At 48.4% G+C, this 71,674-nt stretch overlaps 2 protein-coding genes across 2 annotated transcripts; both read left to right on the plus strand.

The window, feature by feature from the left end:
• Positions 1–16,155: 16,155 nt before the first annotated feature.
• LOC141047198 (uncharacterized) lies at positions 16,156–24,096 on the plus strand. Its single transcript, XM_073542152.1, has 5 exons — positions 16,156–16,377; positions 20,584–20,707; positions 22,679–22,707; positions 23,693–23,872; positions 23,956–24,096. Exons 1-5 carry the CDS (start codon positions 16,156–16,158, stop codon positions 24,094–24,096), a joined length of 696 nt encoding a protein of 231 aa, XP_073398253.1.
• A 5,128-nt stretch (positions 24,097–29,224) lies between these two features.
• LOC141047112 (uncharacterized) lies at positions 29,225–31,364 on the plus strand. Its single transcript, XM_073542071.1, has one exon. The coding sequence runs from the start codon at positions 29,577–29,579 to the stop codon at positions 31,104–31,106; it is 1,530 nt and encodes a 509-aa protein (XP_073398172.1). The 5' UTR covers positions 29,225–29,576; the 3' UTR covers positions 31,107–31,364.
• Positions 31,365–71,674: the final 40,310 nt, after the last annotated feature.

Raw genomic sequence — 71,674 nt, forward strand, 5'->3', positions numbered from 1 at the left:
CTGGGATCAGGCCCTCACTCCTGTCCCTTCACTATAAAGCCTGGGCCTCATTATACAGCTGTACAGGGGTCTATTGAAGGCTTTTTAGCCCTTTCCTCAGACTGTAGCTCCTGGGAACAGTCCCTGACTCCTGTCCCTTCACTATAAAGCCTGGGCCTCATTATACAGCTGTACAGGAGTCTAGTGAAGGCTTTTTAGCCCTTTCCTCAGTCTTTAGCTCCTGGGAACAGTCCCTGACTCCTGTCCCTTCACTATAAAGCCTGGGCCTCATTATAAAGCTGTACAGGGGTCTAGTGAAGGCTTTTTAGCCCTTTCCTCAGACTGCAGCTCCTGGGATCAGGCCCTCTCTCCTGTCCCTTCACTATAAAGCCTGGGCCTCATTATACAGCTGTACAGGGGTCTAGTGAAGGCTTTTTAGCCCTTTCCTCAGACTGTAGCTCCTGGGAACAGACCCTCACTCATGTCCCTTCACTATAAAGCCTGGGCCTCATTGTACAGCTGTACAGGGGTCTAGTGAAGGCTTTTTAGCCCTTTCCACAGACTGTAGCTGCTGAGAACAGGCCCTCACTCCTGTCCCTTCACTTTAAAGCCTGGGCCTCTTTATACAGATGTACAGGGGTCTAGTGAAGGCTTTTTAGCCCTTTCCTCAGACTAGCTCCTGGGCACAGACCCTCACTCCTGTCCCTTGACTATAAAGCCTGGGCCTCATTATACAGCTGTACAGGGGTCTAGTGAAGGCTTTTTAGCCCTTTCCTCAGTCTTTAGCTCCTGGGAACAGTCCCTGACTCCTGTCCCTTCACTATAAAGCCTGGGCCTCATTATAAAGCTGTACAGGGGTCTAGTGAAGGCTTTTTAGCCCTTTCCTCAGACTGCAGCTCCTGGGATCAGGCCCTCACTCCTGTCCCTTCACTATAAAGCCTGGGCCTCATTATATAGCTGTACAGGGGTCTAGTGAAGGCTTTTTAGCCCTTTCCTCAGTCTGCAGCTCCTGGGATCAGGCCCTCACTCCTGTCCCTTCACTATAATGCCTGGGCCTCATTATACAGCTGTACAGGGGTCTAGTGAAGGCTTTTTAGCCCTTTCCTCAGACTAGCTCCTGTGCACAGACCCTCACTCCTGTCCCTTCACTATAAAGCCTGGGCCTCATTATACAGCTGTACAGGGGTCTAGTGAAGGCTTTTTAGCCCTTTCCTCAGACTGTAGCTCCTGGGAACAGGCCCTCACTCCAGTCCCTTCACTATAAAGCCTGGACCTCATTATACAGCTGTACAGGGGTCTAGTGATGGCTTTTTAGCCCTTTCCTCAGACTGTAGCTCCAGGGCACAGGCCCTCACTCCTGTCCCTTCACTATAAAGCCTGGGCCTCATTATACAGCTGTACAGGGGTCTAGTGAAGGCTTTTTATCCCTTTCCTCAGACTGTAGCTCCTGGGAACAGGCCCTCACTCCTGTCCCTTCACTATAAAGCCTGGACCTCATTATACAGCTGTACAGGAGTCTAGTGATGGCTTTCAGCCTTTTCCTCATACTGCAGCTCCTGGGAACAGGCCCTCACTCCTGTCCCTTCACTATAAAGCCTGGGCCTCATTATACAGCTGTACAGGGGTCTAGTGAAGGCTTTCAGCCCTTTCCTCAGACTGTAGCTCCTGGGCACAGGCCCTCACTCCTGTCCCTTCACTATAAAGCCTGGGTCTCATTATACAGCTGTACAGGGGTCTAGTGAAGGCTTTTTAGCCCTTTCCTCAGACTGTAGCTCCTGGGAACAGGCCCTCAGTCCTGTCCCTTCACGATAAAGCCTGGGCCTCATTGTTCAGCTGTACAGGAGTCTAGTGAAGGCTTTTTAGCCCTTTCCTCAGACTGTAGCTCCTGGTAACAGGCCCTCACTCCTGACCCTTCACTATAAAGCCTGGGCCTCATTGTACAGCTGTACAGGGGTCTAGTGAAGGCTTTTTAGCCCTTTCCACAGACTGTAGCTGCTGGGAACAGGCCCTCACTCCTGTCCCTTCACTATAAAGCCTGGGCCTCATTATACAGATGTACAGGGGTCTAGTGAAGGCTTTTTAGCCCTTTCCTCAGACTAGCTCCTGGGCACAGACCCTCACTCCTGTCCCTTGACTATAAAGCCTGGGCCTCATTATACAGCTGTACAGGGGTCTAGTGAAGGCCTTTTAGCCCTTTCCTCAGACTGTAGCTCCTGGGCACAGACCCTCACTCCTGTCCCTTCACTATAAAGCCTGGGCCTCATTATACAGCTGTACAGGGGTCTAGAGAAGGCTTTTTAGCCCTTTCCTCAGACTGCAGCTCCTGGGAACAGTCCCTGACTCCTGTCCCTTCACTATAAAGCCTGGGCCTCATTATAAAGCTGTACAGGGGTCTAGTGAAGGCTTTTTAGCCCTTTCCTCAGACTGCAGCTCCTGGGATCAGGCCCTCACTCCTGTCCCTTCACTATAAAGCCTGGGCCTCATTATACAGCTGTACAGGGGTCTAGTGAAGGCTTTTTAGCCCTTTCCTCAGACTGCAGCTCCTGGGATCAGGCCCTCACTCCTGTCCCTTCACTATAATGCCTGGGCCTCATTATACAGCTGTACAGGGGTCTAGTGAAGGCTTTTTAGCCCTTTCCTCAGACTGTAGCTCCTGTGCACAGACCCTCACTCCTGTCCCTTCACTATAAAGCCTGGGCCTCATTATACAGCTGTACAGGGGTCTAGTGAAGGCTTTTTAGCCCTTTCCTCAGACTGTAGCTCCTGGGAACAGGCCCTCACTCCTGTCCCTTCACTATAAAGCCTGGACCTCATTATACATCTGTACAGGGGTCTAGCGATGGCTTTTTAGCCCTTTCCTCAGACTGTAGCTCCAGGGCACAGGCCCTCACTCCTGTCCCTTCACTATAAAGCCTGGGCCTCATTATACAGCTGTACAGGGGTCTAGTGAAGGCTTTTTATCCCTTTCCTCAGACTGTAGCTCCTGGGAACAGGCCCTCAGTCCTGTCCCTTCACTATAAAGCCTGGGCCTCATTATACAGCTGTACAGGGGTCTAGTGAAGGCTTTTTAGCCCTTTCCTCAGACTGTAGCTCCTGGGAACAGGCCCTAACTCCTGACCCTTCACTATAAAGCCTGGGCCTCATTATACAGCTGTACAGGGGTCTAGTGAAGGCTTTTTAGCCCTTTCCTCATACTGCAGCTCCTGGGAACAGGCCCTCACTCCTGACCCCTCGCTATAAAGCCTGGGCCTCATTATACAGCTGTACAGGGGTCTAGTGAAGACTTTTTAGCCCTTTCCTCAGTCTGTAGTTCCTGGGAACAGGCCCTCACTCCTGTCCCTTCACTATAAAGCCTGGGCCTCATTATACAGCTGTACAGGAGTCTAGTGAAGTCTTTTTAGCCCTTTCCTCAGACTGTAGCTCCTGGGAACAGGCCCTCACTCCTGTCCCTTCACTATAAAGCCTGGGCCTCATTATACAGCTGTACAGGGGTCTAGTGAAGGCTTTTTAGCCCTTTCTTCAGACTGCAGCTCCTGGGAACAGGCCCTCACTCCTGACCCCTCACTATAAAGCCTGGGCCTCATTATATAGCTGTACAGGGGTCTAGTGAAGGCTTTTTAGCCCTTTCCTCAGTCTGCAGCTCCTGGGAACAGGCCCTCACTCCAGTCCCATCACTATAAATCCTGTGTCTCATTATACAGCTGTACAGGGGTCTAGTGAAGGCTTTTTAGCCCTTTCCTCAGTCTGTAGCTCCTGGGAACAGGCCCTCCAGTCCCTTCACTATAAAGCCTGGGCCTCATTATACAGCTGTACAGGGGTCTAGTGAAGGATTCTTAGCCCTTTCCTTAGACTGTAGCTCCTGGGAACAGTCCCTCACTCCTGTCCCTTCCCTATAAAGCCTGGGCCTCATTATACAGCTGTACAGGGGTCTAGTGAAGGCTTTTTAGCCCTTTCCTCAGACTGTAGCTCCTGGGAACAGACCCTCACTCCTGTCCCTTCACTATAAAGCCTGGGCCTCATTATACAGCTGTACAGGGGTCTAGTGAAGGCTTTTTAGCCCTTTCCTCAGACTGTAGCTCCTGGGAACAGGCCCTCACTCCTGTCCCTTCACTATAAAGCCTGGGCCTCATTATACAGCTGTACAGGGGTCTAGTGAAGGCTTTTTAGCCCTTTCCTCAGACTGTAGCTCCTGGGCACAGACCCTCACTCCTGTCCCTTGACTATAAAACCTGGGCATGATTATACAGATGTACAGGGGTCTAGTGAAGGCTTTTTAGCCCTTTCCTCAGACTGTAGCTCCTGGGCACAGGCCCTCACTCCTGTCCCTTCACTATAAAGCCTGGGCCTCATTATACAGCTATACAGGGGTCTAGTGAAGGCTTTTTAGCCCTTTCCTCAATCTGTAGCTCCTGGGAACAGGCCCTCACTCCTGTCCCTTCACTATAAAGCCTGGGCCTCATTATACAGCTGTACAGGGGTCTAGTGAAGGCTTTTTAGCCCTTTCCTCAGACTGTAGCTCCTGGGCACAGACCCTCACTCCTGACCCCTCACTATAAAGCCTGGGCCTCATTATATAGCTGTACAGGGGTCTAGTGAAGGCTTTTTAGCCCTTTCCTCAGTCTGCAGCTCCTGGGAACAGGCCCTCACTCCAGTCCCATCACTATAAATCCTGTGTCTCATTATACAGCTGTACAGGGGTCTAGTGAAGGCTTTTTAGCCCTTTCCTCAGTCTGTAGCTCCTGGGAACAGGCCCTCCAGTCCCTTCACTATAAAGCCTGGGCCTCATTATACAGCTGTACAGGGGTCTAGTGAAGGATTCTTAGCCCTTTCCTTAGACTGTAGCTCCTGGGAACAGTCCCTCACTCCTGTCCCTTCCCTATAAAGCCTGGGCCTCATTATACAGCTGTACAGGGGTCTAGTGAAGGCTTTTTAGCCCTTTCCTCAGACTGTAGCTCCTGGGAACAGACCCTCACTCCTGTCCCTTCACTATAAAGCCTGGGCCTCATTATACAGCTGTACAGGGGTCTAGTGAAGGCTTTTTAGCCCTTTCCTCAGACTGTAGCTCCTGGGAACAGGCCCTCACTCCTGTCCCTTCACTATAAAGCCTGGGCCTCATTATACAGCTGTACAGGGGTCTAGTGAAGGCTTTTTAGCCCTTTCCTCAGACTGTAGCTCCTGGGCACAGACCCTCACTCCTGTCCCTTGACTATAAAACCTGGGCATGATTATACAGCTGTACAGGGGTCTAGTGAAGGCTTTTTAGCCCTTTCCTCAGACTGTAGCTCCTGGGCACAGGCCCTCACTCCTGTCCCTTCACTATAAAGCCTGGGCCTCATTATACAGCTATACAGGGGTCTAGTGAAGGCTTTTTAGCCCTTTCCTCAATCTGTAGCTCCTGGGAACAGGCCCTCACTCCTGTCCCTTCACTATAAAGCCTGGGCCTCATTATACAGCTGTACAGGGGTCTAGTGAAGGCTTTTTAGCCCTTTCCTCAGACTGTAGCTCCTGGGCACAGACCCTCACTCCTGTCCCTTGAGTATAAAACCTGGGCATGATTATACAGCTGTACAGGGGTCTAGTGAAGGCTTTTTAGCCCTTTCCTCAGACTGTAGCTCCTGGGCACAGGCCCTCACTCCTGTCCCTTCACTATAAAGCCTGGGCCTCATTATACAGCTGTACAGGGGTCTAGTGAAGGCTTTTTTAGCCCTTTCCTCAGACTGTAGCTCCTGGGCACAGACCCTCACTCCTGTCCCTTGACTATAAACCTGGGCATGATTATACAGCTGTACAGGGGTCTAGTGAAGGCTTTTTAGCCCTTTCCTCAGACTGTAGCTCCTGGGCACAGGCCTTCACTCCTGTCCCTTCACTATAAAGCCTGGGCCTTATTATACAGCTGTACAGGGTTCTAGTGAAGGCTTTTTAGCCCTTTCCTCAGTCGTTAGCTCCTGGGAACAGTCCCTGACTCCTGTCCCTTCACTATAAAGCCTGGGCCTCATTATAAAGCTGTACAGGGGTCTAGTGAAGGCTTTTTAGCCCTTTCCTCAGACTGCAGCTCCTGGGATCAGGCCCTCACTCCTGTCCCTTCACTATAAAGCCTGGGCCTCATTATACAGCTGTACAGGGGTCAAGTGAAGGCTTTTTAGCCCTTTCCTCAGTCTGTAGCTCCTGGGATCAGGCCCTCACTCCTGTCCCTTCACTATAAAGCCTGGGCCTCATTATACAGCTGTACAGGGGTCTATTGAAGGCTTTTTAGCCCTTTCCTCAGACTGTAGCTCCTGGGAACAGTCCCTGACTCCTGTCCCTTCACTATAAAGCCTGGGCCTCATTATACAGCTGTACAGGAGTCTAGTGAAGGCTTTTTAGCCCTTTCCTCAGTCTTTAGCTCCTGGGAACAGTCCCTGACTCCTGTCCCTTCACTATAAAGCCTGGGCCTCATTATACAGCTGTACAGGGGTCTAGTGAAGGCTTTCAGCCCTTTCCTCAGACTGTAGCTCCTGGGCACAGGCCCTCACTCCTGTCCCTTCACTATAAAGCCTGGGCCTCATTATACAGCTGTACAGGGGTCTAGTGAAGGCTTTTTAGCCCTTTCCTCAGTCTTTAGCTCCTGGGAACAGGCCCTCACTCCAATCTCTTCACTATAAAGCCTGGGCCTCATTATACAGCTGTACAGGGGTCTAGTGAAGGCTTTTTAGCCCTTTCCTCAGTCTGTAGCTCCTGGGAACAGGCCCTCCAGTCCCTTCACTATAAAGCCTGGGCCTCATTATACAGTTGTACAGGGGTCTAGTGAAGGCTTTTTAGCCCTTTCCTCAGACTGTAGCTCCTGGGAACAGGCCCTCGCTCCTGTCCCTTCACTATAAAGCGTGGGCCTCATTATACAGCTGTACAGGGGTCTAGTGAAGGCTTTCAGCCCTTTCCTCAGACTGTAGCTCCTGGGCACATGCCCTCACTCCTGTCCCTTCACTATAAAGCCTGGGCCTCATTATACAGCTGTACAGGGGTCTAGTGAAGGCTTTTTAGCCCTTTCCTCAGACTGTAGCTCCTGGGAACAGGCCCTCACTCCTGTCCCTTCACTATAAAGCCTGGGCCTCATTATACAGCTGTACAGGGGTCTAGTGAAGGCTTTTTAGCCCTTTCCTCAGACTGTAGCTCCTGGGAACAGGCCCTCACTCCTGACCCTTCACTATAAAGCCTGGGCCTCATTATACAGCTGTACAGGGGTCTAGTGAAGGCTTTTTAGCCCTTTCCTCATACTGCAGCTCCTGGGAACAGGCCCTCACTCCTGACCCCTCACTATAAAGCCTGGGCCTCATTATACAGCTGTACAGGGGTCTAGTGAAGGCTTTTTAGCCCTTTCCTCAGTCTGTAGCTCCTGGGAACAGGCCCTCACTCCTGTCCCTTCACTATAAACCCTGGGCCTCATTATACAGCTGTACAGGGGTCTAGTGAAGGCTTTTTAGCCCTTTCCTCAGACTGTAGCTCCTGGGAACAGGCCCTCACTCCTGTCCCTTCACTATAAAGCCTGGGCCTCATTATACAGCTGTACAGGGGTCTAGTGAAGGCTTTTTAGCCCTTTCCTCAGACTGCAGCTCCTAGGAACAGGCCCTCACTCCTGACCCCTCACTATAAAGCCTGGGCCTCATTATACAGCTGTACAGGGGTCTAGTGAAGGCTTTTTAGCCCTTTCCTCAGTCTTTAGCTCCTGGGAACAGGCCCTCACTCCAATCTCTTCACTATAAAGCCTGGGCCTCATTATACAGCTGTACAGGGGTCTAGTGAAGGCTTTTTAGCCCTTTCCTCAGTCTGTAGCTCCTGGGAACAGGCCCTCCAGTCCCTTCACTATAAAGCCTGGGCCTCATTATACAGTTGTACAGGGGTCTAGTGAAGGCTTTTTAGCCCTTTCCTCAGACTGTAGCTCCTGGGAACAGGCCCTCGCTCCTGTCCCTTCACTATAAAGCCTGGGCCTCATTATACAGCTGTACAGGGGTCTAGTGAAGGCTTTTTAGCCCTTTCCTCAGACTGCAGCTCCTGGGAACAGGCCCTCACTCCTGACCCCTCACTATAAAGCCTGGGCCTCATTATACAGCTGTACAGGGGTCTAGTGAAGGCTTTTTAGCCCTTTCCTCAGTCTGTAGCTCCTGGGAACAGGCCCTCACTCCTGTCCCTTCACTATAAAGCCTGGGCCTCATTATACAGCTGTACAGGGGTCTAGTGAAGGCTTTTTAGCCCTTTCCTCAGACTGTAGCTCCGGTGAACAGGCCCTCACTCCTGTCCCTTCACTATAATGCCTGGACCTCATTATACAGCTGTACAGGGGTCTAGTGAAGGCTTTTTAGCCCTTTCTTCAGACTGCAGCTCCTGGGAACAGGCCCTCACTCCTGACCCCTCACTATAAAGCCTGGGCCTCATTATATAGCTGTACAGGGGTCTAGTGAAGGCTTTTTAGCCCTTTCCTCAGTCTGTAGCTCCTGGGAACAGGCCCTCACTCCAGTCCCTTCACTATAAATCCTGTGTCTCATTATACAGCTGTACAGGGGTCTAGTGAAGGCTTTTTAGCCCTTTCCTCAGTCTGTAGCTCCTGGGAACAGGCCCTCCAGTCCCTTCACTATAAAGCCTGGGCCTCATTATACAGCTGTACAGGGGTCTAGTGAAGGCTTCTTAGCCCTTTCCTCAGACTGTAGCTCCTGGGAACAGTCCCTCACTCCTGTCCCTTCACTATAAAGCCTGGGCCTCATTATACAGCTGTACAGGGGTCTAGTGAAGGCTTTTTAGCCCTTTCCTCAGACTGTAGCTCCTGGGAACAGACCCTCACTCCTGTCCCTTCACTATAAAGCCTGGGCCTCATTATACAGCTGTACAGGGGTCTAGTGAAGGCTTTTAGCCCTTTCCTCAGACTGTAGCTCCTGGGAACAGGCCCTCACTCCTGTCCCTTCACTATAAAGCCTGGGCCTCATTATACAGCTGTACAGGGGTCTAGTGAAGGCTTTTTAGCCCTTTCCTCAGACTGTAGCTCCTGGGCACAGACCCTCACTCCTGTCCCTTGACTATAAAACCTGGGCATGATTATACAGCTGTACAGGGGTCTAGTGAAGGCTTTTTAGCCCTTTCCTCAGACTGTAGCTCCTGGGCACAGGCCCTCACTCCTGTCCCTTCACTATAAAGCCTGGGCCTCATTATACAGCTATACAGGGGTCTAGTGAAGGCTTTTTAGCCCTTTCCTCAGTCTGTAGCTCTTGGGAACAGGCCCTCACTCCTGTCCCTTCACTATAAAGCCTGGGCCTCATTATACAGCTGTACAGGGGGTCTAGTGAAGGCTTTTTAGCCCTTTCATCAGACTGTAGCTCCTGGGCACAGACCCTCACTCCTGTCCCTTGAGTATAAAACCTGGGCATGATTATACAGCTGTACAGGGGTCTAGTGAAGGCTTTTTAGCCCTTTCCTCAGACTGTAGCTCCTGGGCACAGGCCCTCACTCCTGTCCCTTCACTATAAAGCCTGGGCCTCATTATACAGCTATACAGGGGTCTAGTGAAGGCTTTTTAGCCCTTTCCTCAGACTGTAGCTCCTGGGAACAGTCCCTGACTCCTGTCCCTTCACTATTAAGCCTGGGCCTCATTATACAGCTGTACAGGGGTCTAGTGAAGGCTTTTTAGCCCTTTCCTCGGACTACAGCTCCTGGGAACAGGCCCTCACTCCTGACCCCTCACTATAAAGCCTGGGCCTCATTATACAGCTGTACAGGGGTCTAGTGAAGGCTTTTTAGCCCTTTCCTCAGACTATAGCTCCTGGGAACAGGCCCTCACAACTGTCCCTTCACTATAAAGCCTGGGCCTCATTATACAGCTGTACAGGGGTCTAGTGAAGGCTTTTTTAGCCCTTTCCTCAGACTGTAGCTGCTGGGCACAGACCCTCACTCCTGTCCCTTGACTATAAAGCCTGGGCATGATTATACAGCTGTACAGGGGTCTAGTGAAGGCTTTTTAGCCCTTTCCTCAGACTGTAGCTCCTGGGCACAGGCCTTCACTCCTGTCCCTTCACTATAAAGCCTGGGCCTCATTATACAGCTGTACAGGGGTCTAGTGATGGCTTTTTAGCCCTTTCCTCAGACTGTAGCTCCTGGGAACAGTCCCTGAGTCCTGTCCCTTCACTATAAAGCCTGGGCCTCATTATACAGCTGTACAGGAGTCTAGTGAAGGCTTTTTAGCCCTTTCCTCAGTCGTTAGCTCCTGGGAACAGTCCCTGACTCCTGTCCCTTCACTATAAAGCCTGGGCCTCATTATAAAGCTGTACAGGGGTCTAGTGAAGGCTTTTTAGCCCTTTCCTCAGACTGCAGCTCCTGGGATCAGGCCCTCACTCCTGTCCCTTCACTATAAAGCCTGGGCCTCATTATACAGCTGTACAGGGGTCTAGTGAAGGCTTTTTAGCCCTTTCCTCAGTCTGTAGCTCCTGGGATCAGGCCCTCACTCCTGTCCCTTCACTATAAAGCCTGGGCCTCATTATACAGCTGTACAGGGGTCTATTGAAGGCTTTTTAGCCCTTTCCTCAGACTGTAGCTCCTGGGAACAGTCCCTGACTCCTGTCCCTTCACTATAAAGCCTGGGCCTCATTATACAGCTGTACAGGAGTCTAGTGAAGGCTTTTTAGCCCTTTCCTCAGTCTTTAGCTCCTGGGAACAGTCCCTGACTCCTGTCCCTTCACTATAAAGCCTGGGCCTCATTATAAAGCTGTACAGGGGTCTAGTGAAGGCTTTTTAGCCCTTTCCTCAGACTGCAGCTCCTGGGATCAGGCCCTCACTCCTGTCCCTTCACTATAAAGCCTGGGCCTCATTATACAGCTGTATAGGGGTCTAGTGAAGGCTTTTTAGCCCTTTCCTCAGACTGTAGCTCCTGGGCACAGACCCTCACTCCTGTCCCCTCACTATAAAGCCTGGGCCTCATTATACAGCTGTACAGGGGTCTAGTGACGGCTTTTTAGCCCTTTCCTCAGACTGTAGCTCCTGGGCACAAGCCCTCACTTCTGTCCCTTCACTATAAAGCCTGGGCCTCATTATACAGCTGTACAGGGGTCTAGTGAAGGCTTTTTATCCCTTTCCTCAGACTGTAGCTCCTGGGCACAGACCCTCACTCCTGTCCCTTCACTATAAAGCCTGGGCCTCATTATACAGCTGTACAGAGGTCTAGTGAAGGCTTTTTAGCCCTTTCCTCAGACTGTAGCTCCAGGGCACAGGCCCTCACTCCTGTCCCTTCACTATAAAGCCTGGGCCTCATTATACAGCTGTACAGGGGTCTAGTGAAGGCTTTTTAGCCCTTTCCTCAGACTGTAGCTCCTGGGAAGAGGCCCTCACTCCTGTCCCTTCACTATAAAGCCTGGACCTCATTATACAGCTGTACAGGGGTCTAGTGATGGCTTTCAGCCCTTTCCTCAGACTGCAGCTCCTGGGAACAGGCCCTCACTCCTGACCCCTCACTATAAAGCCTGGACCTCATTATACAGCTGTACAGGGGGTCTAGTGATGGCTTTCAGCCCTTTCCTCAGACTGTAGCTCCTGGGAACCGGCCCTCACTCCTGTCCCTTCACTATAAAGCCTGGACCTCATTATACAGCTGTACAGGGGTCTAGTGAAGGCTTCTTAGCCCTTTCCTCAGACTGTAGCTACTGGGAACAGGCCCTCACTCCTGTCCCTTCACTATAAAGCCTGGGCCTCATTATACAGCTGTACAGGGGTCTAGTGAAGGCTTTTTAGCCCTTTCCTCAGTCTGTAGCTCCTGGGAACAGGCCCTCACTCCAGTCCCTTCACTATAAAGCCTGGGCCTCATTATACAGCTATACAGGGGTCTAGTGAAGGCTTTTTAGCCCTTTCCTCAGACTGTAGCTCCTGGGCTCAGGCCCTCACTCCTGTCCCTTCACTATAAAGCCTGGGCCTCATTATACAGCTGTACAGGGGTCTAGTGAAGGCTTTTTAGCCCTTTCCTCAGTCTGTAGCTCCTGGGAACAGTCCCTCACTCCTGTCCATTCACTATAACGCCTGGGCCTCATGATACAGCTGTACAGGGGTCTAGTGAAGGCTTTTTAGCCCTTTCCTCAGTCTTTAGCTCCTGGGAACAGTCCCTGACTCCTGTCCCTTCACTATAAAGCCTGGGCCTCTTTATAAAGCTGTACAGGGGTCTAGTGAAGGCTTTTTAGCCCTTTCCTCAGTCTGTAGCTCCTGGGAACAGGCCCTCACTCCTGTCCCTTCACTAATAAAGCCTGGGCCCCATTATACAGCTGTACAGAGGTCTAGTGAAATCTTTTTAGCCCTTTCCTCATTCTGTAGCTCCTGGTCACCATGTGATCTCATCATAACCCTAACAAGCTAACTAAGGTGTGAAATCTTGGTCAAAATTATCTCAGTACACAAATCTCTAAATGTGCCCAAAGTTTTGCATCGCAGCTTTTACTTTTTGCAATTATGAAATTGTCTATATAAATATTTTATAATTATTATTTTTGCCTAAAATACAAAGGCCATGTGTCATCTTAGAGGTTCGGCCTTTTAGAGATCATTTCATCTTCATCTTACTGCTTCTCACAATAACGGTCATTTTGACCCGGGGCGCCCACACTTTTACATGCCGCTGTCAATGCTTCATCCCGCTGGTGCTCAATATTTAATAGGGTCTCGCTATTAAACTTAATGAAAAGTTTGGTGAATTTCTTTGAGCTGTTATTACTAGAGATGAGCGAATATCGTCGGAGAAGTTGTTATTGGCTAATATCACTTACCGAATAGCTGCATCGGGACCCCGGATCCCTGGAGCGCTCCCGATAATCAGCTGCATGTGTCGCCCTCCATGCAGGTGCTGTGACTATCACACAGCGTGACACATGCAGCTGATTATCGGGAGCGCTCCAGCACACTGAGTCCTGCACACACTGAGGCCCCTGATCATGTGACCCCTTACTCCTCCCCTCCTGTGACCTCATCACAGGTCCTGTGCACAGAGCAGTCATATATGTGGCAGACACTCCTGGATCTTCTGCTTTCTGGGCCGGTTCCTCCTGTGAGTCCTATTAACCCTTTCACTCCCTGTATTCTCCTTTCTGACAGGACAATATCTGAATTTGGATAGTGTGAGAGGAATTTAAGCAATGTGGAAGGAAAAAATGACAATTTTACTTTTTTCCTCACAAAAATGTGACTTTAGCCCCAAAATTGGCAGCGTAACAAATCCTTATTTCCCCACTGTAGTTTGTAGACTCCATATACAGATCCCTTAAGTGCGAAAAGAGCTGAATTCCCCACTTAAGTTATTGCATTTTGGAAATTGCCCCCACTGGGAATTTATCTGCAGGTAAAGGCACAATTGTGTCTCCATGGGGGTTGTGCTCACAGCCCAACATCGTGTGGCCTCCAAAGAAATGCCACCCCACACCATTACTGACCACTGCCAAACCGGTCATGCTGAAGGATGTTGCAGGCAGCAGATCGCTCTCCACGGCGTCTCCAGACTCTGTCACGTCTGTCACATGTGCTCAGTGTGAACCTGCTTCCATCTGTGAAGAGCACAGGGCGCCAGTGGTGGATTTGCCAATCCTGGTGTTCTGTGGCAAATGCCAAGCGTCCTGTACGGTGTTGGGCTGCGAGCACAATCCCCATCTGTGGACGTCGGGCCCTCAGACCATCCTCATGGAGTCAGTTTCTAACCGTTTGTGCAGACACATGCACATTTGTGGCCTGCTGAAGATCATTTTGCAGGGCTCTGGCAGTGCTCCTCCTGTTCCTCCTTGCACAAAGGTGGAGGTAGCGGTCCTGCTGCTGGGTTGGTGCCCTCCTACGGCCCCCTCCACATCTCCTGGTGTACTGGCCTATTCCTGGTAGTGCCTCCAGCCTCTGGACTACGCTGACAGACACAGCAAACCTTCTTGCCACAGCTCACATTGATGTGCCATCCTGGATGAGCTGCACTACCTGAGCCACTTGTGTGGGTTGTAGAGTCCGTCTCATGCTACCACGAGTGTGAAAGCACAACCAACATTCAAAAGTGACTAAAACATCAGCCAGAAGCATTGGTACTGAGATGTGGTCTGTGGTCCCCACTGCAGAACCACTCCTTTATTGAGGGTGTCTTGATAATTGCCAATAATTTCCATCTGTTGTCTATTCCATTTACACAACAGCATGTGACATTGATTGTCAATCAGTGTTGCTTCCTAAGTGGACAGTTTGATTTCACAGAAGTTTGATTTACTTGGAGTTATATTCTGTTGTTTAAGTGTTCCCTTTATTTTTTTGAACAGTGTATATAGATAGAGAGATTTTTTTTTCTTTGCATTGGAGGGTCCAATTCCAGCTATTGCTGTGGGATCTGTGATTTCTATCTACTCCACTGTGTACAGGATAATAGAGTATAATAAAGTAGTTATGGACGTGACGTAACTAACATTGTGCAGTGACTCTGCTTTCCATATAGTGATGGATATTTCTTGTTGCTGAAACTGTGATTTTTTTTTTTCCACTTTAAACCTTTTTTAAACCCCTCTGATCAGTGCGATCACACAACATACAAGCCTCTGATGGCTCCGGTGATGCCCTGTACTACTGTAGTGCCGTGTATCATCACTGCCTGTCAGTGTAATACTAACGGCCCCATGCACATGAGATCAGAGTTGGCTGAGCGGACATTTGTCAGACGGCGATCTCTCCCGACTCCCCCATACACACAAATATTCCAGCTTTCCTGTGGTCTGTATGAGAGAGTCGCCTCCAGACTCCTCTAGAGGAGGATTATCTACAGGAAGAACAAACGGATTATCCTCTGAAATTCAGGATCTCAGATCCTTCTCTGCCCTGACATCATCTGTCGGGAGGCCCCCAAATACATTATATGGTCGGCCAAACCCCCCGAAATCAGAGCTTTCATGGAACTTTAGCCTAATGTGTATGGGGGCATTATAAGGTAACTTATTGGACGCTGCCTCTGGCCCGATCTAATAGACCTTCATACATTGCAGCCCAGACCCCATTATTAGGCATGTAAGTATCGGAGTAACTAGGCCGCCCCATACTATCGAGTACTTGGAGGCGGGGGGCATTCAGCCAAATTCTGTCACACCTTCTTAGATGTCATGTTTGCTTTTCAGGGTTTTTGTTGCAGCCTCATCTGTGCCGTCCCTGCGGTGTACATCCATGTTCTGGGGCACAAAAAGATTCATTTCTTTTTAATAAATGTTTAACATGTTAAAAACTATAAAATGTGTTTTGCTTTTTACATATTTTTTTCTTCTTACAAAAATTGTTGGAGCCAATTTTCTTTAGAAACATTTTAATATTGGCTTTTTCTGGAGTTTTTCTTGTAATATAGGAAAGCCTAAGGCCAGAAATAAACCCCATAAATCACTGTACATGGAGACTTTGGGGTCAGATCATTTCTGTCCGCGTTGATTGTGGAAACAAAAAATCTTTTCTAAAATCCTCAAACTTCTGTGTGTGACTCAGAGCTGAGATCTAACGTGATAGAAGATTCCAGTGCGGGGAAGACGGGAAACCTTCATATAGACGGCCGGTGGGGATGGAGGCAGTGACCGACTCTGGCCAAACCTGTCTCTAGAGCCGCAGTAGAAGATGAAGATGTCGTCCTCATCATGAAGGAGTTATTTCTCATGTCGCGTGTAATGAATCTCTCCTGCAGTATTGCTAATGCCGATTCCAGTGTCGGTAATGAGACGAGAATTAGCGTTATGGAAGATGAGTCTATGAGGAACGTGTTCAGCTGCCGACTCCGAGGAGGAAACTGCTTGTTGTCTGTGGCCTAAATATATAGGTTTTATTAGAAGATGTCAGGGAAGAAAACTAAACCCTGTAAGATAATAAATCTCCTCATATGTTTCCCTTATTATCCCCAGTAATTGTATTATTACACAGGATTCTTATGATGTTACATCGGCTCATCTTCTTCTCATTCAGGTCTCTACAATATCGGATCCTCTCAGTGAAGATCTTCTACAGAAGAGAGTTTTCCTGATTTACCCATCAAGGATGGATATGGACAGAGACAAGATGGCGGAGAGGATGTTACACCTCACCCTAGAGATCCTCTTCCGTCTCACTGGAGAGGTGAGAGATTCTGATGACGTCACATTACATCATTCTTATCTATGGGAATAACAGATGGACAGAACTGGAGAGGTGAGGACTCTGGAAATGTCTGTAGTGAGATTTATTAATGTGTCTCTCCATAACCAGGATTACACAGTGGTGAAGAAGACCTCTAGTGATCGCTGTCAGGACCCTGTGTCTGAGGGATGGGGAAGACCCCTGTGCCCAATCACGGAGCCTCCACCTCACCCCCTGATCCATGAGGACATCAATGACCAGAAGATCCTAGAACTCATCTACAAGATGATTGAGCTGCTAATTGGAGAGGTGACATTGCTGGGAATGCTGGAACATTATTACTATTTATTTATAAAGCACCATTGGTTCCATGGTGCTGTACATGAGAAGGGGTTACATAGAATTACAGATATCACCGACAGTAAACAAACTAACAATGACAGACTGATACAGAGGGGAGAGAGGACCCTGCCCTTTCGGGCTTACATGCTACAGGATGGTGGGGAAGGAGACAGTAGGTTGGGGGGTTGCAGCAGTTCCGGTGTTGGTTGAGGTGATATCTGCGGTAGTGGTTAGGAGGTAGTGGAGTCATTGCAGGCTGTAGGCTTTTTTGAAGAGTTGGGTTTTCAGGTTCCGTCTGAAGGATCCGAGTGTGGTTGATAGCCGGACGTGTTGGGGCAAAGAATTCCAGCGAATAGGGGCACTTCGGGAGAAGTCTTGGAGGCGGTTGGGTGAGGAGCGAATAAGTGTGGAGGAGAGAAGGAGGTCTTGGGAGGACCAGAGATTACTTGAGGGAAGGTATCAGGAGATTAGTTCAGAGACATATGGGGGAGACAGGTTATAGATGGCCTTGTAGATCAGTATTAGTAAATTGAATTGGATACGCTGAGGGAATGGGAGCCAGTGAAGAGATTTGCAGAGGGGAGAAGCGGAGGAGTAGCGAGGAGAGAGATGAATTAGTCAGGCGGCAGAGTTAAGGATGGACTGGAGAGGTGCAAGGGTGTTAGCAGGGAAGCCACAGAAAAGGATGTTGCAATAGTCGAGGCGGGAGATGATGAGGGCATGCACAAGTAGTTTAGTAGATTGAGAGTTGAGGAAGGGACAGATTCTGGAAATATTTTTGAGCTGGAGGCGGCAGGAGGTGGAGAGAGCTTGGATGTGCGGTTTGAAGGACAGGGCAGAGTCAAGGGTTACTCCCAGGCAGTGGACCTCCGGTAGGGGGGAAAGCGTGATGTCAATTGTTATAGAAATGTCGGGTAAGGAAGATCTGTGAGATGGGGGAAAGATGATGAGTTCAGATTTGTCCACATTGAGTTTGAGGAAGCGAGAGGAGAAGAAGGAGGATATGGCTGATATACACTCTGGGATTCTGGAGAGCAGAGAGGTGACGTCTGGGCCAGAGAGGTAGATCTGAGTATCATCGGCATAAAGGTGGTACTGGAATCCATGGGACTTTATGAGTTGCCCCAGGCCAAGTGTATAGATTGGGAAGAGTAGGGGTCCTAGAACAGAGCCTTGGGGGACTCCAACAGAGAGAGGGTGGGATGAGGAGGTAGTGTGGGAGTGGGAGACGCTGAATGTGCGGTTGGAAAGGTATGAGGAAATCCAGGATAGGGCGAGATCTTTGATGCCGAAGGAGGAGAGGATGTGTAGTAGGAGGCAGTGGTCAACTGTGTTGAAAGCAGAGGACAGGTCTAGAAGGAGGAGTATAGAGTATTGTCCGTTAGGTTTTGCTGTAAGTAGGTCGTTGGTAATTTTGGTCAGGGCTGTCTCAGTGGAATGATGGGGGCGGAAGCCAGATTGTAGATTGTCAAAGAGCAAGTTAGATGAGAGGTGGGAGGAAAGGTGAGCGTGGACATGCTGCTCCAGGAGTTTAGAAGCGAATGGGAGCAGCGATATTGGGCGATAGCTAGATGTGGCTATTGGGTCGAGGGTCGGCTTTTTAAGGATAGGCGTGATTGTGGCATGTTTGAAAGCAGAAGGGAAGGTACCAGAAGTAAATGATAGGTTGAAGAGGTGGTTTAGGGATGGAATAAGAGTGGTGGCGAGGTTGTGGAGGAGGTGAGATGGCATAGGATCAAGTGCACAAGTGGTGAGGTGTGATTTGGAGAGATGAGCAAGCTCCCCTTCAGTGATGTTATATAGGGAGGTTATTGGGTTTGGGCTTTGGTCTGGTGTGTAAAGGGGTTGTGGTGGTTGAGCAATAAAGACATGCCGTGTTTGGGCCATCTTGTTTTTGAAGTGTGCGCAAAGTCCTCGGCAGAGATGAGGGAGGTTGGAGGGGGCAGTGGTGGGTGGAGGAGGGAGTTAAAAGTACTGAACAACTGTTTGGGGTTGTGGGATAAGGAAGATACAAGGGATGTAAAGTAGGCCTGTTTAGCAGAGGTGAGGGCAGATTTGAATGCAAGTGTTGCTTGTTTGAGTGCAGTGAAGTCGTCTTGCGAATGCGTTTTCTTCCAGCGCCGTTCTGCAATTCTGAATGCTTGCCGAAGCTTTTTAGTGGTGTTATTGTGCCAGGGTTGTCTATTGATTCGTCGCACTCTGTTATGCATGACAGGGGCGACCGAGTCGATGGCTGATGCAAGAGTGGCATTGTAGAAACTAGTGGCAGTGTCTGTGTCGTGGAGTGAAGATATGGAGGACAGTGGTAGAATAGAGTCAGAGAGTTTGTGAGTGTCTAGATGTGTGAGGTTTCTGCGGGGGTGCGCATGCTGCTGGACATGGGTGACAGGTGAGGAGGACAGGGATGAGAAAGTGCGTAGATGGTGGTCAGATAGAGGGGAGGTGGTGAAGTTAGAAAGACAGCAGAGGCGGGTGAAAACCAGGTCTAATGTATGTCCGTCTGTGTGGGTGGAGGAGGAGGACCACAGAGTAAGTCCAAAGGATGATGTAAGGGACAGGAGTTTGGAGGCTGCTGAATGGTGGGTGTCAATGGGGATGTTGAAGTCACCCATGATGATGGTGGGAATGTCAGCAGAGAGAAAGTGAAGGAACCAGGTGGAGAATTGGTCAATGAAGGCAGTGGTCGGACCTGGAGGTCGGTATAGGACGGCCACTTGGAGGTTGGAGGGAGAGTAGATGCGGACAGAGTGGACTTCAAAAGAGGGGAGGATAAGGGAGGGTAGAGGTTGGATTGGGTTGAAGCTGCAATTGGAAGAAAGGAGAAGGCCCACTCCTCCGCCATGTCTGTTGCCAGGGCGAGGAGTGTAGGTGAAGTGGAGGCCGCCGTAACCTAGCACAGCAGGGGAGGCGGTGTCGGAGGGTGTCAGCCATGTTTCGGTGAGGCCAAGGAAGGAAAAATTACGAGAGGTAAAGAGGTTGTGAATCACATGGAGTTTATTGCAGATGGAGCTGGCATTCCAGAGTGATCCAAAGAGTGGGAGCAGGGTGGTGGGTGTCAAGGGCATGGATTTGAGGTGGGAAAGATGGTGGGAAAGATTTCTGGTGTTTGTGTTGATTTGGGAACGATAGAAGGGGGTAATAATGGGAGGTATGGGCTGTGGGGGTCCAGGGTGGAGAGATATATCGCCAGCAGTGAGGAGAAGCAGAGAGAGGGAGAGCATGTGGGAGAAGGAGGGTGGGTGGCTTGTTTTGTATTTTATTAGGAGAGCTCTGAGGTCGAGGAGCAGGTCAGCAGAGGAGGTCAGGTGGGGAGGCAAGAGGGAAGGAGAGATTATTATTTGGTTAGCGGGTGCTGGGGTTTGCGGATAGCGAAGGAGAGTGAGGAGTAGTGGAGCCAAAACTGTTAGTGCGTATGTCAGCATGGTGAGAGTAATATAGAAGGCAAAAGAAATTTAGTACATCTAAATGCAGCAGTTAGTCGTACCTTCTGGTCACTTCAGGCTCATTTCAGATGTTATCCTTAGAAAACATCCTTGCAATGACAGACCGAGGTCAGACAGACCTCTTAGTCTGAATTTATACTAACTTAACAGCACATGAAAGGGCCCAGGTGTGATCAGAAAGGGAGGAGCAGCAGGGAGACTGGATGCAGACACAGGAGACGATTAATTAAAGTCACAAGAGGAAATGCAAAGGGAGATAGTATTGCAGCCAGAACACATACCAGTGATAGCAGACAGATACAGGGGTGATTGGGGTTCAGGAAAGCTGGGTGATGATGGTATTGCAGCCTGAACACATACCAGTGATAGCAGACAGATACAGGGGTGATTGGGGTTCAGGGAAGATGGGTGATGATGGTAATGCAGCCGGGATACATACCATTGATATCAGACAGATACAGGGGTGATTGGGGTTCAGGAAAGATGGGTGATGATGGTATTGCAGCCAGAACACATACCTGTGGATGAAGCAGATCGATTGTCTGAGTGATAGGTGATAGTAATAGTGAAGCATAGTAATAATAATAATGAAGCATCTAGAGCAAGGGAGTCATTTTCAGGCATATTTCAGATGTTATCCTTAGAACGACATCCTTGGAATGACAGACCGACATTATACAGTAACACTATGAAGGGATCGGGGGGATGACAGTATCATTGTGTGTGTCAGGTTCCTATAAGGTGTCACGATGTCGCCGTCTATTTCTCCATGGAGGAGTGGGAGTATATAGAAGGACACAGAGATCTATACAAGGACGTCATAATGGAGGTTCCCCAGCCCCTCACATCTCCAGGTAATAGACAGGACTAAATACACACGGCCTATAATTATCTGTATGTAGAGAATGAATTCAGTCCCTGTATGTGTTTCCTCCAGATCTATCCAGTAAGAGGACAACACCAGAGAGATGTCCCCGTCCTCTTCTTCCACAGGACTGTAACCAAGAAGATCCCAGTGCTCCTCAGGATCATCAGGTAGATGGAGAGAAGGTGTCAGGAGGTCTCCCCTATGATGTGTAGACGGCTGTGAAGGTCTTGTGCTCAGTCTTGTTTTATCCACCAGTATTATATGTTTTATACTTGTGTAATGAGAACGGTGGAGATGGCAGGATTAGAGCTGACACCAGTGACCGGAGGTAAACTTTTTATCTCCAATCACAGCTGAGCGGTTATGCTGTGTTCTGACAACGTGGGAACCATGGCTCTGTGACCGGCGGGGATGATTTTACCGCCAATCAGAAGCGCTACACCGGTGTTTACCGCACTGCCACACAGCTTGGGAAACACCGGCTTTTGTGCTGTGCATGATCGGCTATATTCTGCTATTACATCAGCAAAAGTGTTGTGCCTGCCATCTGATGTATATACTTCTCATCAAGTTCTTGTTAAGTGAAGGAAAGTCTATTTTTTAACTTTGGTCTCCCTCATTCATCTCCATACCATCTGGTCTGGGCCTACAACGACAGCATGCAATCTCCGGAGTCGGGAGATATGACTCTGCTATAATGTGTGTGTGTGTATATATATATATATATATATATATATATATAATTATACTATACTAGATGGTGGCCCGATTCTAACGCATCGTGTATTCTAGAATATGTATGTAGTTTATTTATGAAGATTTAAGAATAATGCAATGAATGTTCGGGCGGTGTAGAAAATTGCTTTGGAAAGGCTTCTGGAATCGACTTTGGGATTGCCCCTTGCAGACCTGGGGGGCTGGACCCTCATCTGACCTTGTTTTCCCTGGGCACACCGCTGGTGAAGGTTCCCTCTCTGCCTGCTGCACGCGCCATCTTCTTCCTTTGTGGTGACGTCACCGCTACCCGATGTTCGGCCGGTTTGGAGATTTCCTTCTGAACAGTATCTGCATCCTGCCTTAGGCTTGATCTTTGCCGAACGGGGTTTTTTCGCCCTCCTCTGCTCAAGTTAAGGCAGGGCACATCGTTGGTGAAGTTCCTGTGGAGGACTGCTGCGGGCGCCATCTTCCTCCACCTTCAGTGTCGTCCCCGGGCGCGACCAATCAGCGACGCGGGATTTCCGTTACAGACAGAATTAGACGAATATATGTATATACTAAATGGTGGCCCAATTCTAACGCATCGGGTATTCTAGAATATGGCCAAATTCGCATGCGTTTTGCCGCAGAAAACATGCATTTTTCACACGCGGAATTCAAGCGCATACCAAACGATTTGAAGCATCGTTTGGAATGTGATTGACAGGTTGGTCACACTTGTGAAGCATAGTGTTTGACAATTGTGATCAACTTTTTACTATTGATTGAAACCACAATTTTTTGCAAGTATTTAAATAGGCACTCCAACACATGAATCCACACTTGCGGGTAAAAAAGAATATTACTCCTTATCCAAAATGAAGCGAACCACAATTATATTACAAACATGTAACTTTATTAAACAAAATAAAGACATTTAAAATTGGCTACATATTCATTGTTTCCTGATAACCTACCCCAAAAGGGGAAAAAAACAGCAGACAATTATCTCTGTTTTGTTTAATAAAGTTACATGTTTTTAATATAATTGTGGTTCGCTTCATTTTGGATAAGAAGGAGTAATATTCTTTTTTGTCCGCAAGTGTGGATTTTTACTATTGATGATGCCTATGCAGCATCAATAGTAAAAGATAGCATGTAAAAAAGAATTAAAAAAAGGTTATTCTCACCTTCCGACGGTCCCCGGACTCTTTCTTTCCTCTCCACGCTCCCGGCATTTTCCGTTCCCAGTTATGCTTAGCGCGAATTACCGGAGATGACGTCACTCTCGTGAGAGCGCGATGCTTGCGAGATTGCGACGTCATCAGCGGTCTTTCTCGCAAAGCATTACTGGGAACGGAAGATGCCGGCTGCGTGGTTAGAGGCGGGAGAGCTCCGGGGGCCGTTGGAGGGTGAGTATATCACTATTTTTTGCTTTAATTCTATTTTTACAGGTTTATGGTACCCAAGGTCCAGAGGAGTCTCCCGACTCCTAGCGCCGCTGATCTCCCAACGGTAGCGGTGGCGTGTGTCCTTCAAATTCCGGACTGCGCCTGCGCACTGCGCCTGTCGCTAATTGGTTGCGGCCTGCCGGCCACGACCAATCAGCGACGCGGGATTTCCGTTACAGACAGACAGAGTTAGACGATTATATAAATAGATATATATATATATTATGTATAGCTGACCCGTGGAAGCGCTGATAGGCCGTCATCAGAGTTTACTCACTCCTTTCTTCAGCCTCCCGGCCATGAAGTTTTAAACTTTTGCTACAAATAAACTACGGACTTTCAATATGGATCGGTGAGTGCTGCAGTCCTTACTTTCTTTGATGGTGAAATTATATATATAGATATATTCTGTATATATGTGTGTGTATGTGTATATATATATGTTTGGCAGAGTCATATCTCCCGACTCTGCAGATTGCTGCTCTCATTGTATTATTACACAGGATTCTTATGATGTTACATCAGATCATCTTCTTCTCATTCAGGTCTCTACAATATCGGATCCTCTCAGTGAAGATCTTCTACACAAGAGAATTTTCCTGATTTCCCCATCAAGGATGGATATGGACAGAGACAAGATGGTGGAGAGGATGTTACACCTCACCCTAGAGATCCTCTTCCGTCTCACTGGAGAGGTGAGAGATTCTGATGACGTCACATTACATCATTCTTATCTATGGGAATAACAGATGGACAGAACTGGAGAGGTGAGGACTCTGGAAATGTCTGTAGTGAGATTTATTAATGTGTCTCTCCATAACCAGGATTACACAGTGGTGAAGAAGACCTCTAGTGATCGCTGTCAGGACCCTGTGTCTGAGGGATGTGGAAGACCCCTGAGCCCAATCACGGGGCCTCCACCTCACCCCCTGATCCATGAGGACATCAGTGACCAGAAGATCCTAGAACTCATCTACAAGATGATGGAGCTGCTGACTGGAGAGGTGACACTGCTGGGAATGCTGGGACATTATACAGTAACACTATGAAGGGATCGGGGGGATGACGGTATCATTGTATGTGTCAGGTTCCTATAAGGTGTCAGGATGTCGCTGTCTATTTCTCCATGGAGGAGTGGGAGTATTTAGAAGGACACAGAGATCTGTACAAGAACGTCATAATGGAGGTTCCCCAGCCCCTCACATCTCCAGGTAATAGACAGGACTAAATACACACGGCCTATAATTATCTGTATGTAGAGAATGAATTCAGTCCCTGTATGTGTTTCCTCCAGATCTATCCAGTAAGAGGACAACACCAGAGAGATGTCCCCGTCCTCTTCTTCCACAGGACTGTAAACAAGAAGATCCCAGTGCTCCTCAGGATCATCAGGTAGATGGAGAGAAGGTGTCAGGAGATCTCCCCTATGATGTGTAGACGGCTGTGAAGGTCTTGTGCTCAGTCTTGTTTTATCCACCAGTATTATATGTTTTATACTTGTGTAATGAGAGCGGTGGAGATGGCAGGATTAGAGCTGATCATAGATGGGACTTCTCCATCTGTCTGTGACTTTTACAATATTTGTTTCAGGGTGAAGATCTGACCCATATTAATACTACAGAGACATATGTGAGGGGTGATGAGTGGTGTAAAGAGGAGATTCCCACATATGACTACCCAGGTGAGTAGTAACCACTGAATGCAGAGACGTCACAGATTCCTCTCAGTCACCGGCTGTGGCTGCTTTATCGGTGGTGTAGTCCGGCCGTATTACCATGATCACCATTTTGCCTCTAGACCACAATATTCTCCTCCACCCAAAACTGTTCAAATGACTTTGGGCATTGAAAGCCTTTTCTATAGAACTTACAACCTGGAGGATCCTCCTACCCCCTGGGATTAGTGTGAGGGTGATCCCTTAAAGCGAGATCTATATGATTGCTTGTACCTGACCCAATATAGGCCGAGTGCGCGCTTAAAGAGTCACACCGAACACAGAGTTAGATGTCTACTCCTTTCTCAGTAAAGGCTTGCACACAACTGAATTTTATTCTCAAGACAAAGAGACAGGAGATGGGTGTCACACAATCTTCTGAGTAGCCAGTGTCAGTCTATGATAGGTCCATTTCACCTTCACTTCCATATATGGTATCCAGTATCTCAGCTTCTGCATTCCAAGGATTCCTTCCAAGGTGTTGTCTGAAGACACAGACGCCATCTTGGTACACCATATCTGAACTGACTTATATAAGGTTAGCTGCGTTGTACAGTACCATGAAAGTGAATGTAAATTGAAAAACGCTGTGCATATGCTGCAGAAAAATCTGCGAGGAAACGCTGCGGGTTCATGTCAATTCTTTGTGCGGATCTGCAGCGTTTCTGCACCCATTGACTTGCATTAAGTCGAGCATATCCGGAGCAAAACCGCAGATCTAAAAAAGATCTGCGTTTTTGCTGTGGATGCAACGCTGCAGATCGGGAGGGGGGGAAGAGTGGGGGCGGCGTGTCGGCGGAGACTGTGTGCTTGTGTATGTGTGTGGGCGGTGACTGTGTGCGTGTATGGGCCTGTGTGTGCGGGGGTCATCAGGCGGTCTGCCGGGCTGTGCGGAGGTCATTAGGCATATGTTGGGGCTGTGCGGGGGTCATTAGGCATATGTCGGGGCTGTGCGGGGGTCATCGGGCGGTCTGTTGGGCTGTGCGTGGGTCATTAGGCATATGCCGGGGCTGTGCGGGGGTCATCGGTCGGTCTGCCGGGCTGTGCGGGGGTCATTAGGCATATGTCGGGGCTGTGCGGGGGTCATTGGGCGGTCTGCGGGGCTGTGCGGGGGTCATTAGGCACATGCCGGGGCTGTGCGGGGGTCAATAGGCATACGCTGTGGCTGTGCGGGGGTCATTGGGCGGTCTGCCGGGCTGTGCGGGGGTTTTAGGCATATGTCGGGGCTGTGCGGGGGTCATTGGGCGGTCTGCTGGGCTGTGCGTGGGTCATTAGGCATACGCCGTGGCTGTGCGGGGGTCAATAGGCACATGCCGGGGCTGTGCGGGGGTCATTAGGCATATGTCGGGGCTGTGCGGGGGTCATCGGGCGGTCTGCTTGGCTGTGCGTGGGTCATTAGGCATACGCCGTGGCTGTGCGGGGGTCATTGGGCGGTCTGCCGGGCTGTGCGGGGGTCATTAGGCATATGTCGGGGCTGTGCGGGGGTCATTGGGCGGTCTGCCGGGCTGTGCAGGGGTCATTAGGCATATGCCGGGGCTGTGCGGGGGTCTTTGGGCGGTCTGCCGGGCTGTGCGGGGGTCATTAGGCATATGCCGGGGCTGTGCGGGGGTCATTAGGCATATGCCGGGCTGTGCGGGGGTCATTAGGCATATGCCGGGGCTGTGCGGGGGTTATCGGGCGGTCTGCTGGGCTGTGCGTGGGTCATTAGGCATACGCCGTGGCTGTGCGGGGGTCATTGGGCGGTCTGCCGGGCTGTGCGGGGGTCATTAGGCACATGTCGGGGCTGTGCGGGGGTCATTGGGCGGTCTGCGGGGCTGTGTGTACTACAAGTCCCATCGGGCTATGCCTGCTACACTGTCAGTGCTTATACACTTAGATTGGAAGGAAGGATCATCCCCGCGCTGCTGCAAGAAGAATTCCAGAAATTGTAGAGGTGTTAACGTGGTTTCTTCTACGTGTTTGGGGGGTTCAGGTGACCCCTTCATCAGGACATACCACAAATATTGTACCAAATCATTCTCAAACACTATCCGAAGCCAAGAAACATCAAGAAAAGATTAAATTACAAATTAATCTAATTTAAAGATAAAACCACTGCTGCCCCGAAGACACTGAGAGGTAATAATAAATCTGGACCAAAGGAGCCAACTCTAATTCGGATCTGTCCAGTTCTCTCCCTCTTTCACTTCTTGAGTTCTCCATTCATGATACCACTCCAAGCATGTTGGTACCTTCACTAACCACTATCTCATTAGGTCCTGACGACCCTGATACCTCCACTCCACCAGCCCCACCAATGACACTATTGTAGTGGATCATTCAGATGCCTCTAAATCCGGGACGGTTCCTCTTTTACCCCGGGCAATAAAAAACTCCCAACTGAACCAATTTTTTGTACCCAAAACCGTAAAAATAAAAAGCACTACAGAGGAACTAGGGGAGGGAGAAAAAGAGGAAAAATACCACCTTAACCCCTCCATCGCTAATGAATTAACTTCTAATAGTTGTAATCTTTCTGACTACAAACTCTCTGAAAGTGCGGAATCCCTCCTATCTAGAGGATTGTCCTTCTGTCTCTCCAACAAACCTAAGGATTTTAATTTATTTTTAGATTTACAAATTTTCATAAGGAAATTAAACCTTAAAAGACATTTCTTTATTAAGGAAAATAAATCCAACCCTCCAACCAACACAGAAAATACTGAAGAAACAGATGAATGGTTTCACCTGAACGTACCTGCTAAGTCTAAATTTTATCCTGTTGAGGACAAAAGTCACCATCTATCTATTATCTATCTATCCTTCTATCTATCTATCTATGTATCTATCTATCTATCTATCTCTCTATCTATCCTTCTATCTATTATCTAGCTATCTTCTATCTATCTATCTATCTATCTATCTATCTATCTATCCCATATCTATCTATCTATCCCATATCTATATATCTATCTATCCCATATCTATCTATCTATCTATCTATCTATCCCATATCTATCTATCTATCTATCTATCTATCTATCTATCTATCTATCTATCTATCTATCTATCCCATATATATCTATCTATCTATCTATCCCATATCTATCTATCCCATATCTATCTATCCTTCTATCTATCTTTCTTTCTATCTATTTCTCTATTTATCTATCCTTCTATCTATTATCTATGTATCTGTGTGTAATGGAGTGTGAGTTGGACAAATGTAAATGAGGAGGTTGGACAGAAATGACATCACAAATCTTTTTTTTTTTTTGTTAAATAAGATATCTTTATTTAGCTTACAAAAACGCAGACAAATCCGCCTGAAAAACCGCAGCAAAAAGGCATCAAAGACGCTGCGGATTTTGTGCGGAAAAATCTGCGGCAAAATCTGCAACGTGTGCACACAGCCTAAATGTTGTTTGCGCACACTGCAAGACTCCGAAGTGAGAGCGGATTTTGCTGGATTGGTTTATAGAAACCTTGTTGCTTTTCAGCAGCCTTTGAGCCACTAATAGTGCGGGAACCTCTGTTTTTCCATTGACAGATGATGGACCTGAGTGGGGACTTGTTTTGGTGAGATGAGAATTGGTATTATTTTCGCCTACATAACATTGATTGGTTTCTTTATATTTGATACTAGATGTGTGCCCGATGCTATCGCATCGGGAGGGCAGTAACATCACGATGGGGGCAGCTTTGTGGTGCTGGGGGTGGCGGCCCACCCACTTCCATGCAGTCACAACTGGCAGGAAAGACTGTATTTTGCGATCTGTGCTGGAGATGGTGTGCGGCGCCACCAGAGGGTGGCTGCACCCAATCTCCAGCACAGGCCTCAAGTCGCAGTCTTTCCTGGTGACTGTGACTGCATGGAGGTGGGCGGGCAAGCAGCGGTGGGATCCGGTGCATGTAGTCAGGCAGTGGGTCCAGGCAGGGGTCTAGCGGCGGCATCTCTCTCATTACTCCCCCCTCATTACACCCTCTCATTATACCCCCTTGTTACACCCCTTTCACAGCCTCATGATCGCAGCGGCGACCTGGATCCGAGCGGTGGCCGGGATCCCAGTAGCGGTCGGGATCCCAGAGGCGGTCGGGATCGCAGTGGCATCCTGGATCCAAGCGGCAGCTGGGATCCCAGGGGTGTTCGGGATCGCAGCTGCGTCCTGGATCTGAGCGGCATCACTTGGGTGTACCAAAATAGCGGTCGGCGTACGTCCGGTGCTGCGCAGTGGATTGTGGGATTCGGGGACATCCAGATGGAAGTTGACGACAGACAATTTAAGGCAATTATATATATACTAGATTAAGGCCCGATGCTATCGCATCGGGAGGATAGTGACACACCTCTTGCCATGTTAACCCTCAACACACACACCTCCTCAACACACACTCCTCTCACCTTTCACCATCTCCACTCACGTCCCCCCTCTTTCACTCCACATACAACCCTTTCTCTCACTCATCGCGGGATATCGCGATACTCAAGATGGCATCGCCGCAAGAACATGTCGCCAGCGTGGACAACGTCTGGATCCAGGATGGTGCCGGCGGAAGAAGATGTCGGGGATCATGGAGCAGCGGCGATGACGGCGTGAGTATGAGAGACGGAGTGAGAGAAAGGGTCATATGTGGAGTGAAAGAGGGGGGGACGTGAGTGGAGATGGTGAAAGGTGAGAGGAGTGTGTGTTGAGGAGGTGTGTGTTGAGATGGAGTGGTGTGTTGAGGGTTAACATGGCAAGAGGTGTGCTGTGACGTCACCAGTTACAACTGGACGGAAGTTGTTACAACCCGGAAGCTGCTTAGCGCATTTATTATTATAGAAGATTTGGGAGGCAGAATGAACAAACAGTTGAACACCGCACACTACTGGTTCATCCAACAAGGTTTTCAATTAGACTGAGAACTGTCATTGTCTTGGTAAATAAAGTTTTTTACATTGCTTGCCATTTTTTAAGTAGAAGTGTTGAAAAATATAAAACTCAAGGATATTTTATTTAAAAAAATTGCTTTTTATGTTAGATGACTGTACCAGGAGATCAGAGGGACAGCTGACATCTTCAATTTTTAAATCTGATGATCTTGAGATCCTACAAGATACAACTGAAGTGATTGCTATTACTCCAGATATACCATCATCCATTCACAGCAAAGATCTGTCATCTGATCCTATGAAACAGGTCCCATCTTCTGAGTCATTACTGACTAATAAGGGAAACCAAAGTCACAAAAGAGGCATTAAAAAACAAACTGCTCCTAAAGCAAAGAAGTCATTTTCATGTTCAGAATGTGGGAAATGTTTTACGTGTAAATCACATTTTGTTATCCACCAGAGAATTCACACAGGAGAGAAGCCTTTTTCATGTTCAGAATGTGGGAAATGTTTTAATCTTAAAGGGAATCTTGATGAACACCATAGAACTCACACAGGGGAGAAGCCTGTTTCATGTTCAGAATGTGGGAAATGTTTTATCAATAAATCAGTTTGTGTTAAGCACCAGAGAATCCACACAGGAGAGAAGCCTTTTTCCTGTTCAGAATGTGGGAAATGTTTTGCACATAAATCATATTTTGTTACCCACCAACGAACTCACACAGGGGAGAAGCCTTTTTCATGTTCAGAATGTGGGAAATGTTATAATCATAAAGGGAATCTTGATGAACACCATAGAACTCACACAGGGGAGAAGCCTTTTTCCTGTTCAGAATGTGGGAAATGTTTTATCAATAAATCAGTTTGTGTTACCCACCAGAGAACTCACACAGGGGAGAAGCCTTTTTCCTGTTCAGAATGTGGGAAATGTTTTGCACAGAAATCATATTTTGTAACCCACCAAAGAACTCACACAGGAGAGAAGCCTTTTTCCTGTTCAGAATGTGGGAAATGTTTTAACACTAAATCAGATTGTGTTACGCACCAGAGAACTCACACAGGAGAGAAGCCTTTTTCATGTTCAGAATGTGGGAAATGTTTTATCAATAAATCAGTTTGTGTTAAGCACTATAGAACTCACACAGGGGAGAAGCCTGTTTCATGTTCAGAATGTGGGAAATGTTTTATCAGTAAATCAGCTTGTGTTAAGCACCAGAAAATCCACACAGGAGAGAAGCCTTTTTCATGTGTAGAATGTGGGAAATGTTTTAACAATAAATCAGATTGTGTTACACACCAGAGAATCCACACAGGGGAGAAGCCTTTTTCATGTTTAGAATGTGGGAAATGTTTTAACCAGAAAGGGAGTCTGGATAAACACCATAGAACTCACACAGGAGAGAAGCCTTTTTCATGCTCAGAATGTGGGAAATGTTTTAGCAGGAAATCAAATTATGTTCAGCACCATAGAACTCACACAGGAGAGAAGCCTTTTTCATGTTTAGAATGTGGGAAATGTTTTAACCAGAAAAGGAGTCTTGATGAACACCATAGAACTCACACAGGAGAGAAGCCTTTTTCATGTTCAGAATGTGGGAAATGTTTTAGCAGGAAATCAAGTTATGTTCAGCACCAGAGAACCCACACAGAGGAGAAGCCTTTTTCCTGTTAATGTGGGAAATTTATTAACCAGAAAGCGCTTCTTGATCACCATCAGAGCAGTCACACAGGGGAGAAGCCGTTTTCATTTTCTTAATGTGGGAAATGTTTTACTTGGAAATCAACTGTTAATAAACATCAGAGACGTCACATAGGGGAGAAGCCTTTTTTATATTCATAATGTTGGAATAGTTTTAACCAAAATTGAATCTTCTTAAATGGGTTGTCTCTTGCCATTCCTCATGTTTGCTGACAAAAGGATAAAACTAAACCTTATTAATTCCAAATGTAAAACTATACCCATAATTCACCCCCTGAAGATTAGTCAGAAGGTGACTAATAGAAAAAACATATATCCCACATCTCAGTATATAGGGTGAGGTGACGTATACACACTCACTCTCCAAGCCTTTCATTTGTACGGGTTTCATCGTCCTCACCAAAGGCGACTCATCAGGAGACTATTTAATATTGCCCTATATTCAAGCGAGACTAAACGGAAAAAAAAACTATAATCATGTATCATATTATCCGAAACAGTCAGAAAACTAGCCCCATATTGGCAGATCCCACACCTCAAACTATATACTTTGGAAGTTTATAAGCCACTCCAGTGTCAGGAATAGATAGTATGACTTTGAATTTACCAAATGGCTGCAATGAAACAAAGAGTGAAAAATTTAAAGGGGTCTGAATACTTTCCATACCCACTGTATCAGTAAAAATAACTCCTCTCTATTAGGTAAAGTATAAAAGAATTGCGCCATTTTCCGATATCCATCGCTTCTCCATTTCTCATGATCTCGGGTTGGGTGAAGGCTTATTTTTCGTGTCAAGCTGACTTTTTTAATGGATGCCATTTTGGTGCAGATACGATCTTTTGGTCTTTCCTTTACTGAATTTTAATGTTGTGGTGACCAAGAAAAGTAATTCTGGAGTTTTGACATTTTTTCTTGTTACGCCATTTAGCGATCGGGTTAATTCTTTTTTATATTGATAGATCAAGCGATTCTGACTGCGGCTATAACAAATATGTGTATGTTTGATTTTTTTAATTGTTTTATTTTGAAAGGGGTGAAAGAGGGGTGATTTGAACTTTTATATTTTTTTAATATTTTTAAAAACTTTTTTACTTTTGGCATTGTGAAGACATACAGCATTGTATCTTAATTAACCAGATGACTATTTTTAGCAAATGAAGAATAATAGAATGTTATCTGTATGTTGGCTTTAAATTTAAGTGTTGATTTCTAGTTGGACAAGAAAACAGACTTTTCCTTGTGTAAGCCGATAATATTGACTTTTATCGTTCCCTTATCCTTGATCACTAGTGATGTTTGCTGATATGCTAATTATACATTGTGTTATGGAGCCAGTTTGTTGACTTATAAAGCAGAGAGGGAAAAACTATGCAAATACCTTAAATAATCAAGTAATGCTACTTGATCTCATCTCCATTCTTACCCTTTATGTAAATACTGAATGAGGGACACTTTTTAAGTCTAAAAATAGGTTACATGCCTCTGTATAAAGAGACTGAGAGAGAGAAACAGCCAGAGAGATTCTGCCAAGACATCCATACATCCAAAGGACAAGAGACAGGACAGCAGCCATATTATCACAAGGGACATGGATCTATCATTCTATAATAAACAACCTAGGGGTTTTCAGCCTTGGTTGGAAGAATACAGATCTGCTCCATTGACCATCACTGAACCATGGATACGTTCGGAGAAGCCAGATTGTGGTCTTTGGATCAACTGGCCTTGTACCTTGTATGGACTCAATGGACTGTCATCTTCCTACACTTGTCATTACCTCCTCTCTGTGTGTGCCACAGGTGGGGTAACGACCCTGGAAGATCTGAAGTCACAGCTGCTATTATCGCAGTGGGTCAGTGGAGGGTGAGACTCTGTAATGTGCCCCATCTTGGGTACTGTGCTGGGACTGTTCTATGTGTTATCTGCCTGTTCTGTAGTACAATAAAGCATCGCCCACACTGTTTTACCCTCACCCTGCGTTGTCTGAGTAGCGTTTTGAACATGTTAAAAGGAGAGCAGGAGTTCATCGTGACGATCCCTGATCCATGTGGTTTTGGCTAGCGGGCGGCGCTCATAGCATTCCGGCAGTGACAAGCATAGAGGTCTGCTGGAGACCTCTGGTTATCATGCCAACCCATTGGTGACGAGGTCACCGATGGGTGGGATTTCCGGAAATCTTGCTGGAAGTGCCGCTGTCAGAGGCTGTTCGGGGCAAATGGCAGATGTTTAAAACAGCTGACGTGCCGTAAAAGATGTGGGCTCAGCTCCGGAGCCCACATCGAAGGGACGAAGTACATTTACACCCAATGTCAGAAAGGGGATTGTTTTTACAGAGACAGAAGTGGTGATCAATCATGTATACATACAAATAATTACAGAAATACTCAGCTTCTAATGGTAAATAGTATAGAGTTACCACAAGAAAATATAATTTGTGTAAATCATGTGTAGATATAAAAATTCAGGCAAATGTCAAATGTAGCGCCATCTAGTGGCTATGTGCAGAAGTGCCATCATAGAGTAACATGTATCCTAAGACAGTGTCAGTATCAGGCTGTGTGCCCACAGCATTTAAAACCTGACACAAAACTGGACTCCTTCCCAGAAAACGCACGTTTTTGATGCAGTTTTTTCCGCACGTCTTCTGGACTCAGGAAATGGCTAAAAACGCGGACTTATGTGGAAAATAATGTGCATGCTGCGTTTTTAGCCGCTAAGCGTTTCCTATGCGGAAAAAAATGCATCAATTGGCACAAAAAGGTCAAAATGCATTAAAATGAATGGGATGCTTATTTTAAGTGTTTGTGAAACGTCTGATCCGGCAACAACGCTTCAAATACTCAACGTGGGCACAGCCTAAAGGTGCAAATGAGATTAAGTGCACCATATTTATTGAGTACTAGCTGAAGAGCCCGGCGCTGCCCGGACATAGTAACCAACTGTGGTTAGTTATAACAAATTATAATGATTATATTACACATAAAAACCGTGCATCTAATCCTATCCTGTGTGATACTGACTGCTGAGCTGTGTATCTAATCCTATCCTGTGTGATACTGACTGCTGAACTGTGTATCTAATCCTATCCTGTGTGATACTGACTGCTGAGCCGTGTATCTAATCCTATCCTGTGTGATACTGACTGCTGAGCTGTGTATCTAATCCTATCCTGTGTGATACTTACTGCTGAGCTGTGTCTAATCCTCTCCTGTGTGATACTGACTGCAGAGCTGTGTATCTAATCCTATCCTGTGTGATACTGACTGCTGAGCTGTGTATCTAATCCTATCCTGTGTGATACTTACTGCTGAGCTGTGTCTAATCCTCTCCTGTGTGATACTGACTGCAGAGCTGTGTATCTAATCCTATCCTGTGTGATACTGACTGCTGAACCGTGTATCTAATCCTATCCTGTGTGATACTGACTGCTGAACCGTGTATCTAATCCTATCCTGTGTGATACTGTGTGTTGAGCCGTGTATCTAATCCTCTCCTGTGTGATACTGACTGCTGAGCTGTATATCTAATCCCATCCTCTGTGATACTGACTGCTGAGCCATGCATCTAATCCTATCCTGTGTGATACTGACTGCTGAGCTGTGCATCTACTCCTCTCCTGTGTGATACTGTGTGCTGAGCCGTGTATCTAATCCTATCCTGTGTGATACTGTCTGCTGAGCCCTGTGTCTAATCCTATCCTGTGTGATACTGTCTGCTGAGCCGTGTATCTAATCCTATCCTGTGTGATACTGACTGCTGAGCCGTGTATCTAATCCTATCCTGTGTGATACTGACTGCTGAGCTGTGTATCTAATCCTCTCCTGTGTGATACTGACTGCTGAGCCGTGTATCTAATCCTATCTTTTGTGATACTGACTGCTGAGCCGTGTATCTAATCCTATCCTTTGTGATACTGACTGCTGAGCCGTGTATCTAATCCTATCCTGTGTGATACTGACTGCTGAGCCATGTATCTAATCCTATCCTGTGTGATACTGTCTACTGAGCCATGTATCTAATCCTATCCTGTGTGATACTGTCTGCTGAGCCGTGTATCTAATCCAATCCTGTGTGATACTGACTGCAGAGCTGTGTATCTAATCCTATCCTGTGTGATACTGACTGCTGAGCTGTGTATCTAATCCTCTCCTGTGTGATATTGACTGCTGAGCTGTGTATCTAATCCTATCCTGTGTGATACTGACTGCTGAGCCGTGTATCTAATCCTACCCTGTGTGATACTGCTGAGCTCCAGTATCTTATCCCATCCTGTGTGATACTGACTGCTGAGCTGTGTATCTAATCCCATCCTGTGTGATACTGTCTGCTGAGCCATGTATCTAATCCTATCCTGTGTGATACTGACTGCTGAGCTGTGTATCTAATCCTATCCTGTGTGATACTGACTGCTGAGCTGTGTATCTAATCCTATCCTGTGTGATACTGACTGCTGAGCTGCGTATCTAATCCTATCCTGTGTGATACTGACTGCTGAGCCGTGTATTCCTATCCTGTGATACTGACTGCTGAGCTGTGTATCTAATCCTATCCTGTGTGATACTGACTGCTGAGCTGTGTATCTAATCGTATCCTATGTGATACTGACTGCTGAGCCATGTATCTAATCCTATCATGTGTGCTACTGACTGCTCAGCCATGTATCTAATCCTCTCCTGTGTGATACTGACTGCTGAGCTCTGTATCTAATCCTATCCTGTGTGATACTGACTGCTGAGCCGTGTATCTAATCCTATCCTGTGTGATACTGACTGCTGAGCTGTGTATCTAATCCTCTCCTGTGTGATACTGACTGCTGAGCCGTGTATCTAATCCTATCTTTTGTGATACTGACTGCTGAGCCGTGTATCTAATCCTATCCTTTGTGATACTGACTGCTGAGCCGTGTATCTAATCCTATCCTGTGTGATACTGACTGCTGAGCCATGTATCTAATCCTATCCTGTGTGATACTGTCTACTGAGCCATGTATCTAATCCTATCCTGTGTGATACTGTCTGCTGAGCCGTGTATCTAATCCAATCCTGTGTGATACTGACTGCAGAGCTGTGTATCTAATCCTATCCTGTGTGATACTGACTGCTGAGCTGTGTATCTAATCCTCTCCTGTGTGATATTGACTGCTGAGCTGTGTATCTAATCCTATCCTGTGTGATACTGACTGCTGAGCCGTGTATCTAATCCTACCCTGTGTGATACTGCTGAGCTCCAGTATCTTATCCCATCCTGTGTGATACTGACTGCTGAGCTGTGTATCTAATCCCATCCTGTGTGATACTGTCTGCTGAGCCATGTATCTAATCCTATCCTGTGTGATACTGACTGCTGAGCTGTGTATCTAATCCTATCCTGTGTGATACTGACTGCTGAGCTGTGTATCTAATCCTATCCTGTGTGATACTGACTGCTGAGCTGCGTATCTAATCCTATCCTGTGTGATACTGACTGCTGAGCCGTGTATTCCTATCCTGTGTGATACTGACTGCTGAGCTGTGTATCTAATCCTATCCTGTGTGATACTGACTGCTGAGCTGTGTATCTAATCGTATCCTATGTGATACTGACTGCTGAGCCATGTATCTAATCCTATCATGTGTGCTACTGACTGCTCAGCCATGTATCTAATCCTCTCCTGTGTGATACTGACTGCTGAGCTCTGTATCTAATCCTATCCTGTGTGATACTGACTGCTGAGCTGTGTATCTAATCCTATCCTGTATGATACTGTCTGCTGAGCCGTGTGTCTAATCCTATCCTGTGTGATACTGACTGCTGAGCTGTGTATCTAATCCTATCCTGTGTGATACTGACTGCTCAGATGTGTATCTAATCCCATCCTGTGTAATACTGACTGCTGAGCAGTATATCTAATCCTCTCCTGTGTGATACTGTCTGCTGAGCCATGTGTCTAATCCTATCCTGTGTGATACTGTCTGCTGAGCTGTGTATCTAATCCCATCCTGTGTGATACTGTCTGCTGAGCCATGTATCTAACCCTATCCTGTGTGATACTGACTGCTGAGCTGTGTATCTAATCTTCTGTGTGATACTGACTGCTGAGCTGTGTATCTAATCCTCTCCTGTGTGATACTGACTGCTGAGCTGTGTATCTAATCCTATCCTGTGTGATACTGACTGCTGAGCTGTGTATCTAATCCTATCCTGTGTGATACTGACTGCTGAGCTGTGTATCTAATCCTCTCCTGTGTGATACTGACTGCTGAGCCGTGTGTCTAATCCTATCCTGTGTGATACTGACTGCTGAGCTGTGTATCTAATCCTATCCTGTGTGATACTGACTGCTGAGCCGTGTATCTAATCCTATCCTGTGTGATACTGACTGCTGAGCCGTGTATCTAATCCTATCCTGTGTGATAGTGACTGCTGAGCTGTGTATCTAATCCTATCCTGTGTGATACTGACTGCTGAGCCGTGTATCTAATCCTATCCTGTGTGATACTGACTGCTGAGCTGTGTATCTAATCCTATCCTGTGTGATACTGACTGCTGAGCCGTGTATCTAATCCTCTCCTGTGTGATACTGACTGCTGAGCTGTGTATCTAATCCTATCCTGTGTGATACTTACTGCTGAGCCGTGTATCTAATCCTCTCCTGTGTGATACTGACTGATGAGCCGTGTGTCTAATCCTATTCTGTGTGATACTGTCTGCTGAGCTGTGTATCTAATCCTCTCCTGTGTGATACTGACTGCTGAGCCGTGTATCTAATCCTATCCTGTGTGATGCTGGGCCTCCCCTGCAGTCTGTGTCAGAGGGTGGTCTGTGTTGGCACGGTAATAAATTGTGTTATTTCCAGCTTTACAGAAGGACGATAACACCACAGAAATGATAAGAATAATAGGCCTCAGTTACCACAACTGTCTCATTTTTCATCTCTTAAACAGCTCTGGGACAACGTGGTGAGTTATGAGTGGCGGGTTTTGTGTTTGGACTTTTATGTGGCGAGGTTGGTGAATGTGTGGTGAAATGTGTGCTGAGGGTGGTATATGTGGTGAAGCACGTGGTAGTGTGTGGCGCATTTTGTGTGTGTGTTCATATCCCCGTGTGTGGCGAGTATCCCATGTCAGGGCCCCACCTTAGCAACTGTACGGTTTGGCGCCATCGCTCTCATTATTTCAGTCCCCCTTGTTCACATCCGGCAGCTGTCAATTTGCCTCCAACACTTTTCTTTTCACTTTTTCCCCATTATGTAGATAGGGGCAAAATTGTTTGGTGAATTGGGTTGCGTGGGGTTACAATTTCGCCTCACAACATAGCCTATGACGCTCTCGGGGTCCAGATGTGTGACTGTGCCAAATTTTGTGGCTGTAGCTGCGACGGTGCGGATGCCAATCCCGGAAATACATACATACACACATTCAGCTTTATATATTAGATAATGCTGAGTGTATAGCTCTACCCACTCCGCATAGCCACATTCACTATAATATCCCACATCATCCCATCAGCCAGAGCCACCGGACTACTACCCCTAATATCCCACATCATCCCATCAGCCAGAGCCACCGGACTACTACCCCTAATATCCCACATCATCCCGTCAGCCAGAGCCACCGGACTACTACCCCTAATATCCTACATCATCCCATCAGCCAGAGCCACCGGACTACTACCCCTAATATCCCACATCATCCCATCAGCCAGAGCCACCGGACTACTACCACTAATATCCCACATCATCCCATCAGCCAGAGCCACCGGACTACCCCTAATATCCCACATCATCCCGTCAGCCAGAGCTACCGGACTACTACCCCTAATATCCCACATCATCTCGTCAGCCAGAGCCAACGGACTACCCTAATATCCCACATCATCTCGTCAGCCAGAGCCACCGGACTACCCCTAATATCCCACATTATCCCGTCAGCCAGAGCCACCGGACTACCCCTAATATCCCACATCATCCCGTCAGCCAGAGCCACCGGACTACTACCTCTAATATCCCACATCATCCCGTCAGCCAGAGCCATCGGACTACTACCCCTAATATCCCACATCATCCCGTCAGCCAGAGCCACCGGACTACTACCCCTAATATCCCACATCATCTCGTCAGCCAGAGTCACCAGACTACTACCCCTAATATCCCACATCATCTCGTCAGCCAGAGCCACCGGACTACCACTAATATCCCACATCATCCCGTCAGCCAGAGCCACCGGACTACCCCTAATATCCCACATCATCCCGTCAGCCAGAGCCACCGGACTACCCCTAATATCCCACATCATCCCGTCAGAGCCATCGGACTACTACCCCTAATATCCCACATCATCCCGTCAGCCAGAGCCACCGGACTACTACCCCTAATATCCCACATCATCCCGTCAGCCAGAGCCACCGGACTACCACTAATATCCCACATCATCTCGTCAGCCAGAGCCACCGGACTACTACCCCTAATATCCCACATTATCCCATCAGCCAGAGCCACTGGACTACCCCTAATATCCCACATCATCCCGTCAGCCAGAGCCATCGGACTACTACCCCTAATATCCCACATCATCCCGTCAGCCAGAGCCACCGGACTACTACTAATATCCCACATCATCCCGTCAGCCAGAGCCACCGGACTACCACTAATATCCCACATCATCCCGTCAGCCAGAGCCACCGGACTACTACCCCTAATATCCCACATCATCCCGTCAGCCAGAGCCATCGGACTACTACCCCTAATATCCCACATCATCCCGTCAGCCAGAGCCACCGGACTACCCCTAATATCCCACATCATCCCGTCAGCCAGAGCCACCGGACTACTACCCCTAATATCCCACATCATCCCGTCAGCCAGAGCCATCGGACTACTACCCCTAATATCCCACATCATCCCGTCAGCCAGAGCCACCGGATTACAACCCCTAATATCCCACATCCCGTCAGCCAGAGCCACCGGACTACTACCACTAATATCCCACATCATCCCGTCAGCCAGAGCCATCGGACTACTACCCCTAATATCCCACATCATCCCGTCAGCCAGAGCCATCGGACTACTACCTCTAATATCCCACATCATCCCGTCAGCCAGAGCCACCGGACTACTACCCCTAATATCCCACATCATCTCGTCAGCCAGAGCCACCGGACTACCACTAATATCCCACATCATCCCGTCAGCCAGAGCCACCGGACTACCCCTAATATCCCACATCATCCCGTCAGCCAGAGCCACCGGACTACCCCTAATATCCCACATCATCCCGTCAGAGCCATCGGACTACTACCCCTAATATCCCACATCATCCCGTCAGCCAGAGCCACCGGACTACTACCCCTAATATCCCACATCATCCCGTCAGCCAGAGCCACCAGACTACCACTAATATCCCACATCATCTCGTCAGCAAGAGCCACCGGACTACCCCTAATATCCCACATCATCCCGTCAGCCAGAGCCACCGGACTACCCCTAATATCCCACATCATCCCGTCAGCCAGAGCCACCGGACTACTACCCCTAATATCCCACATCATCCCGTCAGAGCCACCGGACTACTACCCCTAATATCCCACATCATCCAGTCAGCCAGAGCCACCGGACTACTACCACTAATATCCCACATCATCCCGTCACAGCCACCGGACTACTCCCCCTAATATCCCACATCATCCCGTCAGAGCCACCGGACTACTCCCCGTAATATCCCACATCATGTCGTCAGCCAGAGCCACCGGACTACTACCCCTAATATCCCACATCATCTCGTCAGCCAGAGCCACCGGACTACTACCCCTAATATCCCACATCATCCCGTCAGAGCCACCGGACTACTCCCCCTAATATCCCACATCATCCCGTCAGCAAGAGCCACCGGACTACTACCCCTAATATCCCACATCATCTCGTCAGCCAGAGCCACCGGACTACCACTAATATCCCACATCATCCCATCAGCAAGAGCCGCCGGACTACTACCCCTAATATCCCACATCATCTCGTCAGCCAGAGCCACCGGACTACCACTAATATCCCACATCATCTCGTCAGCCAGAGCCACCGGACTACTCCCACTAATATCCCACATCATCCCGTCAGCCAGAGCCACCGGACTACTACCCCTAATATCCCACATCATCCCGTCAGCCAGAGCCACCGGACTACTACCCCTAATATCCCACATCATCCCGTCAGCCAGAGCCACTGGACTACTCCCCCTAATATCCCACATCATCCCATCAGCCAGAGACACCGGACTACTACCCCTAATATCCCACATCATCCCATCAGCCAGAGCCACCGGACTACTCCCCCTAATATCCCACATCATGTCGTCAGCCAGAGCCGCTGGACTACTACCACTAATATCCCACATCATCTAGTCAGCCAGAGCCACAGGACTACTACCCCTAATATCCCACATCATCCAGTCAGAGCCACCGGACTACTCCCCCTAATATCCCACATCATCCCGTCAGCCAGAGCCACCGGACTACTACCCCTAATATGCCTCATCATCCCATCAGCCAGAGCCACCGGACTACTCCCCCTAATATCCCACATCATCCCGTCAGCCAGAGCCACCGGACTAATACCCCTAATATCCCACATCATCCTGTCAGCCAGAGCCACCGGACTACTATTATTATTATTATTATTATTTATTGTTATAGCGCCATTTATTCCATGGCGCTTTACATGTGAGGGGGGTATACATAAAAACAAGTACAATAATCTTAAACAATACAAGTCATAACTGGTACAGGAGGAGAGAGGACCCTGCCCGCGAGGGCTCACAATCTTCAAGGGATGGGTGATAATACAGTAGGCGAGGGTAGAGCTGGTCGTGCAGCGGTTTGGTCGATCGGTGGTTACTGCAGGTTATAGGCTTGTCGGAAGAGGTGGGTCTTCAGGCTCTTTTTGAAGGTTTCGATGGTAGGTGAGAGTCTGATATGTTGTGGTAGAGAGTTCCAGAGTAGGGGTGATGCGCGAGAGAAATCTTGTATGCGATTGTGGGAAGAGGAGATAAGAGGGGAGTAGAGAAGGAGATCTTGTGAGGATCGGAGGTTGCGTGCAGGAAAGTACCGGGAGACGAGGTCACAGATGTATGGAGGAGACAAGTTGTGGATGGCTTTGTATGTCATGGTTAGGGTTTTGTAATGGAGTCTCTGGGCAATTGGGAGCCAGTGAAGGGATTGACAGAGGGGAGAAGCTGGGGAATAGCGGGGGGACAGGTGGATTAGTCGGGCAGCAGAGTTTAGAATAGATTGGAGGGGTGCGAGAGTGTTTGAGGGGAGGCCGCAGAGCATGAGGTTGCAGTAGTCAAGGCGAGAGATGATGAGGGCATGGACTAGGGTTTTTGCAGATTCTTGGGTGAGGAATGAACGGATGCGTGAAATATTTTTGAGTTGAAGTCGGCAGGAAGTGGAAAGGGTTTGGATATGTGGTTTGAAGGAGAGATCAGCATCAAGGATTACTCCGAGGCAGCGAGCTTGTTGGACTGGGGAGAGTGGGCAGTCATTTACTGTAATTGATAGGTTCGTAGGGGGGGTCACGTGAGATGGGGGAAAGATGATGAATTCTGTTTTGTCCATGTTGAGTTTCAGATATCTAGTGGAGAAGAAGGATGAAATAGTGGACAGACATTGAGGGATTCTGGTTAGTAGGGAGGTGATATCTGGTCCAGAGATGTAGATCTGTGTGTCATCAGCATAAAGATGATACTGAAAGCCATGAGATTCTATGAGCTGTCCCAGGCCAAAGGTGTAAATAGAGAACAGCAGGGGCCCTAGGACTGAACCTTGTGGGACTCCGACAGATAGGGGGCGAGGTGAGGAGGTGGTGTGTGAGTGGGAGACGCTGAATGTCCGGTCTGTTAGGTATGATGAGATCCAGGAGAGGGCCAAGTCTGTGATGCCGAGGGATGAGAGGGTCTACTACCCCTAATATCCCTCATCATCCCGTCAGCCAGAGCCGCCGGACTACTACCCCTAATATCCCACATCATCCCATCAGCCAGAGCCACCGGACTGCTACCCCTAATATCCCACATCATCCCATCAGCCAGAGCCACCGGACTGCTACCCCTAATATCCCACATCATCCCATCAGCCAGAGCCACCGGACTAATACCCCTAATATCCCACATCATCCCGTCAGCCAGAGCCACCGGACTACTACCCCTAATATCCCACATCATCCCATCAGCCAGAGCCACCGGACTGCTACCCCTAATATCCCACATCATCTCGTCAGCCAGAGCCGCCGGACTACTACCCCTAATATCCCACATCATCTCGTCAGCCAGAGCCACTGGACTACTCCCCCTAATATCCCACATCATCCCATCAGCCAGAGCCACCGGACTACTCCCCCTAATATCCCACATCATCCCATCAGCTAGAGCCACCGGACTACTACCCCTAATATCCCACATCATCCCGTCAGAGCCACCGGACTACTACCTCTAATATCCCACATCATCCTGTCAGCCAGAGCCACCGCACTACTACCCCTAATATCCCACATCATCCCGTCAGAGCCACCGGACTACTACCCCTAATATCCCACATCATCTCGTCAGCCTGGGATCAGAGCCAGAGCGCTGAGTGGAACGGTCCTAACTTCCATACTGGGGATCCCTTTAAGAGAGGCCTGGTGTCAGAACCTGAGCGCTGAGTGGATTTGCCCTGACTTGCATACTAATGATCCCTTTAATAGAACCCTGGGGTCAGAATCAGAGCGCTGAGGGATTTGCCCTAACTTCCGTACAGGAGATCCCTTTAAGAAAGGCCTGGGGTCAGTACCAAAACGCTGAGTGGATTTGCCCTAACTTCCATACCAATGATCCATGGGAGGGGGGGATTCATTTATGTCATGTGCTCTGTGCTCCTGTCTGGGAGGGAAGACAATGGCTGGAGCTTATGTTCCCGGGGATGCTAGATTTCTCCCACCATGTCAGTGTCTGCTGAGGTGTTGTCAAGTGGAAAAACTTGCTGATAGCAACCAATCACAGCTCAGCTTCTTTTGAACAGCTCTGGTGAAATGAAAGATGCTTCGTGATTGGTTGGTGATACACACACACACATACATATATATATTCAGTTTTATATATATAGATAAGATAAATCCATACATAGATATATGTAAACGGATTGTAGATCTATCACTGGATATCAGTGTATAAGGGGAATAGATCCTGTGCACTTATAGATGAATAGCTTATATAATGAGAGGACACAGAGCAAAGGGTATAAATAGTGAGAGAATAAAGAGCTGACAGCGCATTACATCCCTGGAGTACAGATAGGAGATATAAAGTGCAGCCAGTGCTATATGGGATATCCCAGGAATACAGCACAGCCCATATAGTGTAAAGGAGGAACCATCCTAACAAGAGATGGAGATTATAGATCCTACAGGCGACATGTCGGGAGTGTACAGAGAAAGATGGCAGATTCACCACTATTCCCTCTTACGGGCGTTTCGCCACGTCAGCTTCCTCAGAGGGTACGGATAAGTGTTTCCAACACACCAAGGTCCTGCACTAATCCAGGCAAGGGGAGTAACTCTGGGGTAAAGTGGTGGTGTTCCTAAAGGAATTGGGGCTGTTCCCCGGTCACATCTATGGAACACATGATTGAGTCGGCCAATGTCAGCCAATCACATTGGTGGTTATTGTTTATACCGGCCCTTTCCTGTCCAGGTTCATGTTATTGGCGTGACACCTAATAGTGGTGGGGACATACCCCTGATGGCTTATTGGTGTAAACCGAGCGACCTGGGGCAAATGCCAATCAGAGGTCACAGGGAGCGAGTATACCCCAGGTGGGTACAGGCATCTGTGACGCCCCCAGGTGGTGTGTCAAGTGCGGGATCCAGGAAACAGCGTCACACGCCATCCCGGGTAACTCCGCCTCCAGGCACCTCTGATTGGATGGCGTCACCGAGGGGGAGTGACTGGAATGACGCTGGATGACTCATTGCCATGGAGACCAGATGGGTCCATACCACACGAGCGTTCAGTGAAGCAGGAGGTTCAGGATGAAAACCTGTTGGTAAGACCAAGATGAATAATGCTGCATAGAGCCACCTGGTAGCGATCAGTCAGGTGAAGTGATAGTGAGGGGGTCCGGAAAGAGAACAATGCAGGTGAAAAGAGCCAAATGTGACCCCACAAAGTGACCAGTGAGAGTGCAACTGTGCAACGGGTAAGAAAAGAGAATAAAAAGTGATATAGTAAAGATATAAAGAGAAAAGCAGCTTAACCCCTTAACCCCCAAGGGTGGTTTGCACGTTAATGACCGGGCCAATTTTTACAATTCTGACCACTGTCCCTTTATGAGGTAATAACTCTGGAGCTTCCATGGATCCCAGTGATTCTGACAATGTTTTCTCGTGACATATTGTACTTCATGTTAGTGGCAAAATTTAATTCAAATAACTTGCGTTTATTTGTGAAAAAAACGGAAATTTGGCAAAAATTTTGAAAATTTCGCAATTTTCCAACTTTGAATTTTTATGCCCTGAAATCACAGAGATACGGCACACAAAAAACTTAATAAGTAACATTTCCCACATATTTACTTTACATCAGCACAATTTGGGAACCCAATTTTTTTTTGTTATAAGGGTTAAAAGTTGACCAGCGATTTCTCACTTTTGCAACACCATTTTATTTTTACGGACCACATCACATTTGAAGTCACTTTGAGGGGTCTATATGATAGAAAATCCCCAAAAATGACACCATTCTAAAAACTGCACCCCTCAAGGTGCTCAAAACCACATTCAAGAAGTTTATTAACCCTTCAGGTGCTTCCCAGGAATTTTTTGAATGTTTAAAAAAAAGAACATTTAACTTTTTTTCACAAAAAAATTACTTCAGGTCCAATTTTTTTAAATTTACCAAGCGTAACAGGAGAAATTGGACTGCAAAAGTTATTGTGCAATTTGTCCTGAGTACGCTGATGCCTAATATGTGGGGGGAACCACTGTTTCGGCTCATGGCAGAGCTCAGACTGGAAGGAGCGCCGTTTGACTTTTTCAATGCAAAATTGGCTGGAATTCAGATCGGATCTTTTCACCCCCAATTTTTATTTTCCCAAGGGTAACAGGACCCTGAAAGTTATTGTGCAAATTGTCCTGAGTACACTAATACCCCATATGTGGGTGTAAACGACTATTTGGGCGCATGGCAGAGCTCGGAAGGGAAGCAGCGTCATTTGACTTTTTTGGCTGGAATTGAGATCGGACACCATGTCGCGTTTGGAAAGCCCCTGATGTACCAAAACAGTGGAAACCCCCCACAAATTACACCATTTTGGAAACTAGACCCCCCAAGGAACTTATGTAGATGTGTGGTGAGAGCTTTGAACCCCCAAGGACTTCACAGAAGTTTATAACGTACAGCCATACAATTAAAAAAATCATATTTTTTCCACAAAATTGATCTTTTCACCCCCAATTTTTATTTTCCCAAGGGTAACAGGACCCTGAAAGTTATTGTGCAAATTGTCCTGAGTACACTAATACCCCATATGTGGGTGTAAACGACTATTTGGGCGCATGGCAGAGCTCGGAAGGGAAGCAGCGTCATTTGACTTTTTTGGCTGGAATTGAGATCGGACACCATGTCGCGTTTGGAAAGCCCCTGATGTACCAAAACAGTGGAAACCCCCCACAAATTACACCATTTTGGAAACTAGACCCCCCAAGGAACTTATGTAGATGTGTGGTGAGAGCTTTGAACCCCCAAGGACTTCACAGAAGTTTATAACGTACAGCCATACAATTAAAAAAATCATATTTTTTCCACAAAATTGATCTTTTCACCCTCAATTTTTATTTTTCCAAGGGTAACAGGACCGCAAAATTTATTGTGCAATTTGTCCTGAGTACGCTGATACCCCATATGTGGGGGTAAACCACTATTTGGGCGCATGGCAGAGCTCGGGAAGCAGCGCCATTTGACTTTTTTGGCTGGGATTAGGATTGGACGCCATGCCGCGTTTGGAAAGCCCCTGATGTACCAAAACAGTGGAAACCCCCACAAATTACACCATTTTGGAAACTAGACCCCCTAAGGAACTTATCTAGATTTGTGGAGAGCACTTTGAACCCCCCAGTGCTTCATAGAAGCTTATAACGCCCGGGCGTGAAAATGAAAAAATCATATTTTTTCCACAAACATTATCTTTTAATCCCCAATTTTTTTTATTTTCCCAAGGGTAAGAGGAGAAATTTGACCCCAAAAGTTGTTGTCCAATTTGTCCTGAGTACGCTGACACCGCATATGTGGGAGAAAACTACTGTATGGACACACGTCGGGGCTCGGAAGGGAAGGAGCACCATTTGACTTTTTCAACGCAGAATTGGCTGGAATTGAGATCAGACGCCATGTTGCGTTTGGAGAGCCCCTGATGTGCCCAAACAGTGGAAACCCCCAATTCTAACTCCAACCCTAACCCCAACACATGTTTAACCCTAATCTCAGCCCTGACCCTAATAGGAAAATGGAAATAAATACTTTTTTTAATTTTATTATTTTTCCCTTACTATAACGGGTGATAACGGGGGGGGTTGATTTACTATTTATGGCGGTTTTTATGTTTGGCAGCTGTCACACGCTAAAAGACGCTTTTTATTGTAAAAATAGTTTTTGCATCACCACATATTGAGAGCTATAATTTCTCCGTATTTTGACCCACTGAGTCATATGAGGTTTTATTTTTGGCGGGATGAGTTGACGTTTTTATTGTTACCATTTTCGGGCACGTGACTTTTTTGATCGCTTTTTATTCCGATTTTTGGGACGCAGAATGAACAAAAACCAGCATTTCAAGAATTTCTTTTGGGGGATGCGTTTACACCATTCTGCATGCGGTAAAATTGGTAAGGCAGTTTTATTCTTTGGGTCAGTACGGTTACAGCGATACCTCATTTATGTCTTTTTTTATGTTTTGGCGCTTTTATGCAATGAAAACAATTTTATGTAAAAAATAATTATTTTTGCATCGCTTTATTCTGCGAGCAATAACTTTATTTTTTCACTGATAACGCTGTGTGGCGGCTCGTTTTTTGCGGGACAAGATGATGTTTTCAGCGGTACCGTGGTTATTTATATCCGTCCTTTTGATTGCGCATTATTCCACTTTTTGTTCGACGGAATGATAATAAATCATTATTTTTTGCTTTGTTTTTTATTTTTATTTTTTAAGGAGTTCACTAAAGGGGTTAATTCATTTAGACCATTTGGATGTAAGGTATTTAATTTACAGATCCATTTAGTCTCTAATTGTGACCAGTAGTGATGGGCGTCTCCCTCGATGATCGGGATCGGTGGGTTCACCCGAATTTTTTTGTAAAGTTCGTGCTCGGGGCAAGAAATGACATGAACTTGCGTCCGAACCCCGAACTTGGACTTTACAGATATGGGATGGGGCGGGGGGGGCTGTAAAACAAAGCATAAAATTAATAATAAACATTATAATTATACTTACTGGTCCAGCCATGCGTCCTCCCATCTCACTGTCTCCTGGCCGCATCTACTTCAGGGGCCGCTCATTAACTTCCGGGTTATTCTCTCCACTGCTCGGCAATTTTTGGTAGGCGTCGGCAGTTTTCGCGTGGTGATGTCAGGGTTCACCCCAGCTCATGGCCCAAGCCATGAACTAGGGTGAACCCTGACGTCAACGCACGAACACTGCCGGAAAAAGCCGAAGACTGCCGAGTGCAGTGAATACCTCCGAAAGTTAATGCGCGGCTCCGGAAGCAAATTATCTGGATCCTGTCAGCACCGGCGAACTGCCACGGCTAAGCAGGGTGACTCACCCACACTGTGGGAGGGCCCGGGGTCAGGTGCTGCGGGGGAAGCTCAGGCAGACAGGACCTGAGCATCGCAGTGAGAGGGAACACTGAGGGTAGCAGGAAGCAGAAGGATCTGTGATCATGACCGCGTGTCACAGGAGGGGGCGGGGCTACCATAGAGCATCGCTGAGAGACCGCAGACCCAGGGGTATGTGGCAGTGACTGAGGAGAGTGAACTCAGGTCGGACAAACTAGGTCATACACGGAGAGGGCGGCGTGGTATAGGTGGGGCAAGCAGAGAATAGTCAGATTGTAGGCAAGGAATCATACACAGAGCTAGCAGTGCAGTACAGGAGGGGCGAGCAGAGAATAGTCAGGATGCAGCCAGGAGGTCATACACAGAGATGGCAGTGCAGTACAGGAGGGACAGGCAGAACTCTTAATGGGGACAGAACCAGATCAGAACCAGACAAGCATAAAGTAGCACAGGCACAACAGGGTCACACACACTCGGCCAAGGGTCAAAGTATAAGCGGCGAGGAATGACCCCACAATGAGGCTATAAGAAGCCTCCCAGCATCCCAGAGTGAGGTCATTCAGATTAACTTCTGAACTGCCCAATCTCACAAAATAAGCAGATCATGACAGTAACCCCCTCTTAATGGGGGGCCTCTGGACCCCCAGGCTTCCCAGGATGCCGGGCATGGAATGCACGATCCAGATGGTCAGCATGTACCGATCTGGCTGGTACCAATGACCGATCTTCCGGACCATACCCCCTCCAATGTACCAAATACTGCAAAGACCCCCAAACTCACCTGGAATCCACAATATGTTGTACCTCGAACTCCATATGTCCCTCAACCAAGACTGGAGGAGGAGCAGCTTGAGTATCCTCCCTCCCCACTCCCAAGGGTTTAAGTAAAGACCTATGAAAAACATTATGGAGTTTTAAGGAGGGAGGAAGACCGAGGCGGTAGGTTACCGGGTTCACTACTTCGATGACCTCATAGGGCCCAATAAATTTAGGCCCCAGTTTAGCGGAGGGCAATCGAAGATTATATATTTTGTGTGGACAGCCACACCTTATCCCCACAAAGCAGCATCTGAGCCCAGTCCCTTTTCCTATCCGCAAATGTTTATATCTTTCCTGAGCCTTAGAAATATTTAATCAGACCTTTGTCCAAAGATCCTTGAGACGATTAACCCCGTCCTCTGACCTCGGACAACCAGAATCTATTCGAAAAAATTCCCCAAAATGAGGGTTCATCCCATAATTAATAAAAAAAATGGTGTCCTACTGGTAGATTGGTTTACACGGTTGTTGAAGGCGAATTCTGCTAATGGTAAGGCATCAGACCAGTCGCTTTGCAGGGTAGAAGTCAGGCACCGAAGAATTTGTTCAAGCGACTGGTTGGTGCGTTCAGTTTGTCCGTTGGTTTCTGGGTGTTACGCTGAGGAAAAAGACAGAGATATCCCTAATTTTCTGCAGAAGGCCCACCAGAACTTAGACACAAACTCAGTCTTTCTGTCTGACACAATATTAGTGGGGACCCCGTGTAAGCATACCACCTGGGACAGGAAATGTCTCGAGAGCATCTCTGCTGAAGGTAAACTTGCCATGGGTACAAAATGTGCCAACTTAGAAAACCTGCCCACCACTACCCAAATTACAGTTTTACCACAGGATGATGGAAGATTGGTGATGAGGTCCATGAAAAAGTGAGTCCATGGCCTCCCTGGGACTGGCAAAGGCACCAATTCCCCGGCCGGCCAGCAACACGAGCTCTTAGAACGGGCACATATTTCACATGCTGCAACATGTTTCTTGATATCAGAAGCCATTAAAGGCCACCAAAAGACCCTTGCCACTGCTTCCCGTGTGGCGGCTACAGGCTCGGACTGGCCCACCGAGGTACCGTTGGATGCCTCAGTGGGCCCCGCCCCCGAATGTCACTGTCACTCACTGGTCGCTCGTACCCAGGGGCAGGGCCGGCGTCAGCACCCGGCGCACCCGGGCAAGTGCCGGGGCCCTGGCGAGATGGGAGGGCCCACTCACGCTGTCTGGGATACCCGCCGGCCGCCGCCACGCCCCCCATGTACTGACCCCATCCTGCGCCCTCCGCGAGGGACCCACGCAGTGATGAAGCCCCTTACAGCCAGCAATGATCATCGCTTCCTTCCGCTGTAATCTTGTGTGCGGTGTCGGCACAGGACCTGTGATGAGGTCACAGGAGGGGAGGAGTCAGGGGTCACATGATCAGGGGCCTCAGTGTGTGCAGGACTCTGCTGTGCTGGTCGCTTTTCATTATGGTGCTGGTCTGGATGGATGAGGCAACGTTTATGTGTAGGACAGTGGGGTCAGGGAGGGGTTTACAAGGTGGATGTAGCAGAGCCGTGTGTGTACTTGTGTGGGGTCAGGGAGGGGTTTACAAGGTGGATGTAGCAGAGCCGTGTGTGTACTTGTGTGGGGTCAGGAGGGGTTTACAAGGTGGATGTAGCAGAGCCGTATGTGTACTTTGTGTGGGGTCAGGGAGGGGTTTACAAGGTGGATGTAGCAGAGCCGTGTGTGTACTTGTGTGGGGTCAGGAGGGGTTTACAAGGTGGATGTAGCAGAGCCGTGTGTGTACTTGTGTGGGGTCAGGGAGGGGTTTACAAGGTGGATATAGCAGAGCCGTGTGTGTACTTGTGTGGGGTCAGGGAGGGGTTTAACAAGGTGGATGTAGCAGAGCCGTGTGTGTACTTGTGTGGGGTCAGGAGGGGTTTACAAGGTGGATGTAGCAGAGCCGTGTGTGTACTTGTGTGGGGTCAGGAGGGGTTTACAAGGTGGATGTAGCAGAGCCGTGTGTGTACTTGTGTGGGGTCAGGGAGGGGTTTACAAGGTGGATGTAGCAGAGCCGTGTGTGTACTTGTGTGGGGTCAGGAGGGGTTTACAAGGTGGATGTAGCAGAGCCGTGTGTGTACTTGTGTGGGGTCAGGGAGGGGTTTACAAGGTGGATATAGCAGAGCCGTGTGTGTACTTGTGTGGGGTCAGGGAGGGGTTTAACAAGGTGGATGTAGCAGAGCCGTGTGTGTACTTGTGTGGGGTCAGGAGGGGTTTTACAAGGTGGATGTAGCAGAGCCGTGTGTGTACTTGTGTGGGGTCAGGGAGGGGTTTAACAAGGTGGATGTAGCAGAGCCGTGTGTACTTGTGTGGGGTCAGGGAAGGGTTTTACAAGGTGGATGTAGCAGAGCCGTGTGTGTACTTGTGTGGGGTCAGGGAGGGGTTTAACAAGGTGGATGTAGCAGAGCCATGTGTGTACTTGTGTGGGGTCAGGGAGGGGTTTTACAAGGTGGATGTAGCAGAGCCGTGTGTGTACTTGTGTGGGGTCAGGAGGGGTTTACAAGGTGGATGTAGTAGAGCCGTGTGTGTACTTGTGTGGGGTCAGGGAGGGGTTTAACAAGGTGGATGTAGCAGAGCCGTGTGTGTACTTGTGTGGGGTCAGGGAAGGGTTTTACAAGGTGGATGTAGCAGAGCCGTGTGTGTACTTGTGTGGGGTCAGGGAGGGGTTTAACAAGGTGGATGTAGCAGAGCAGTGTGTGTACTTGTGTGGGGTCAGGAGGGGTTTACAAGGTGGATGTAGTAGAGCCGTGTGTGTTCTTGTGTGGGGTCAGGGAGGGGTTTAACAAGGTGGATGTAGCAGAGCCGTGTGTGTACTTGTGTGGGGTCAGGAGGGGTTTACAAGGAGGATGTAGCAGAGCCGTGTGTGTACTTGTGTGGGGTCAGGGAGGGGTTTATCAAGGTGGATGTAGCAGAGCCGTGTGTGTACTTGTGTGGGGTCAGGAGGGGTTTACAAGGAGGATGTAGCAGAGCCGTGTGTGTACTTGTGTGGGGTCAGGGAGGGGTTTAACAAGGTAGATGTAGCAGAGCCGTGTGTGTATTTGTGTGGGGTCAGGAGGGGTTTAACAAGGTGGATGTAGCAGAGCCGTATGTGTACTTTGTGTGGGGTCAGGAGGGGTTTAACAAGGTGGATGTTGCAGAGCCGTGTGTGTACTTGTGTGGGGTCAGGAGGGGTTTACAAGGTGGATGTAGTAGAGCCGTGTGTGTACTTGTAAGGGGTCAGGAGGTGTTTTACAAGGTGGATGTAGCAGAGCCGTGTGTGTACTTGTGTGGGGTCAGGAGGGGTTTACAAGGAGGATGTAGCAGATCCGTGTGTGTAATTGTGTGGGGTCAGGGAGGGGTTTAACAAGGTGGATGTAGCAGAGCCGTGTGTGTACTTGTGTGGGGTCAGGAGGGGTTTACAAGGTGGATGTAGCAGAGCCATGTGTGTACTTGTGTGGGGTCAGGAGGGGTTTACAAGGTGGATGTAGCAGACCCGTGTGTGTACTTGTGTGGGGTCAGGGAGGGGTTTACAAGGAGGATGTAGCAGAGCCGTGTGTGTACTTCTGTGGGGTCAGGAGGGGTTTACAAGGTGGATGTAGCAGAGCCGTATGTGTACTTTGTGTGGGGTCAGGGAGGGGTTTACAAGGTGGATGTAGCAGAGCCGTGTGTGTACTTGTGTGGGGTCAGGAGGGGTTTACAAGGTGGATGTAGCAGAGCCGTGTGTGTACTTGTGTGGGGTCAGGGAGGGGTTTACAAGGTGGATATAGCAGAGCCGTGTGTGTACTTGTGTGGGGTCAGGGAGGGGTTTAACAAGGTGGATGTAGCAGAGCCGTGTGTGTACTTGTGTGGGGTCAGGAGGGGTTTTACAAGGTGGATGTAGCAGAGCCGTGTGTGTACTTGTGTGGGGTCAGGGAGGGGTTTAACAAGGTGGATGTAGCAGAGCCGTGTGTGTACTTGTGTGGGGTCAGGGAAGGGTTTTACAAGGTGGATGTAGCAGAGCCGTGTGTGTACTTGTGTGGGGTCAGGGAGGGGTTTAACAAGGTGGATGTAGCAGAGCCATGTGTGTACTTGTGTGGGGTCAGGGAGGGGTTTTACAAGGTGGATGTAGCAGAGCCGTGTGTGTACTTGTGTGGGGTCAGGAGGGGTTTACAAGGTGGATGTAGTAGAGCCGTGTGTGTACTTGTGTGGGGTCAGGGAGGGGTTTAACAAGGTGGATGTAGCAGAGCCGTGTGTGTACTTGTGTGGGGTCAGGGAAGGGTTTTACAAGGTGGATGTAGCAGAGCCGTGTGTGTACTTGTGTGGGGTCAGGGAGGGGTTTAACAAGGTGGATGTAGCAGAGCAGTGTGTTTACTTGTGTGGGGTCAGGAGGGGTTTACAAGGTGGATGTAGTAGAGCCGTGTGTGTTCTTGTGTGGGGTCAGGGAGGGGTTTAACAAGGTGGATGTAGCAGAGCCGTGTGTGTACTTGTGTGGGGTCAGGAGGGGTTTACAAGGAGGATGTAGCAGAGCCGTGTGTGTACTTGTGTGGGGTCAGGGAGGGGTTTATCAAGGTGGATGTAGCAGAGCCGTGTGTGTACTTGTGTGGGGTCAGGAGGGGTTTACAAGGAGGATGTAGTAGAGCCGTGTGTGTACTTGTGTGGGGTCAGGGAGGGGTTTAACAAGGTAGATGTAGCAGAGCCGTGTGTGTATTTGTGTGGGGTCAGGAGGGGTTTAACAAGGTGGATGTAGCAGAGCCGTATGTGTACTTTGTGTGGGGTCAGGAGGGGTTTAACAAGGTGGATGTTGCAGAGCCGTGTGTGTACTTGTGTGGGGTCAGGAGGGGTTTACAAGGTGGATGTAGTAGAGCCGTGTGTGTACTTGTAAGGGGTCAGGAGGTGTTTTACAAGGTGGATGTAGCAGAGCCGTGTGTGTACTTGTGTGGGGTCAGGAGGGGTTTACAAGGAGGATGTAGCAGATCCGTGTGTGTAATTGTGTGGGGTCAGGGAGGGGTTTAACAAGGTGGATGTAGCAGAGCCGTGTGTGTACTTGTGTGGGGTCAGGAGGGGTTTACAAGGTGGATGTAGCAGAGCCATGTGTGTACTTGTGTGGGGTCAGGAGGGGTTTACAAGGTGGATGTAGCAGACCCGTGTGTGTACTTGTGTGGGGTCAGGGAGGGGTTTACAAGGAGGATGTAGCAGAGCCGTGTGTGTACTTCTGTGGGGTCAGGAGGGGTTTACAAGGAGGATGTAGCAGAGCCGTGTGTGTACTTGTGTGGGGTCAGGGAGGGGTTTAACAAGGTGGATGTAGCAGAGCCGTGTGTGTACTTGTGTGGGGTCAGGAGGGGTTTACAAGGTGGATGTAGCAGAGCCGTGTGTGTACTTGTGTGGGGTCAGGGAGGGGTTTAACAAGGTGGATGTAGCAGAGCCGTGTGTGTACTTGTGTGGGGTCAGGAGGGGTTTACAAGGTGGATGTAGCAGAGCCGTATGTGTACTTTGTGTGGGGTCAGGGAGGGGTTTACAAGGTGGATGTAGCAGAGCCGTGTGTGTACTTGTGTGGGGTCAGGAGGGGTTTACAAGGTGGATGTAGCAGAGCCGTGTGTGTACTTGTGTGGGGTCAGGGAGGGGTTTACAAGGTGGATATAGCAGAGCCGTGTGTGTACTTGTGTGGGGTCAGGGAGGGGTTTAACAAGGTGGATGTAGCAGAGCCGTGTGTGTACTTGTGTGGGGTCAGGAGGGGTTTTACAAGGTGGATGTAGCAGAGCCGTGTGTGTACTTGTGTGGGGTCAGGGAGCGGTTTAACAAGGTGGATGTAGCAGAGCCGTGTGTGTACTTGTGTGGGGTCAGGGAAGGGTTTTACAAGGTGGATGTAGCAGAGCCGTGTGTGTACTTGTGTGGGGTCAGGGAGGGGTTTAACAAGGTGGATGTAGCAGAGCCATGTGTGTACTTGTGTGGGGTCAGGGAGGGGTTTTACAAGGTGGATGTAGCAGAGCCGTGTGTGTACTTGTGTGGGGTCAGGAGGGGTTTACAAGGTGGATGTAGTAGAGCCGTGTGTGTACTTGTGTGGGGTCAGGGAGGGGTTTAACAAGGTGGATGTAGCAGAGCCGTGTGTGTACTTGTGTGGGGTCAGGGAAGGGTTTTACAAGGTGGATGTAGCAGAGCCGTGTGTGTACTTGTGTGGGGTCAGGGAGGGGTTTAACAAGGTGGATGTAGCAGAGCAGTGTGTGTACTTGTGTGGGGTCAGGAGGGGTTTACAAGGTGGATGTAGTAGAGCCGTGTGTGTTCTTGTGTGGGGTCAGGGAGGGGTTTAACAAGGTGGATGTAGCAGAGCCGTGTGTGTACTTGTGTGGGGTCAGGAGGGGTTTACAAGGAGGATGTAGCAGAGCCGTGTGTGTACTTGTGTGGGGTCAGGGAGGGGTTTATCAAGGTGGATGTAGCAGAGCCGTGTGTGTACTTGTGTGGGGTCAGGAGGGGTTTACAAGGAGGATGTAGCAGAGCCGTGTGTGTACTTGTGTGGGGTCAGGGAGGGGTTTAACAAGGTAGATGTAGCAGAGCCGTGTGTGTATTTGTGTGGGGTCAGGAGGGGTTTAACAAGGTGGATGTAGCAGAGCCGTATGTGTACTTTGTGTGGGGTCAGGAGGGGTTTAACAAGGTGGATGTTGCAGAGCCGTGTGTGTACTTGTGTGGGGTCAGGAGGGGTTTACAAGGTGGATGTAGTAGAGCCGTGTGTGTACTTGTAAGGGGTCAGGAGGTGTTTTACAAGGTGGATGTAGCAGAGCCGTGTGTGTACTTGTGTGGGGTCAGGAGGGGTTTACAAGGAGGATGTAGCAGATCCGTGTGTGTAATTGTGTGGGGTCAGGGAGGGGTTTAACAAGGTGGATGTAGCAGAGCCGTGTGTGTACTTGTGTGGGGTCAGGAGGGGTTTACAAGGTGGATGTAGCAGAGCCATGTGTGTACTTGTGTGGGGTCAGGAGGGGTTTACAAGGTGGATGTAGCAGACCCGTGTGTGTACTTGTGTGGGGTCAGGGAGGGGTTTACAAGGAGGATGTAGCAGAGCCGTGTGTGTACTTGTGTGGGGTCAGGAGGGGTTTACAAGGAGGATGTAGCAGAGCCGTGTGTGTACTTGTGTGGGGTCAGGGAGGGGTTTAACAAGGTGGATGTAGCAGAGCCGTGTGTGTACTTGTGTGGGGTCAGGAGGGGTTTACAAGGTGGATGTAGCAGAGCCGTGTGTGTACTTGTGTGGGGTCAGGAGGGGTTTACAAGGAGGATGTAGCAGAGCCGTGTGTGTACTTGTGTGGGGTCAGGGAGGGGTTTAACAAGGTGGATGTAGCAGAGCCGTGTGTGTACTTGTGTGGGGTCAGGAGGGGTTTACAAGGTGGATGTAGCAGAGTCATGTGTGTACTTGTGTGGGGTCAGGAGGGGTTTACAAGGTGGATGTAGCAGAGCCGTGTGTGTACTTGTGTGGGGTCAGGAGGGGTTTACAAGGAGGATGTAGCAGAGCCGTGTGTGTAGTTGTGTGGGGTCAGGGAGGGGTTTAACAAGGTGGATGTAGCAGAGCCATGTGTGTTCTTGTGTGGGGTCAGGGAGGGGTTTAACAAGGTGGATGTAGTAGAGCCGTGTGTACTTTGTGTGGGGTCAGGAGGGTTTTACAAGGTGGATGTAGCAGAGCCGTGTGTGTACTTGTGTGGGGTCAGGAGGGGTTTAACAAGGTGGATGTAGTAGAGCCGTGTGTGTACTTGTGTGGGGTCAGGGAGGGGTTTAACAAGGTGGATGTAGCAGAGCCGTGTGTATTCTTGTGTGGGGTCAGGAGGGGTTTAACAAGGTGGATGTAGCAGAGCTGTGTGTGTACTTGTGTGGGGTCAGGGAGGGGTTTAGCAAGGTGGATGTAGCAGAGCCATGTGTGTACTTGTGTGGGGTCAGGAGGGGTTTAACAAGGTGGATGTACCAGAGCCGTGTGTGTACTTGTGTGGGGTCAGGGAGGGGTTTAACAAGGTGGATGTAGCAGAGCCGTGTGTGTACTTGTGTGGGGTCAGGAGAGGTTTAACAAGGTGGATGTAGCAGAGCCGTGTGTGTGCTTGTGTGGGGTCAGGAGGGGTTTAACAAGGTGGATGTAGCAGAGCCGTGTGTGTACTTGTGTGGGGTCAGGAGGTGTTTTACAAGGTGGATGTAGCAGAGCCGTGTGTGTACTTGTGTGGGGTCAGGAGGGGTTTAACAATGTGGATGTAGCAGAGCCGTGTGTGTTCTTGGGTGGGGTCAGGAGGGGTTTACAAGTTGTACGGAGCAGAGCCGTGTGTCAGTGTGTGTACTTGTGTGGGGTCAGGGAGGGGTTTAACAAGGTGGATGTAGCAGAGCCGTGTGTGTACTTTGTGTGGGGTCAGGAGGGGTTTAACAAGGTGGATGTAGCAGAGCTGTGTGTGTACGTGTGGGGGGTCTGGAGTGGTTTATAAGGTGGTTGTAGCAGAGCCGTGTGTGTACGTGTGGGGGGGGTCTGGAGTGGTTTATAAGGTGGTTGTAGCAGAGCCGTGTGTGTACTTGTGTGGGGTCAGGAGGGGTTTAACAAGGTGGATGTAGCAGAGCCATGTGTGTACTTGTGTGGGGTCAGGGAGGGGTTTAACAAGGTGGATGTAGCAGAGCCGTGTGTGTACTTGTGTGGGGTCAGGGAGGGGTTTTACAAGGTGGATGCAGCAGAGCCGTGTGTGTACTTGTGTGGGGTCAAGAGGGGTTTACAAGGTGGATGTAGCAGAGCCATGTGTGTACTTGTGTGGGGTCAGGAGGTGTTTTACAAGGTGGATGTAGCAGAGCCGTGTGTGTACTTGTGTGGGGTCAGGAGGGGTTTAACAAGGTGGATGTAGCAGAGCCGTGTGTGTACTTGTGTGGGGTCAGGAGGGGTTTTACAAGGTGGATGTAGCAGAGCCGTTTGTGTACTTGTGTGGGGTCAGGAGGGGTTTACAAGGTGGATGTAGCAGAGCCGTGTGTGTTCTTGTGTGGGGTCAGGGAGGGGTTTTACAAGGTGGATGTAGTAGAGCCGTGTGTGTACTTGTGTGGGGTCAGGGAGGGGTTTAACAAGGTGGATGTAGCAGAGCCGTGTGTGTACTTGTGTGGGGTCAGGAGGGGTTTAACAAGGTGGATGTAGCAGAGCCGTGTGTGTACTTTTGTGGGGTCAGGGAGGGGTTTAACAAGGTGGATGTAGCAGAGCCGTGTGTGTAGTTGTGTGGGGTCAGGAGGGGTTTAACAAGGTGGATGTAGCAGAGCCGTGTGTGTACTTGTGTGGGGTCAGGAGGGGTTTAACAAGGTGGATGTAGCAGAGCCGTGTGTGTACTTGTGTGGGGTCAGGAGGTGTTTTACAAGGTGGATGTAGCAGAGCCGTGTGTGTACTTGTGTGGGGTCAGGAGGGGTTTAACAAGGTGGATGTAGCAGAGCCGTGTGTTCTTGGGTGGGGTCAGGAGGGGTTTACAGGTTGTACGGAGCAGAGCCGTGTGTCAGTGTGTGTACTTGTGTGGGGTCAGGGAGGGGTTTAACAAGGTGGATGTAGCAGAGCCGTGTGTGTACTTGTGTGGGGTCAGGGAGGGGTTTACAAGGTTGATGTAGCAGAGCCGTGTGTGTACTTGTGTGGGGTCAGGGAGGGGTTTTACAAGGTGGATGTAGCAGAGCCGTGTGTGTTCTTGGGTGGGGTCAGGAGGGGTTTACAAGTTGTACGGAGCTGAGCCGTGTGTCAGTGTGTATATTTGTGTGGGGTCAGGGAGGGGTTTAGCAAGGTGGATGTAGCAGAGCCGTGTGTGTACTTGTGTGGGGTCAGGGAGGGGTTTAACAAGGTGGATGTAGCAGAGCTGTGTGTGTACTTGTGTGGGGTCAGGGAGGGGTTTAACAAGGTGGATGTAGCAGAGCCGTGTGTGTACTTTGTGTGGGGTCAGGGAGGGGTTTAACAAGGTGGATGTAGCATTGCCGTGTGTGTACTTGTGTGGGGTCAGGAGGGGTTTACAAGGTGTATGTAGCAGAGCCATGTGTGTACTTGTGTGGGGTCAGGGAGGGGTTTTACAAGGTGGATGTAGCAGAGCCATGTGTGTACTTGTGTGGGGTTAGGGAGGGGTTTAACAAGGTGGATGTAGCAGAGCCGTGTGTGTACTTGTGTGGGGTCAGGAGGGGTTTAACAAGGTGGATGTAGCAGAGCCGTGTGTGTACTTGTGTGGGGTCAGGAGGGGTTTTACAAGGTGGATGTAGCAGAGCCGTGTGTGTACTTGTGTGGGGTCAGGGAGGGGTTTAACAAGGTGGATGTAGCAGAGCCGTGTGTGTACTTGTGTGGGGTCAGGAGGGGTTTTACAAGGTGGATGTAGCAGAGCCGTGTGTGTACTTGTGTGGGGTCAGGAGGGGTTTACAAGGTGGATGTAGCAGAGCCGTGTGTGTACTTGTGTGGGGTCAGGGAGGGGTTTTACAAGGTGGATGTAGCAGAGCCGTGTGTGTACTTGTGTGGGGTCAGGGAGGGGTTTAACAAGGTGGATGTAGCAGAGCCGTGTGTGTACTTGTGTGGGGTCAGGGAGGGGTTTAACAAGGTGGATGTAGCAGAGCCGTGTGTGTACTTGTGTGGGGTCAGGAGGGGTTTTACAAGGTGGATGTAGCAGAGCCGTGTGTGTACTTGTGTGGGGTCAGGGAGGGGTTTAACAAGGTGGATGTAGCAGAGCCGTGTGTGTACTTGTGTGGGGTCAGGGAGGGGTTTAACAAGGTGGATGTAGCAGAGCCGTGTGTGTACTTTGTGTGGGGTCAGGGAGCGGTTTAACAAGGTGGATGTAGCAGTGCCGTGTGTGTACTTGTGTGGGGTCAGGAGGGGTTTACAAGGTGGATGTAGCAGAGCCGTGTGTGTACTTGTGTGGGGTCAGGGAGGGGTTTTACAAGGTGGATGTAGCAGAGCCATGTGTGTACTTGTGTGGGGTCAGGGAGGGGTTTAACAAGGTGGATGTAGCAGAGCCATGTGTGTACTTGTGTGGGGTCAGGGAGGGGTTTAACAAGGTGGATGTAGCAGAGCCGTGTGTGTACTTGTGTGGGGTCAGGAGGGGTTTTACAATGTGGATGTAGCAGAGCCGTGTGTGTACTTGTGTGGGGTCAGGAGGGGTTTACAAGGTGGATGTAGCAGAGCCGTGTGTGTACTTGTGTGGGGTCAGGGAGGGGTTTAACAAGGTGGATGTAGCAGAGCCATGTGTGTACTTGTGTGGGGTCAGGAGGGGTTTAACAAGGTGGATGTAGCAGAGCCGTGTGTGTACTTGTGTGGGGTCAGGAGGGGTTTTACAAGGTGGATGTAGCAGAGCCGTGTGTGTACTTGTGTGGGGTCAGGAGGGGTTTACAAGGTGGATGTAGCAGAGCCGTGTGTGTACTTGTGTGGGGTCAGGGAGGGGTTTTACAAGGTGGATGTAGCAGAGCCGTGTGTGTACTTGTGTGGGGTCAGGAAGGGGTTTAACAAGGTGGATGTAGCTGAGCCGTGTGTGTACTTGTGTGGGGTCAGGGAGGGGTTTAACAAGGTGGATGTAGCAGAGCCGTGTGTGTACTTGTGTGGGGTCAGGGAGGGGTTTAACAAGGTGGATGTAGCTGAGCCGTGTGTGTACTTGTGTGGGGTCAGGGAGGGGTTTAACAAGGTGGATGTAGCAGAGCCGTGTGTGTTCTTGGGTGGGGTCAGGAGGGGTTTACAAGTTGTACGGAGCAGAGCCGTGTGTGTACGAGGTGTACGGAGCAGAGCCGTGTGTGTATGAGGTGTACGGAGCAGAGCCGTGTGTGTACGAGGTGTACGGAGCGAAGCCGTGTGTGTACGAGGTGTATGGAGCAGAGCCGTGTGTGCACGAGATGTACGGAGCGGAGCCCTGTGTGTACGTAGCTGAGCCGTGTGTGTACGAGGTGTACGGAGCGAAGCCGTGTGTGTAAGAGGTGTATGGAGCAGAGCCGTGTGTGTACGAGATGTACGGAACGGAGCCCTGTGTGTACGGAGCTGAGCCGTGTGTTTATGGAGCGGAGCAGAGCCGGGGGTGTACGGAGTGAAGCTGCGTGTGTACAAGGTGTACGGAGCGGAGCCGTGTGTGTACGAGGCATACAAAGCGGAGCCGTGTGTGTACGAGGTGTATGGTGGGGAGCATTTATACCTCCCGAGTCCCAACTGTCCCGGATCCAGCGAGACAGTCCCGATTTTGAGAGAGAGACTGCCCCAGCCGGGAGCTTACTTTCCCCGCGGGACACAGGAGTACACAGCAGAGCCCCAAGGAGCAATTTAAAACTTGCACGTAACGTTCTACCGGAAGTGACGTGCTGGAAGCTGACCAGAAATTAGGTAATTTCAGTAGGAGATTGTGACGGAACCATGGAGGCACTTCAGGGAATGCTTCAGATCCATCACCGTGTCCTCCTCTGACAGCGCGGATAGCAGGATCGCCTTGGAATCGGGGATGTCGGCCATGTGAGCGGATCATGATATGTCCTCACCAGGAGGCTCAGGTGGGCACTACAATGGGAGCTGGGCTGCTATAGTATCTGTATAGAATTTTTCTTTCTCTGTTTCTTTCTCTCTCTGTTCTTTCTCTCTAATCTTTTTTTTCTCTCTCTCTGTTCTTTCGCTCTCTGTTCTCTTTCTTTCTGTCTCTGTTCTTTCTCTCTGTCTGTTCTCTCTTTCCTCTCTTTCTTTCTCTCTCTCTCTGTTCTTTCTTTCCCCTCTTCCTCTCTGTTCTTTCCCCTCTTTCTTTTTCTCTCTACCTCTCTGTTCTTTCTTTCCCCTCCTTTTTCTCTCTCTCCCTGTTCTTTTTTTCTGTCAACTCTTTTTCTCTCTCCGTTCTTTCTTTCCCCTTTTTTCTCTCCCTCTCTGTTCTTTATTCCCCTCTTTCTTTCTTTCTCTTTCTTTCTTTCTTTCTTTCTTTCTTTCTCTCTCTGTTCTTTTTTCTGTCCACTCTTTCTTTCTCTTTGTTCTTTTTCTTTCTTTCTTCTTTCTCTCTGTTCTTTCTTTCCCCTCTTTCTTTCTCTATCTGTTCTTTCTTTCTTTACCCTCTTTCTTTCTCTTTCTCTCTGTTCTTTTCTTTCTCTCTCTGTTCTTCCTTTCTTTCTCTCTGTTCTTTATTTTCTTTCTTTCTCTGTTCGTTCTTTCTATGTTCTTTCTTTCTTTCTCTCTCTGTATCTTTCTCTGTTCTTCCTTCCATTCTCTCTTTCTTTCTCTGTTCTTTATTTCCCCTCTCTTCTTTCTTTCATGCGTACACTACTAATCAGTAGCCTCCATCACATGAACGTGTTTTGCCACAGAGCGAGTATCCGTGTGGATCACATGCGTGTCCGTGTGATCCACACATAGAGAAGTCCGTTTTTGGCCGTCACCACGGCATGAGTCGTGGTATGTGTTAAGGGGGGGCCAACTGAGACTTTTTCGCCCGGGGCCCTCAAAAACCTGGAGCCGGCCCTGCCCAGGGGTGGGATTCAGCGGGTTCTCCCCGCTTCGGTGGAACCGGTTGTTAAAAAAGCAGCCAGTTCCCCGAACCGGGGAGATTCACAGCCGCGATCCGGTACTTTGACGTTCCTGCAGTGCAGCCGGCAAGGAGCAGGAGCAGAGGAGGACTCTTGCTCTGCTTCCTAGTCCCGCCCGCCGCGCCGGATACCGCGCATTGATACGTCGGGTCGTTCTCTGCTCTGTCTCTGACTACTGGACAGAGCACAGCACACCCCGGAGGCCCCCGCCCCGCGCACTGATTCCCGCGCGCAGTGCGGCATTGGCGGGTAACTGGAGCTCGCTGGAGGAGTCACCGCCACTGCCCAGACTTGTCAAGTCAATGTGAGCTGAGCCCAGGCAGCGTGACGGACCGGTGATTTGCGCACACCCGGAGGCCGGAGGAGCAGGACGGGCGGTGCGGGGCCTGGCCATCCAGGAGGCCTCAACCGCGGCCACGGGATTACAGTGACAGTCTTCTTCTACAGAGTCAGACGCGTCGCAGCCTGTCGCCTGTGTATCTGGTACACAGGCCAACGCCGGGTCAGTGAGTTACTGTCTGTATGTGCTGCGTATTGGGGACCTGTGCTGCCTACTAGGGACCTGTGCTGCCTACTAGGGACCTGTGCTGCCTACTAGGGACCTGTACCTGCCTATTGGGGACCTGTGCTGCCTACTAGGGACCTGTGCTGCCTATTAGGGACCTGTGCTGCCTACTAGGGACCTGTGCCTGCCTATTGGGGACCTGTGCTGCCTACTAGGGACCTGTGCCTGCCTATTGGGGACCTGTGCTGCCTATTAGGGAACAATGCTGCCTATTAGGGACCTGTGCCTGCCTATTGGGGACCTGTGCTGCCTACTAGGGACCTGTGCCTGCCTATTGGGGACCTGTGCTGCCTACTAGGGACCTGTGCCTGCCTATTGGGGACCTGTGCTGCCTATTAGGGAACAATGCTGCCTATTAGGGACCTGTGCCTGCCTATTGGGGACCTGTGCTGCCTATAGGGACCTGTGCTGTCTATTGGGGACCTGTGCTGCCTATTGGGGACCAATGCTGCCTATAGGGAACAATGCTGCCTATTGGGGACTTGTGCTGCCTATTGGGACCTGTGCTGCCTATTGGGGACTTGTGCTCCCTATTTGGGACCAATGCTGCCTATTGGGGACTAATGCTGCCTATTGGGAACAATGCTGCCTATTTGGGACCAATGCTGCCTATTGGGGACCAATGCTGCCTATTGGGGACCAATGCTGCCTATTGGGACCAATGCTGCCTATTGGGAACAATGCTGCCTATTTGGGACCAATGCTGCCTATTTGGGACCAATGCTGCCTATTGGGGACCAATGCTGCCTATTGTCAGATAGTCCCTGGGCATCCCCCGTAGTGTTAGTGCCCAAGAAGGATGGGACTACACGGTTTTGTGTAGACTATCGTAAGCTCAATGAGAAAACAGAAGTGGGAAACAGCGACCATAACCAGCCAAGATTGTAGAAGGATCAACTTTATTCTCATTTGCACAAGGAAAGACTAGAAGCAATGGGATGAAACTGAATGGGAGGAGACACAGATTAAATATTAGAAAAAACTTTTTGACAGTTAAAGTGATCAATGAGTGGAACAGGCTGCCACGAGAAGTGGTGAGTTCTCCTTCAATGGAAGTCTTCAAACAGAGGCTGGACAGACATCCGACTGGGATGATTTAGCGAATCCTGCTTTTAGCAGAGGGTTGGACCAGATGGCCCAGGAGGTCCCTTCCAACTCTACGATTCTATGATTCTATTGGGGACCTGTGCTGCCTATTGGGACATGTGCTGCCTATTGGGGACCTGTGCTCCCTATTTGGGATCAATGCTGCCTATTGGGGACAAATGCTGCCTATTGGGGATCAATGCTGCCTATTGGGAACAATGCTGGCTATTGGGGACCTGTGCTGCCTATTGGGGACCTGTGCTGCCTATTGGGGACCTTTGCTCCCTATTTGGGACCAATGCTGCCTATTGGGGACCAATGCTGCCTATTGGGGACCTGTGCTGCCTATTGGGGACCTGTGCTACCTATTGGGGACCTGTGCTGCCTTTTGGGGACCTGTGCTGCCTATTGGGGAGTTGTGCTGCCTATGGGAACCTGTGCTGCCTATAGGGACCAATGCTGCCTATTGGGGACCTGTGCTGCCTATTGGGGACGTGTGCTACCTATTGGGGACCTGTGCTGCCTATTGGGGACCTGTGCTGCCTATTGGGGAGTTGTGCTGCCTATTGGGAACCTGTGCTGCCTATAGGGACCAATGCTGCCTATTGGGGACCTGTGCTGCCTATTGGGAACCTGTGCTGCCTATAGGGACCAATTCTGCCTATTGGGGACCTGTACTTCCTATTAGGGACCTGTGCTACCTATTGGGGACCTGTGCTGCCTTTTGGGGACCTGTGCTGCCTATTGGGGAGTTGTGCTGCCTATTGGGAACCTGTGCTGCCTATAGGGACCAATGCTGCCTATTGGGGACCTGTGCTGCCTATTGGGGCAGCTAATCGCACGGGTACCGGGAGGCTTTCGCCGCTAAGACCGGCAGGCAGCAACGCTGCCTGGCTGGTCCGGGTGTATTTTAGCCCCCCCTGCAGATACGAACGCTTCGATTGGCTGGGCTGTGTAGCATCTACCATGGAACTCTTGTTGGGACAAAGTGATCACTATACCCCCTACGTCAATCCTTGGGGGTGTAGATTCCAAAATGGGGTCACTTTTTAACTTCAAAGTAACACAGGTCAGATTTGCAAAAAATGGCCTGGGCATTAAGGTGAAAACAGGCCTGCGGCCCTAAAGGATTAAATGAATCGTAGTGCGGAAAGATCTGCAGCATATGAACAACGGTGCAGCTTTTAGTAGAATTAGGATGCTGAAATGATGCAGATTTGGCGTGGGATATACAGCAAAAGAACCCATGGTGTAATTCCGCGGTCTCAAAGCCTAAATGTTGAGTTGTACATTACTGTAGGTGGGCCCCTAAAATTTATTCCCTTGGTGGGCCCTAGACACCCCAGTCCGACCCTGTAAACAACATTGGTCGTCTTACAATTAGTGTATGATTTTAGCTTATGTTGTTCATGACCAATGGGATTGCAAAAAATATCCCTAGTGGGACTCATGAAAGGGCAAATATTGCAATCCCCACATGGAAAAGAGCCCCTTAGAACAATCCCCCTATTTAGTCTGAAAGTAGGTCTGTTATAGTGACTACTGGTAAGGATGTCTTTTAAATTGGGTGCTCTCTTAGCAGCAATTAAGGGTCGTTGGCTCACAACCTGAGAAGTCTGCAGGTCCGTAGTCAAAATAGTCCAATGTTTCTGTAAGATTTGTCTTACCTGTGGCCAATGTGTGCTGAAATTTGTAATAAGCCGGACATTATTATCTGTTTTTCTCTTGGTTGGAGTAAGCAGGGATATTTGCGTCTGCGATTTAGCCCTCTGGAAGACCCGAGATATGGACTTATTGGGATACCTCCTTTTCTTGAGTCTCTCCGTGAGATCACATGCCTCCCTCCAGAAGTCTACATCACTTGTGCAGTTTCTTCTAACTCTCAAGAATTGCCCCACCGGGACTCCATTTCTGGTGTGCAAAGGATGAAAGCTTCCATATTCAAGTAAACTGTCGCAGTTGGCTTGCGATAAGGACAAGTGGATAAGATACCCTCACGACAGGTAATACTGAGGTCCAAGGAATTAACTGTAAGAGATGAAATGGTATGAGTCAAAAGGACATTGAGAGAATTCTTATTTAGAGAATTCAAAAAGGACAGACATTCCTCTGGAGGGCCAGACCAAATGAAAAAGACATCGTCTATGAATCTTGACCAATATCGTACCCTATCCTGAAAAAATCTGGAAGTATATACGATGGTGGCCTCCCACCATCCTAAAAACAAATTTGCAAATGCCGGGGCACAACGAGGCCCCATTGCCCCATTTTGAGTCTTATAAATTCTTGTGATCCTCTTCGTCCTGCATGTTATTTGGGGTACCAGGGTGAGATCATAGCTATCATATTGATGCACTTTATAGTTGTACCCGTGTGTTCATTCAGGTATCACATGCATATCACTCAATTCTTATTTTTGTACAGATTAGGGTTAACGATGGGTTTTGTCATTTTTGTTGCTTTTACATGTTTTTAAACAGTGGTGTGAATAAAGCTCCTTTATATATTGGTGGTGTGCAATTCCCTCGGTGGTCTCCTTGTTTTCTTCTTTTTTCATTTGAGGCGCCAATGATGCGCGGAGCAGCTGCACCCGCTCCGCACTATGGGTGAACATTCTGACCTCACAGACGCGCTCCATGAAGCCGTGTGGACGCCGGTGCTCAGGCACGCCGCTGTGCTTTGTAGCAGTCAGTGCGTTTTCTGCTCCTTTTGAGATGTGACACCTGAGATCATTTTGATCATTGTGGCTGAGTTGATGTGTTTCTTATTGCCTGTGTTATGTGTGTAATTATGGGTATTATTCTATGAGGAATTGTCTATATTTGCACCGAGCACTTCCTGCACTATATAATCACTATGACATGGAATGTACATTCTAAATGTTTTTTACCTAATTGTTGCACTGAATTGTTAACCCTTTATACACCTGTACTATCGCTATACACATTGCTTGTAGAAGGATTTCACATCCGAAACGATGGGCATTAAAGTTCCCTCTTTTCCCTCCATGTGCTGCTGTTTCCCTGTTTCTTGCTGCATATCCTGCTATGCCAAGTGGACACTGGTCGGGGAAGCTCTTCAGTAAGGGATTGTCTTGGTGCTGGTCCAGTTTTTTCTTGTTAAATATTTTCCTGTGGAAATTTGCACTGTTCTGTTTTCTTCTTTTTCTTTTTTTTTTGGCTGTGTTGTGAACTATGGATAATATTTTTGAGTAGTAAAAAGAAATTGTCCAGCTCCACGATGTGGTGAAAATATACAATTCTTTATTCACTCCAATCCATATAGTCCAGACAAGGTGGAAGTGCCAGCATGGAAAAAATGATCGCGTGCGCTACCAACGCGTTTCTGGTGACTGCGCCCCCTCAGTCAGGATGTCAGGCAATGTGACAGACAGAACTTTTACGCTGACTCCGGTCACCACACCGGTAAAGTGATTAAACAATTAACAAGGTGAAAACACATGACATACAAACACATTTAAAATCACGAAGAAAAAACATGACCTAGTAGTGCAATCAAGCGGTATTGAGCGATGCCTATAAGCTGTCACATCCTTTATCCGTAAGATTACTTTTATTTTTTATATATTTGCACATGATCTTTTTTATTTCTTTGTCTTGTCATTGTTCTTGTGTCTTCTTGTATTCTACATATTAGCCAAACTCTTAATTTCGGAGAAAAGAGGGGAAAAGAACAGTTACAAATTATTTCTAGATATTTATTCTGTCATTTAGTAGGTCACGAGTAAATGAAAAGCTGTGATGGCGATATTTGCAATATTATCATTACTGTGACGTAAATATGAATCTATCGATTCCATTTATCCTATTTTTTTAATTATTATTTTTTATCTGTTTCACATTTTTTTCATCAATATTTTATACATATGAGAATAAAGAATAATATATTTCTGGAGTGAAACAATTCCTTACAGATAAATCTATACCATAGATGGATACAATTTATTCAAAATTCGTGATTCATCTCTAACTGGAATTGAAGGTTTGTTTGAAGTAAAAATAAATGAATAAAAGCGCATGATGTCCTTTCTTTTATTTAATCCTCGTGGTCCTCTCGTATTTAGCTTGAAGATCCACCACGCCTCTCTGCTTCTTAGTGTGGTTTCTGTATCGCCACCTCTGATCGGTTTCCCTATTTTTCCTATACCATAGACCAACAATGAGGCTACTTTATTTTTATGAACTTCAGTGAAATGCTTGGAGACTTGAGATATATTTCTACCAGCATTAAAATTCTCTGCGTTATGGATGTGCTCCCTAATTCTTGTTTTTAATGCACGTTGACTACTTCCCACATATTTCAACTGGCAGGTCGCACATTCCATGTGTTAGGGCTGGCGGAACGCACCAAATTATAAAATAATAGTAGGTGCGTTCGCAGCCCGGGGTCCACCGTGCAGAGGTGGTACACTGCTGCTAAGTAATGGCGGAAGAATTAAGCGGTGTGAAACCAGTCACACGTGGGTTACGTCACCCAATGTGAACAGGGCGAACTCTGTTACTGCACAGAGCCGCACCACTGCTGAAAGTAGATGCCGGAGCCTGTTAACTCACAGAGCTCGGCCAAAAGGGGGCACAGTGTACAGCCACAGAACTCTACCCCAAGGACACGGGGTTAGAGTCCTTCTAGGCCCACTGAACGCGCGGCGTCGCTGCCGCGAGCGCCGCTATAGACTCTGGCTATGGAGCACGTGCACTAAGGCGTGCCGAGTCCCTGGTGAGGCCAGATGCCTGACTCAACCTCAGACCTACCTACGCCTAGGCCTGGGCGCTAGCAGGCTAGGCTGCACAACACATGCGTACCAAGGGTAGGGGTTTCTTAATGAGTCATTCACAAGAGACATTCATACGTGCATACATCACTCACTCCACATAGTCTGTAAATACAGTCTATACTAACGCATGGGCGAGCGACCATGCGGACCTTTTATAGCCACGGGCGTCCGGGACCTTCCTGTCTTCTCGGATGGGCCAATCCGAACACAAGCAGGACCTGAGCACGTGACCCTTGATCTCCAATGGGAGATCACTCCACGGTAATGCTCAGTGGCCCGACATGAGGACTTAGTCCCTGAAGAATCTCGCTGCTGAGCAGCATGCATTGTCATAGCTGTGCCAGAGGTGGCAGCAGCAAGCAAACCCATGGAGTTGGCCTGGGCAGAGCACCAGGACAGACGAATCTGCTGAGCAGGCTCCACTGTGGCCGAAGAAGAATGGGAGACCGCTTGGTGCAAGGCTCTGGATTCCTGCTGTGCAGTGGCAGGAACCCGACGCCTAACACCATGACATAGACAATATTTTTAGATTTACAGTATATAAAATCCTTGATTTCATAAAAATGTTCATTATTCCAATCCCCAAATTTGCTACATTTGTTGGTGTACCTACACATTTTACATGAATTCGCACCACATTTATGGAAACCCTTCGTATTTAACCAATTGGTGATTTGTTTCTGTGAGTCATTAAGAAAACTTGGTGACAAACTTTGTTTAATAGAGGGCACTTTTCTTGAGACAATTATAAAACCTTTTTTTTAATTTTCTCAATCTCAGGGTCTCCTTTTGAAATGGACAAATTGTCCCTAATAATTTTTTTGATAGATGAGAATTGATTACTAATTTGTAACACTAAAGTTACAGGGTTAACAGAATTACCAATCACATTTTGTTGCTTTTTAAAAACAGATTTTTTTGCCATAATTTTTTCTAAGTTCCATTTATTGTAACCTCTTTTACTCAAGCGCTTTTTGATATTAGACACTTCTCTCTCATAGTCCCAAGACTTGCTACAATTGCGTTTTGCACGCGTCATTTCACCTACTGGAACACTCTTGATAGTGTGTTTCGGATGGTGACTTTTGGCATGGAATATTGTGTCTCCAGCCTTGTCCTTTCTGTGAGTGCATGCTACAATAGGTTCATTAGTTATTCCCTCTAATTTTAGATCCCAAAAATCAATACTTGAATTTTCATGTCGTACCATGAATTTGAGATTTAATGAATTACAATTCAGATATAAATCAAATTCCTGAATGATGGATGGATGTTACAGAACCCCCCAGCACCCCAAATAGAAGATGCATGTATGATAGGTGCAATGTGGGGTGCATACCCTTAATGCAGCAACCGACTGGCTGCGACTCCTGGGCAGAGGTAAACGAGATATCCAACTTCTGACCTCCCCCCACCTTTGTAAATCCCACGGTAAATGATCGGGGGGTCACCAGCCATCTGCGGCTATTGTAATGTACGTCTGGCGTCTTAATTGGAGCCTGTTATCTACTGGCCGGACACACATAATGATTGTCCTGTCCTCTGTATGTATATATATTCTGAGACCGGTGAGTAAAATGTTGTCCCACTGGAAATACATGGAGAAGCAGTGATCTTTTATATGTTCCCATGTTACAAAGTCTTTCGAGCCAGCGTCCTTCATCCAGAAGTGAGGAAAGCAGAGTGGACCTTCTGAAACACGGGGTGGTAATGTGAGAGATATTACAGCACAGAAGACCCCGTTACCCTGGATACATCAGATTTCCAAATTATGATAATATCATCAATATATCTCCCATAAAATTGAATACAATCAATGAATGGATTCTTACTATTATAGATGTATGTCTCCTCCCACCAACTCATGACCAAGTTCGCTAATTATTGGGAATATTTTGCCCCCATAGAAACTCCATTTGTTTGCATATAGTAATCTTTGTTGAAAATAAAATAATTATTAGAGATTAATAAATGAACGTTTTT

Source organism: Dendrobates tinctorius, unplaced genomic scaffold, assembly GCF_039654945.1.
Source record: "Dendrobates tinctorius isolate UK_male_01 unplaced genomic scaffold, ASM3965494v1 ptg000126l, whole genome shotgun sequence".
NCBI classification, from domain to species: Eukaryota; Metazoa; Chordata; class Amphibia; order Anura; family Dendrobatidae; genus Dendrobates; species Dendrobates tinctorius.

Coding starts and splice junctions, on each gene's coding strand:
- LOC141047112 (XM_073542071.1), top strand. CDS start 29,577: ATGTTAGATGACTGTACCAGGAGATCAGAGGGACAGCTGACATCTTCA.
- LOC141047198 (XM_073542152.1), top strand. CDS start 16,156: ATGTCTGTAGTGAGATTTATTAATGTGTCTCTCCATAACCAGGATTAC. Junction 20,708..22,678: donor CCAGCCCCTCACATCTCCAG/GTAATAGACAGG, acceptor AGTTATGCTTAG/CGCGAATTACCGGAGATGAC. Junction 22,708..23,692: donor CCGGAGATGACGTCACTCTC/GTGAGAGCGCGA, acceptor CTCCATAACCAG/GATTACACAGTGGTGAAGAA.